Raw genomic sequence first — 72,089 nt, 5'->3', positions numbered from 1 at the left:
ATAGAATTGTGGAATGGGCGAAAACCCAGTCTAAGACATATTCGGATTTGGGGTAGTCCAGCACATGTGCTGAAACCAGATGCTGATAAGTTAGAATCCCGTACAGAAGTTCGCGTGTTTGTAGGATATCCCAAAGGAACGAAAGGTGGTTTATTTTATAGTCCTAAAGACCAGAAGGTCATTGTTAGCACTAATGCCCAGTTTTTAGAAGAAGACTATATAATGGATCACAAGCCCAGTAGCAAAGTTATTTTAGAAGAACTTAGAGAGGACACGTCTACTTCAGTACCAACAGTATAAGATGAAGTACCACAAGAGACTACAACACGTGTCACACATGATACACAACCACAAACAGTGCCTCGTCATAGTGGGAGGGTTGTAAGGCAACCTGAAAGATTCATGTTTTTGGGAGAGTCTTCGGACTTGATCCCGGGTAAACATGAACCTGATCCACGAACATATGACGAAGCACTCCAAGATATAGATGCAGCATCTTGGCAAAAGGCAATGAATTCTGAAATAGAATCTATGTACTCTAATAAGGTCTGGGAGCTTGTAGAACCACCTGATGGTGTAAAAGCCGTTGGATGCAAGTGGATCTACAAAAGGAAAAGAGGGACAGACGGGAAGATAGAAACCTTCAAAGCTAGGCTTGTTGCGAAAGGGTACACTCAGAAAGAGGGAATCGATTATGAGAAAACTTTTTCACCGGTAGCCATGCTTAAGTCTATCCGGATACTCTTATCCATTGCTGCTCATATGGATTATGAGATTTGACAAATGGATGTCAAGACAGCTTTCCTTAATGGAAGTCTTGAAGAGAACATCCATATGAAGCAACCAGAAGGGTTCATTGAAAAAGGCAAAGAGCATCTGGTGTGCAAGCTCAATCGGTCCATTTATGGACTGAAGTAAGCTTCAAGATCTTGGAACATCCGGTTTAATGAAGTAATCCAGTCATATGGATTTATTCAAAGTCCGGATGAATCTTGTGTATATAAGAAGTGTAACGGAAACGTGGTGGTATTTCTTGTACTATACGTAGATGATATTTTGTTAATTGGCAACAATGTCAAGGTATTATTAGACGTAAGGGTATGGTTGTCCAAACAATTTGATATGAAGGACTTAGGAGAGTGTGCACACATTCTTGGGATCAAAGTGATAAGGGATCGTAAGAAAAGAATGTTGTGTCTGTCCCAACCTTCATATATAGATACAATCCTTGCTCGTTTTAGTATGCAGGATTCCAAGAAAGGTTTCTTACCTTTTAGGCATGGAATAGCTCTATCTAAAGAAATGTCTCCGAAGACATCAAAAGATATAGAGGACATGAAAGCAGTTCCTTATGCTTCGGCTGTAGGAAGCCTAATGTATGCAATGCTATGTACGAGACCTGATATTTATTTTGCCGTGGGTATGGTTAGCAGATATCAGAGTAACCCTGGACAAGGACATTGGACTGCGGTAAAGCATATATTAAAGTACCTGAGAAGGACTAGAGATTATATGCTAGTTTATCAAGCAGATGATTTGCTCCCTGTGGGTTACACGGATTCAGATTTCCAATCAGATAGGGACAACAGTAAGTCTACATCAGGCTATGTGTTTACTTTAGGAGGTGGAGTCATTTCATGGAGAAGTGTTAAGCAGAAATGCGTATCGGACTCAACCATGGAAGCTGAGTATGTAGCAGCCTCTGAGGCAGCTAAAGAAACAGTATGGCTCAGGAACTTTCTAATGGACTTAGATGTGATTCCTGGTTTGCCCAAAATTATCATAATTTATTGTGATAATAGCGGTGCAGTTGCAAACTCAAAGGAACCACGAGCTCATAAGGCAAGTAAACATATAGAGCGCAAGTACCACCTGATACGAGATATCGTGAAGCGAGGAGAAGTTGTCATCGCCAAGATTGCATCAGCGGATAACCTGGCAGATCCTTCCACTAAGGCCCTTCCGGCGAAAGCTTTTGATCGGCATGTGGAGGGAATGGGAATCAGATGTATGGTAGAAGATATGACAGCTTAGTCATTAGTATAAGTGGGATATTGTTGGAGTGTATACTGAAAGCCTAAGCTTTGTAAACATTCATTATGAATAAAGAATCACATTTGGTCAAATTGTCTACATTTAGTTGTAGTTGTTCAATTAATTTATATTGTAGAAAACATAGTATGTGGTGTCACATGCAGAAGATAATGTTATCAGTACCTTATAAATTATAAACAGTAGCTCACGACCAAAATGGAAAGGAACAAACCATTAGAAGGTCGTAGTGTAATTAGGTATTAGTTTATCTTGACTATATAATTACACTAGTACACTCAGAGTGTATTGAGTAGAACCATTTGAGGTCGTTTCTTTTATACTGACTTTATAAAGGAACAAAGACCTCAGTTATTATGGAAGTGTGTGCTCTTAATCCTAATATAATAACAAGCACATATATTTGATATTTCTTTAATTTATCAATGGGTGAGATTTAGTTCGATGAATCAATAAACTCGATAAGTTGGGAAATGATATCACTTATAGTGTGTGTTGTTGATTATAGAAGGAAACTGTGTCCTAGAGATACTAGGTTGATAATGTCCTCAAGAGGAGCTCATAAGGATTGTCATGTTAAATCCTGCAGGTGGACTTAGTCCGACATGACAATAAGGTTGAGTGGTACTACTCTTGGATTTAGATATTAATTAAATGAGTTGTCAGTAACTCACTTAATTAGTGGGCATTCGATATCTTAAACACAGGGAGACTAACACACTCATAATAAGAAGGAGCCCAAAAATGTAATTTGGGATTGGTGCGGTAGTTCAATAATAGTTCTCTAATGGAATGAATTATTATTGATAAAATTAAGTTGTGTGTTCGGGGCGAACACGGGATGCTTAATTTTATCGGGAGACCAAAACCAATTCCTCCTCTCGGTCCCTATCGTAGCCTCTTATTTATAGAGTACTATACCCACCTATACCCACCTTCTATACCCACCAATAGGGGGACGGCCAAGCTAGCTTGGGAACCAAGCTAGGGTCGGCCTAGGTATAAATTGGGGTGGCTGGCCCTAGCTTGAACCCAAGCTAGTGGGGGCCGACCAAATTAAATTAAAAAAGAATTTTAATTTTAATTTTTATTATGTAGAAGAAATAATTTATTAAAGAGAATTAAATTAAAATATCTCTCTTGTAAAAAATCTATAAAAGATTAAAGAAAGAGATTAGATCTCTTTCCTTATTTGTAGATTGGTGAGATGTTTTATTTTCTCTTTAAAATTATTCACATGTTGATAAAATTAAAATTATGGAAATTTCTTTTTATCAACCATGAAGAGATTTTAAAAGGAAATTTTATTTTTTAAAAAATTTCCAAAGACAAATAAGGAAGTTTTAATTGTTGATTAAAATTATCTTATTTGCTCTACATGAGGTGGCCGACCATTAGAGATTAATTGGGGAAATTTTATTTTATTTTTCTCAATTAAATCATGTCAAGGGAATTAAGGAAATTTTATTGTAATTAAATTTCCTAATTTTCCTAGGCCAAGGAATATAAAAGAAGGGGTGAGGGTGCCTTCACAAGACACAACCTCTATTATTTTCTCTCCCTCTTTTCCTTGGTGTTGTGGCCGGCCATCATCCTCTCCCTCTCTTCCTCTTGTGGTGGCCGAATACTTCATCCCTCTTGGAGTTCTTGTGGTGGCCGGATACTACTTGGAGAAGAAGAAGAAGAAGGAGAGAAAGCTAGCATCTCTTGGAGCTTGGTTGGTGTTTTGATCTTCTTCCTTGGTGAAGCTTCCTTATTCTTGGCTGAACCTAGCTAGGAGGAGAAGAAGGTGGTTGGTGATTTCTCATCTCGGAAGATCGTTGCCCACACAATGTCCGAGGTTAGAAGAGGAATACGGTAGAAGATCAAGAGGTCTTTCTAAAAGGTATCACTAGTAATTTTTCTTTCCACATCATACTAGTTATTTATGGAAATAATACCAAATACAAGAGGCTTACGATTCTAAAATTTCGAATATTTTTTCGATGTTGTGTTCTTTTGTTTTTCCTTTTCCTTGTGATTTGATTGTTCTTTTCGGTTAACCTAAAGTTATTTTAGGAAATTAAATATTAACTTTCTATAAAAGGTTTTGTCTAGTCGGTGGTGGTTGCTCCCATATCCAAGAAGGCCATGTGCCTCGCCACGTCAGTACTGGGAACCGATTATGGAAATTAATATTTAATGGAATTAATAACTTAAGGTGATTTGGGTCGAACGTGTTAAGTTCCGCAGGAGATCCAAGTCAAAACCTAAAAGAACAAATAGATTAAGTTTTGGATCAAACGTGTTAAGTTCCGTAGGCGATCCAAAATTTAATTTAAAAGAACACATGGTAGCTAGGAAAAGGTTCAGACCTTTGTACAAAATTTTTGTACAGTGGAACCTCTAGGCTTTCCGAGTAGCAACCAACAGAGCCAGCGTCAGACTCCAGCCAGGAAGGAAGGAAGGAGCAGGTTCGGTCGACCGAACAGTAGGATCAGTCGACCGAATGCCCAAGGCCTATAAAATGGGGCTCGAAGTCTGAGGCCAGAATAACTTTCTGATCGACTCAAATTTTTTTCTGCAAGCAACACGCATTACAAATCTTCATTAGTTCAGCAAGCTCACACCGTCCGGAAGTGCCGATCAAAGCTTCATCTTCGAATCATTGTCGGTATACTTTATTTTAGAATAAGCTTGCATTGTACTTAATTTATTTAAGCAAGATAATAGGGTGTTACTATTTTGCTCATTTGTACGATTTGCTTCTTTCCGAAGGATTTCGGAAAGAAGAGTTATAGTGCTTTGCCCATCGGTGCAGTCAAGGACAACGGGCCTTCGAGTAGGAGTCGAGCTAGGCTCCGAACGAAGTTAACAAACGTGTCTCTTTCTAATTTCCGCTGCTTAACTTTGTGTTTTAAAATGATAAAGTAAAGTTTTAAAAGAAGCGATATTCATCTCCCCTTCTATCGCTCGCATCCGATCTATCAGTACGACATGACTAGTACATGGGGCCTACATTAGGTCGACCAGTCGTCACTCAGGGGGGCCGCCAGCTCAGCCCTATGGGTCGCCGCTGACGACTTGGTATTCACTTAGCCTCTTCCTTGGACGTAAAGGAACAGTGTGTCCAATCGGGCCACATCCTCGATCAGCTAAGGACGCAAGTTGAGTTACTCAATGCTCAGCAATGAGGATGACCTACCTGTCCCGAGTTGAGACACAAAGTCCGGTCAGCGAGTTGAGTTACTCAATGCTCAGCAATAAGGAATGTGTTTAACATGTTGGCCAGTAGCAGATATAGCTGGGTTGTTCAGCGCTCAGCACTCGATTGCCGCTTACTATTGTTGTTGTACCATCCTTGTAGCTCAAGTGTTTATTAATATCTCCATTTCTTCTTGAGTTAAAGTCACTGTGGTGGGAAGTCCAACGTTATCCATCTTCACATTTCGGAAGTGTTGGGTTGCTAGGTTGCAAACAAAGTTTCACATTAAAAATACATGGAAAAGATCATAGATTTATAAGGGAAAGATATCTCTATTGGTATACAGCCTTTTAGATAGAGCCCAAGAATAAAATCATGAGGGCTTAAGCCCAACGTAGATAATATCATGTCATTATAGAGATATCTAAATTCCTTTTGGTCCTAATAATTGGTATCAGAGCCTGGACTACCAGAAGATCTAACCATCGACTGTCCACACGAGCTATGGTCTAATTGAGCCATGTGAGTAAAACATTAACCTCGAACAAAGGAAGTGTGGTCTCCCTTGTCTGAATCAAGAGGACCAGACACTAGGCAGGAAGTCCTAGTTGCGACTATGCAAGGAAATCCTAGTATATCGAGTGGACCGAGAGCCAGGAAGACCTAGGTGGGTCAAGGATTAGACGTGGGAAGCCTGTAGTCCTTCATTTGAGGGGGAGATTGTCGGATTGCAAGTTGCAAACACAGTCGCATATTGAAAATACATGGAAAAGATCATAAATTTATAAGCGAAAGATATTTCCATTGGTATGAAGCTTTTTGGGTAGAGCCCAAGAACAAAACCATGAGGGTTCGGGCCCAAAGTGGATAATATCATGTTATTGTAGAGATATTTAAATTCCTTTTGATCCTAACAGGAAGCAGATGAGATTCCCATAAACGATGTCAAATATGATCATGTCCAAAAGCGCTGAATCTGGTTGGCTGGGAATGTGGCTCTGCTGTTGACCAAATTATTGGTGTGATTTCCCTAGGTCATGGTTGACCAGTTTGACTAAGCTTGAGTTGACTTAAGTTTGAGTTTTGATGTTTGACAATATATGGAGATTGTAGGTGAGATTGGTCAAGGTTGACCAGTTCGATGTGAAGAAGAGTCAAGTATGTCAAAATGTTGGTCTCTTTGGAGGTCGGCAAGAGGGGAGGAGTGAATTGCCCTGAAAAATAAACCAACCCTTTCTCGGCTTATAACTAAATAAAGAACACTTGTAGATAAAAAAACAAAGAGACTAATTAAAAGAAAGCAGACGCAAAGGAGTTACTTGGTTTGCAATCAGAAGATTGCTAATCCAAGGAAAATATGGCGCACGATTTGAAGATCTCCTTCAGGCGGAGTAGCCTCTTATAGCGTTAACAACACAGATAGAAAATTATAGCACAGAGAATTGGATTACAAGTGAATTGATTTAACTGTGAAAATCAGTGTTATATTTATAGCACTGTTCAGGGCGCCTGGAAGGGTTCCGGACACCCTGGGGGGTTAAAATTTTATCCCATTCGCACGGATCACGTTTTGACCGCGATCTGGATAAAAACTCGGTTCGGGCGTCGGAAGGGTTCCAGGCGCCCCGGACTGTTCCGGGCACCCGGACCCCCAAAGTCAACTCTAGTTGACTTTTTTCATTCGGGACCTCTGCTCCGGTTTAGCTCACCTCGGTCCGGGTCTTCCGCTCCGGCTCCGCTAGCTTGGATGATCTCGGCCATCCGGAATAGGGCTCACCCGAACCTAACTTCCGGCCTTCTCCTCGAGCAACCTTCCTCCCCACTTTCTCGTCCCTCAAACGTCGTGTACGTTCTTCCACCGGTGTACTCTTCCACGGCACCTCGTCCCTCGGACGCACCGAGCCCATCGACTCTCTCTCCCCGTGTCGTCCTTCTCGCTAGAGTGTCTTCTGCTCGACTTCCTGTGATCCTAAGCTCCTGCACACTTAGATACGAGGGTTAAACCAAACATGACCTAACTTAACATGTTTGATCACATCAAAACACCTTGGGGTTCCAACACAAGATTGACTAAATACTTGACTGAGAAGTCCTAACTAGATATTAGGGAAGGACAAGACCAACGGGAAAGTTGAAAAAAGGAAAAAATTCAAGTGGATCAATGTTAACCGGATACTTGGTGCGAAAGTCTTAGTGAGTGAAGCCAAACAGTTGAAAAATCCTAGTGAGTGAAGCCAGGTGAAAATCCTAGTGAGTGAAGCCAGGTGATATAAAAGTCCTGGTGAAGGAAGCCAAGCAATTAGAAAATCTTGGTGAGTGAAGCCAGATGAAAATTCTAGTAAGTGAAGCTAAGTGATATGAAAGTCCTGGTGAGTGCAGTTGGAAAATCCTGGTGTGTGAAGCCAAGTAAAAATCCTAGTGAGTGAAGCTAGGTGACGAAAAGATCTGGTTAGTGAACCAGGCATAAGAAAATCTAGGTGGATCATGGTTGACTAGACACCTGATTTTTGGAAGTCTAAGTGGGTCATGGAGGATCGAACACTTGGCACGAGATGGAAAGTCTATGTGGGTCAAGGTTGACAAGACACTTGGCACGAGATGGAAAGTCCAAGTGGGTCAAGGTTGACCGGACACTTGGCACGAGGAGAAAAGTCCAAGTGGGTCAAAGGATTGATCAGACACTTGGCATAAGGAGAAAAGTCCAAGTAGATCAAAGGATTGACCGAACACTTGATGAAGAAGTCTCAGCAGATCAAGGTTGACCGGATGTTGGGTGAAGGAATCCTAGACTTAGGTTTGGAAGTTAAAGTTTGGTAATCAATTAGGTTAATCGATTACACCATGTGTTAAGCGATTAAATTGTTGGGTTAATCGCTTAAGGCTCGGAATTGCTAGAAATGAAAGGGAGCTGAATCTTAAGCTATTCAACAGGGCTTAATCGATTAGTCTAATCGATTAAGCTCCATTCTATGAGGAAATAGAATGTTTAGTAAGTTATTAAGCAGGGAGGCTTAATCGCTTACAGGATTTCTTGCGATCAAACAAAAAGGTTCTTAATCGATTTGGCTAATCGATTAAGAACCCTTTAGCAATTAGAGAAGTTGCTTAAGGTTGAAAAACTAGCTGTTATCAGCCCGATAAAAGGTTTGGTGTGCACTGTTGATTAGATCTCTTCTTCTACTCTCTTCACCAAGCTCAGATCATCACGGTCAATTCTTGAAGCTTCTTGGAGATAAGTACTGCTGCACTTACAAGGTCAAGAGGTGTTTCCAAGCAAGAAGGAGAAACTAGCTAGGGTTTCATTTATGTAAATCTTGTAAGATTTCTATTGTATTTGCCTCTCTTTTATTCTTATTGTATTGAGAGTTTATACGAGGCTTCTCCGCCTCCGGAGTGTTTCCAAGGAGTATTTTGATAGTAAATGTGTGAGAGAGGGTCAGATCCTTGGATTAATTATTTTGTTTGAGGTGAATACCAAGTAAATTCATCTTGTTAACATTGGAGGAGTTTGCTTCTAGTTTTCTGTTGCAATAACATCTACAAAGCGAGCAACCGAGTGAGACAAGCTATTCACCCCCTAGCTCCCGAAGTGACCCAACAAGTGACATTAGAGCATTGCTCTTCACCAGACTCATTGTCGGAAGGGCAATGAGCTAGAGGAAGAAGAGAAAGTTGAAGCTCTAAAGTCAACAAAGTCAAATACTTCATCAAAAGGGAGCTCAACATCAAAATGGATTTTTGAGATGGACTCGGATTTGATACAAGGATGCCTTCACCATTCACAATGACAAGCTTTGATCTTTGGAAATCAAGGATAAAAAATTTTTTCATGGTGGAGATAGAGCAATGGTTTACTCTAATGGAAGGTTTTGAAGCTCCAAAGGATTCAAAAGGAAAAATCATCAAGAAGAGAAATTAGAGCGAGGAGCAAATTTGAAGATGTGAGGCCAATGACAAAGTGACCAAATTGCTAGTCAATTTATTACCAAGTAATATTTTGAGCAAGATTAGAGACTATGAAGATTCCAAGGAGCTTTGGAGCAAATTGGCAAAGATCCATGAAGACCCCTCCACTACACTAAGTAAAGAGGAAGACTTATTGGTGTTGGATCGCGGTGGTCGGCTAGAAGGGGGGTTGAATAGCCTGCAAAAAAACAAAAGCACAACCCTTTCTCGAACTTTCAACAGAACACTTGCATAAAATGGAAAAGCAATAAATTAAAATAGAAAAGAAAGAGGCACCAGATATTTACTTGGTTACAACGGGGAAGGTTGTTAATCCAAGGAGTGGAACGCACTAGAATATCTCCTTCAGGCGGAGAAGTCTCTTACAGCAATGAAAGCGCAAAAAGAAAGAAGCTAATCTAGAGATTGAGCATACAAGTGTTGGAATTACAATTTTTGAGTTGTTGAAAAGCTTCTGGACCAAGGCTGTATTTATAGCCTTGGTCAAGGCGCCCCGAAGGGGTTCCGGGCGCCCGGGGGGGACTTATTGGTGCGGGAAGCATCCGACGATCGAACCTTAGTTTTGATAATGGCAAAGGGATTCAAAGTTAAGCTTAATTGTTATCTAATGTGTATGATTGAGTGTTTCAGGAAAGTCCTAGCTGCGGTTAGGCAAGTGGAAAACCCTAGGGGGTGGTAACCCTATGCGGAAAGTTTTGGCGGATCGGAGCTTCGGGCAAAAATCCTAGGGGGTGGTAACCCTAGGTTAAAATCTTGGTGTCGCGAACCGGGTAGAAGTCTAGATGCGTCAAGGACCGGACATCCAGCATGAAGACCGGAAGCATCGAACGCTGAGCAAAAGTCCAGTCGATCTAGATTATCGCATTGGCAACAGGTAAATCTCCTGAGAGGAGTAGGTGAGGACGCGTTCCCCGTAGAGGGAACAGTAGGCGTCGGGTCGACCTAGGGTTTCCGGTTGGAAATCCAAAGTTAGACCCGGACAGTCCAGAGACTGTCAAATATTCATTTATCATATTTATTATGTGCTAACTTTGTGTTGCAGGGTATTTTTGGAACTAACATATCTTGCAGGTACAAAGGAGTAACCTTAAGCCTTGGATGAACAGTGTCCGAGGCGCCTCCATGGAGCTTGGAGGCGCCTCGTTGCAAAGGATAAGCTGGCTGCGAAGCAAGCTTTGAGGCGCCTCAAAGTAAGGCTGAGGCACCTTGGATGCAGGCTTTGAGGTGCCTCAGATGGTTGATTGAGGCGCCTCAAGTTGGATAAAAGTCAATGATTCGAATCTCATCTCAATGGCGAAAACAGGATAAAGCTTTATGTTTGAGGTGCCTCAATGGGGCCTTGAGGCGCCTCCAGTAAGCTTTATAAGGGGATTCGAGCAGCAAGTTCGATAATTCATCTTCTAAGCAACCTTCAAGCACCGAGCTGCTAACAAGACATTCCGGACAAGCTACGACAAGCTCCCGATCAATCCGGCACTCCGATCTCCTTAATTTTTGTTGTCAGTATTCCTTAAAATTCTGTTGTACTTAATTCATATCTGTACTTTGCAATTTGATAGTGAATTGCCCAAAGTAATCACTCAACGAGTGAGGGCCTTGAAGTAGGAGTCGCCCAAGGCTCCGAACCAAGTAAAAACACTTGGGTCTTCTCTATGCTTGTTCTTTTTATTTCCGCTGCTTTAAACTCTTGAAAGATTTTCGAATACGAAACGAGTGAAAGCCACGAGCGCTATTCACCCCCCCTCTAGCGCTTTCAATCCAACAGTACTCATCCGCAGTATTCGTCCCTCGATCGCATCTCATGCCGACCTTCTTGCTAGCTACGTCTCTGGCTCCTCGAGCAGTCTTCCGCTCCGGCTTCTCGTCCCTCAGAACCACCGCACGCTTTCTTCTCGTTCGTCGGTGTACTCTTCCGCAGCTCCTCGTCCCTCGGACGCACCGCGTGCCGTCCTTCTCGCTAGCTGCGTCTTCCGCTCGACTACCTGTGCTCCTAAGCTCCTGCACACTTAGACACAAGGTAAAAAACACACAGGACCTAGTTTAACTTGTTGATCACACCAAAATAACCTTGGGGTTCCAACAATCTCCTCCTTTTTGATGTGAGCAACCCAAGTTAAGATAGGGTAAATAGACATAAAAAAATAAACTAACTAATTTTGCAATAAAGTTCAAAAAGATAGAAAATTTAAATTTTGGTCTATCTCTCCCTAGACTTATACTTTTCCTTCTCCCCCTTTGATCACATAAAAAATGGGGTTCCGAAAAAATCTAAGGGTTAAAAAAAATTTCTAACTTTCCTAACAAAGATTCTAAGTTGAATAAATTCTAAGTTAGAGAATTTACAATACTTTTCAGCAAAAAAATGTTCTAAATTTAAAAAAACTTGAAGTAAGAGAATTTTAAAAAATTCTGACTTAAGAAATTTTGCAAAAATATTTTTGAAAAATTTTCTAAGTAAAGATTTAAGCATAAATTTCTAATTTCAGAAAGGCTTTTAACTTTTAAGTACGCACAAAGAAAATTTCAAAAAAAAATTTGTAAAATTTTAAAAAAATGTTTAAATTTTTTTTAAAGCATTATTAAATTTTTACCTTAATGTTTTTATCAGAAAGTTAATTAAACATTTTTATTTCAATATTTTGGCTTCCAGGTCGTGACGAGGTACTAGGCCTTCTTGGTTATTGGAGCAACAACCACTTCCTTAGACAAAGTCTCATAAAGAAATTTTATTGTCTAATTTTCTCGCTGAAAGCTCTAAATCTAATTAGTTCAAGTTCAAGTCAAACAGGACTTTGGAACCTAATATAGGTTCCAGCCTACTGGATTGACTAGGAATTTCTTAGGGACATTTTTCTTTGAAATATTCCTAATCTGTCCCTTATGATATCGAAAATATCAATTTAAATTGTTGTATTCTAAAATATGTTTTATTTGGATATGCATGATTTTTTAGACTATCTATTTGCATTTTCAAATTATTATTTTCTGATTTCAAGTTCTCAATTTCTAATTCTAATTTTTTAAAATCTTCTACCATACAAGATTTATCTAGAATTAATTTTAATTCTTTATTTTCTTTGTCTAGCATGTAACCGTCTTTATTTAATAACTTTACAAATTTAAACATTTGGTCAGGTGGTAGGGAATGTACTTGACTTACCTTGTCTCCTACTGATGCTCCCCCTGTTGAGCTGCTTTCTTCCGAAGACTCTTCCTCTTCATTGATGCTCTCGATGTTCATTGAGGATGAACTTACTTCATCTTCTGATAGGTACTCGGTTATTAAGGCTGTTCCGGCGATTTCCTCGGTTTCAGATTCCTCCAATGATGACTAGGTGTCCATTGAGGAGTTGGATGCGGCTTCTGTAGGTTCTTCATGGAGCTTTAAGAACTTTTCCCAAAGTTCTTTTGCACTCTAATAGTCATTGATTTTGTCGAGATCTTCAATCGGTAGTACGCTTAAAAGGTGAAATTCAGCCTTACCATTTGATAAAATCATCACGTTGCTTTTTGGTCCAGAGGAGTTTCTCGATTTCCTCTCCGTTCGTATTCTTCGGTGCTTCATAACCATGTTTTATTATTAACATTAAATCAAAATCTGTTTTAAAAAATACATGTATCTGTCGCTTCCAAAATACAAACTCCCTCTCGAAAGTTGGTGGATAGATGTTAGCTCCGGCCATCTCATTGCTTCAGTCGGCGGCTAGTCCTCCTGAGACATCCTTGCTCTGATACCATTTGTTGGATTGTGGTGGTCGACTAGAAGGGGGGGTTGAATAGCCTACAAAAAAAATAAAAGAACAACCCTTTCTCGAACTTTAAACAAAACACTTGCATAAAATGGAAAAGCAATAAATTAAAATAGAAAAGAAAGAGGCACCAGATGTTTACTTGGTTACAACCAGGGAGGTTGTTAATCCAAGGAGTGGAACGCACTAGAATATCTCCTTCAGGCGGAGAAGCTTCTTACAGCAATGAAAGCGCAAAAAGAAAGAAGCTAATATAGAGATTGAGTGTACAAGTGTTGGAATTACAATTTCTGAGTTGTTGAAAAGCTTCTGGACCAAGGTTGTATTTATAGCCTTGGTCGGGGCACCCCGAAGGGGTTCCGGACACCCTGGGGGAAAAAACTTTATCCCCCAACGTTCAGATCGCGATTGATGTGATCTGGTCAAAAAGTCAACTCTGGGCACCCGGAAGGGTTTCGGGCGCCCCAGACTGTTCCGGGCGCCCTGGTTGGAAAAGTCAACCACATTGACTTTTTTCAGCCCGGGTCTTCTGCTCCGGCTCCGTTCGCCTCAGACCGAGTCTTCCGCTCACTTGGGTGATCTCTGCCATCCGGAATTGAGCTCACCCGAACCCAACTTCCAGTCTTCTCGAGTAGGCTTCCGCTCCGGTTTCTCATCCCTTGGAATCGTCGCGTGCTTCCTTCTCGTCCGCCAGTGTACTCATCCGCAGTCTTCATCCCTCAGTCGCACCATGCCGACCTTCTTGTTAGCTGTGTCTCTTGCTCCTCGAGCAGTCTTCCACTCCGGCTTCTCGTCCCTCGGAACTACCGCACTCTTCCTTCTCGTCCGCCGGTGTACTCTTCCGCAGCACCTCATCCCTCGAACGCACCGCGTGCCGTCTTTCTCGCTAGTTACGTCTTCCGCTCGACTACTTGTGCTCCTAAGCTCCTGCACACTTAGACACAAGGTTAAAAACACACAGGACCTAACTTAACTTGTTGATCACACCAAAACAACCTTAGGGTTCCAACGATTGGATCAAGAAGAAGAGGACTTTGAAGTTGAGAGGTGCTCAACATCAAAAGAAGAAGAAATTCAAGAAGATCCCTTCTCAAGAGAGCACAAGGACAAAGGCAAAGGAGTATACTCCTTATTTGAAGTGCATGAGAATTCGGAGGTTGAGAGATGCTCAACATATGAGGATGAAAATGAAGAGGCATCCACCTCAAGGATTGAGGCGGAGCGTGGATCATCAATACCAGATCAAGAAGAAACCTCTATTTTCGGATCAAAAGAATCAAGTGTTACCCCTACAAGTAAAGGTATAACAATTTTAAGTGTTAATAATGAAAGTCATATCATTTGTTTTGGTTGTAGGAAAAATGGACACTATAAGAGCAAGTGTCCAAAATTGATCAAGAAAAAAGGTCAAGTGGCACTCAAGGCCAAGGAGGTCGGTCCCTCGGTATGCAAAGGCAAGGAACACATTGTGTGTTTCTCTTGCAATCAAAGAGGATATTATCGGAGTCAATGTCCAAAAGGGAAGAAATCGACCAAGCTTAAAGGAGGAAGCTCAATTCCAAGGAAAACTCTTAAGAGCAAACCCAAGATATCATTTATTAATACAATTCCTTTGAAAATGATAAAAAAACATGCTAGTTCAAATTTATGTCACTTTAATGCTATTTATCATGAAAATATGAAGCATGATAGAGTTAAGAAAAAATATGTAGTGTATCATGTCAAAACTACCGTCCCTAAGTCTAGGAAGGTAGATAACAAATTAGGAAATAACTCTAAGGATTTTAAATATATACTTAAAAGGAAAAAATGCCGAAGGGAATTATGAAAAATCCAAATCTAAGGATTTAAGAATGGAAAATCAAGCTTTGAGGTCAAGGCTTGAAAAAATAGAAAGACTCTTAAAAGAAGGAAAAATGTATTAAAGGGGTTAAATGGATAAAACCTAGGAATAGATAGGCAAGAGCCATTCAATGGCCATAGAGCTTTGGGTAACAAACCTAAAATCAATATGAATGTGCCCTCATATCATAGGGTTCCATATAGTTATAGAACTAAATCTAGATCTATCGGTCAAGTCAAGACTACAAGGGAGGTCATCCCTAGAGTCAACCTTGAAAAGTATAATGTGACTAAGGCTTTTAAGAAGCCTAAGAAAGTCACTAAGAAGGTCACAAGGGAATCTATTCCTAGAGTTGACCTTGAGGAGTCTAGTGTGACCAAGGCTTCTAGGGAAGTTATTCCTAGTGAGTACCTAGTACACTCAAGGAGTGCAATAGGTTTTGGGTTCCTAAGAGTGTGTTATCTACACTTTAGATGGCTTTAGAGTGTCAACTCTAATTAGAAGGATAGTTAACCTAACCTTGAAGAAGTTGACACTAGAAGGACATTTTCAAGGTAGTTGTACTCCTTGAAAATAAAAGAGATTAATTGTTTACTCTTTGGAAGAGTAAAATGTGTCAAAATTTATGGAATTGGTCTTAAGTAAAATTGGCACAAATAGAAAAGGTTAAAGAAATGTCAAGTTGAAATTTTAACATTTTCTTAGGGAGATGAGGACAATCTAGGATTATTTTTAATTTAGCAAATAATTAGGGATACTTAGATAGAAAATTTAGGTGTATCATTTATGCTAAATTGCCATGTTTATTTTCCCATCATATGTCATGATATTATATTTTACATTTATTTTTGTTATAAAAATAATAAAAATATCATGACATGTCATACGCACATCATGTAGTTATAGTATGTTTTATTTTGAAATTTATTCATTTTGTTGTATTCCATAAATCATCATGCATTATTTTAATTTCCTTATAATTAAGGACAATGACATTAATCAACAAGTGGCATCCTGGGTAGCATATCAATTCTAAAAATGTCTAGATAGATATGTATGATCCCATAGATTAGGACAAAACCAATATCTACATCTCACAAAGATCATAAGTTGACTTATATGTGTTTTAGTACACATTAGATATAAGTGAGATGTTAGAAGGATGAACAAGACTCAAGATATTGATTTAGTGCATCTTTTTAAGTTTTAGGATCAATCTCATAGATTAAGACAAAACCAATATCCACATCTCACAAAGATCATAAGTTGACTTATATGTGTTTTAGTGCATATTAGATATAAGTGAGATATTAGGAGGATGAACAAGACTTAAGATATTGATTTAGTGCATCTTTTTAAGTTTTAGGATCACCAAAACACATAGTTATTGTTGGTGCAACCTTAGGTCAAGGTTGACTTGGTTGACCTGACTCGAGTTGTGTTTTGATGTTTGACGATGTTTGACGAGGAGAGAGTTGTATTCTTGATGTTTGACAAGAATAGGTGTTCGGGAGATTGTAGGTGCAACCTTAGGTCAAGGTTGACCTGGTTGACCTGATTCGGGAAAAGTCCAAGCAGGGAGCTTGGCACGCGAAAAGTCCAAGCAAGGAGCTTGGCATTGGAAAAGTCCAAGTATGGAGACTTGGCACTGGAAAAGTCCAAGCAGGGAGCTTGGCACGCGAAAAGTCCAAGCAGGGAGCTTGGCACGCGAAAAGTCCAAGTATGGAGACTTGGCACTGGAAAAGTCCAAGCAGGGAGCTTGGCACGCGAAAAGTCCAAGTATGGAGACTTGGCACGGGGAAAGTCCTGGTGAGTGAAGCCAGGCAGTGGGAAAGTCCTAACTGGGATGTTAGGCAGTTGGAAAGTCCTGGTGAGTGAAGCCAGGCAGTGGAAAAGTCCTAACTGGGATGTTAGGCAATGAGAAAGTCCTAACTGGGATGTTAGGCAGTGTGGAAAGTCCTGGTGAGTGAATCCAGGCAGGGAAAATCCAGATGGATCGGGATGATCGGACATCGGTGTTGGAAAGTCCAAGTAGGTCAAAGGGATTGACCGGACACTTGGCAGGGAGTTCTAGCAGGTCAAGGGAGTGACCAGATGCTAGGGATGAAGTACCAATAGGTCAAGGTTGACCGGATATTGGTTTGAAGTCTTGGGACTTGGTTTGGGCAAAACCAAGCTCGGATCGGTCACCGACCGATCGGTGTCTATGTTTTCTCGATCGGTGCGGTGACCGATCGATAAGCTCTGTTGGGTTCTTATCGATCGGTGACCGATCGTAAAAGAGGCGAAAAGAAGCGACTGATCGGTCCATGCAGGCCGTCGGGCCCTGATCGATGCGTGGACCGATCGAGACGCAGCATCGCGAGAAGGAAGGAAGGGATCGATGCGGACCGATCCATTGTCTTTGATCGGTCCACGGACGATCGAGTACGCATGAATGTCTTTGTGCGGTGATCGATGCGGGGACCGATCGGTAGGACTGATCGATCCACAGGCCGATCAGCTAACCCAGTGTACACGCAACGGCTAGTTTCTTCACTGTTTCTTCTTCGCAGGTATAAAGGAGACGAGGGCATCTTCTGTGCGTATGCTTCTTCCTCTTCTCTTCTGCTACAGAGCTGCTGTTCTGGTGCTTGAGCTTTGTTGAGCTCTTCTTCGCAAGCTTCGCGTGAGCTTCTTCCTTCGGCTGGGACTCCGACTGAGCTGCTGTTGTGGTTGGCGTCTGAGAAGCTGTTGCTTCTTCAACAGTCGACAAGAAGGCAAGGGTTGTTTACATTTGCTGTGTATTTACTTCTTGCTTCTCTTGTATTTGTACTCCTTATCTTGCTGTTGCAAGAAGTAGTTGTGGCGAGGTTTCTCCACCCATAAGGAGCTCATATTTAGCCGGTTCTCCGGGGACTCATCCACCGACGGATTGGTAGGCTTCGTCCACCTTACGGACACGCCGAGGAGTAGGAGTTCATCTCCGAACCTCGTTACATCGGTTTGTTTTTCTTCTCCTTAGTTTCTTCCTTGTATTTCCGCTGCGACTAACTCTAACTGCAGGAAGAACGCGAGAATTGGGGGCGGCTATTCACACCCCCCCTCTCTAGACTCCGTACGAAGGATCCCAACAAGTGGTATCAGAGCAAGGCCGCTCTTCGACGGATCAACACCCGGGGGAGCGCGGGCTAGAGATGGATCTCTATGGAGAAGATGTCACGATTCAACCCTTCTACGAGTCTCACGACAACTTCACATATTGGAAGGTAAGGATGATGTATTTTCTTAGGACTAATATGTTAAATTGGTTTTGTGTACAAGAAGGGTTTTCCCCTCCGATGGATGAGGAAGGAAAACCTATCAAGAAGAAGGAGTGGACGAAAGAGCAAATCCGACAATCCGAAATCAATGACGAGGTAACAAAAATTATTGAATTTGCTTTACCTAATAATGTTTTGTGCAAGATAGATAGGTACAACAACGCCAAGGAATTATGGAACAATTTGGCAAAACTCCATGAAAAGGAGCCTAGTGAGTCAAGTAGCTCACATCATGGAGGAAGCGAATTGGGAGTTGAGGGCTACTTAACATCCAAGGAAGAAGAGGAGAGTTCTTCTTCAAGATCGGAGCACGAAGAAGAAGCTTCTACCTCCGGGAGGGATGAAGAAGAGAGCATCCATCCATCCTCAACCCTAGGTAACTCAAACACTTTAAGTTCAAGTAAATTGCATATAATGTGTTTTGAGTGTAGGGAATTTGGACATTACAAGAGTAAATGTCCAAAGAAGACTAAGAAGACTCCACCGGCGCCAAAGATCAAGGAAGTCGGAGTCTCAAAACGCAAGGGCAAGGAGCACGTGGTGTGCTTCCAATGCAAGCAACAGGGACACTATAGGAGTCAATGTCCAAGGGGGAGGCAATCTCACAAGGACAAAAGACCAAGCACGTGTAAAGGGGGAGCGAAGGCAAACCCTAAGGTATCCTCTAAGGTTCATTCTTGCACTTCTAATAAGATACATGCTAGTAGTCTTATTGCGATTGTCAAGAATGATAAGCATGATAATCATAGAAATCAACATGTGTGCTTAGGTGCTAAACATCGTAGCCTAGATAAGAACAATACTAGGAAGGCCAACCCTAGGATTAACTCATCTAAGGCTAAGGAGAACCTAGGTAGAAACCCCAAGACAACTAGACATATGCCTAGGAACACCTCAAGAAAGAATGATAAATTAAAACTTGAGGTTTTAGAGAAAGAAAATCAAGTCTTAAGGTCAAGACTTAACACTCTAGAAAAGGCCCTAAAGAATTTAGAGAAGTCAACTCTAGGGTCTAAGGGTCAAATCTCAAAGCCCAAGGACAAGAAAGGTTTGGGTCACAAACCTAAGTCCCAAGTGGTCAAGCCCACTTATCATAATGTTCCATTCGATTATGGAACAAAATCTAGGGCTAGGAAGACCATCACCAAGGTCACAAGGGGAGTCACCCCTAGAGTTGATCTTGATGAGTCCCAAATGACCAAGGCTTTAAAGCCTAAAAGGGTCATTAGGAGGGTTGCTAGGGAAGTCATCCCTAGTGAATTTTTAGTGAACCCAATGAGCTCAAGTAGGTATTGGGTTCCTAGGAGCATTTTCTCTACCCCATAGATGGGTTAGAGAGTGTCAACTCCAATAAGAAGGGTAGTTAACCCAACTTTGAGGAAATTGACACTCAAGGAGCATTTTCAAGGTTTTTGGGAACCTTTGAAAATGAAATGGAATAATCTTTATCATTCACTCCTTGGAAGAGTAAAGTGTGCCAAAGTGAGAATATATTAATCTTACTTTAAATTGACACAATGTGGAAAAACCTAGAGAAATATCAAATTGGGATTTTGATATTCTCTTAGGTAATCAAGGCAATCCAGGCCTTAATTTAGAAGTGCTACTCTTGTAAAATTTTTAAAATGGTATAAATCAAACAAGAGATCAAGAAATGCCAATTTGGGTTTTGACATTTTCTTGGAGCACTTTGGGCAATCTAGGATTAGAATTTAAGTTAACTAAGTGATTAAGGATACTTAGATAGGTAATCTAGGTATTTTATTTGTGTTAACTTACCATGGTTGTTTGCCATATGACATGTCATGACATCATGTTTAGTTTTATCATCATTTGAAATGTCATGATAGTGCTTAGGCTAGTTTATATGTCATGCTCTATTTAAGTTTTCATACTTTATGCCATGACATCATGACATTGGCACATGTTTTCCATTTATGATATCATTTATGCCATGTCATCATCTCTTGCATTAATAATCAATTGAATTGATTTAAGGATGAAGAACACATCTTGATATTGAGATCAAATTTGTGTTTAGAAAATGCATGAGACCTTAGCCTAAGTTGACCTTAACCCATATCTCACATCAAATTGACTTGAATGTGGTTTGATGCACCTTAGATGTGTGTGAGATATTAGGATCATGAGTTAGGATCAAGGTGCATAGTCATTGTACCTAGATGACCCTAATTCAAGAAATTAAGGATCATAGGGAAAGCTTGTGTACAAGTCATGTACATCTAGCCCTAAGATTATGGTCCTAAATTCAAATGGTTTTAAAAACATTTTAAAATTGATTTGAAAACCTTGATGAAGCTTTCCTAGTGATAGCATTCTTCATTGAGCAAGATGATACAAAGATGACTTAAACTTGAACTATTTCAAAATTTTTGAACTTTGTATCAAGATTGAAAAATGGAAACTATTTTCATAGAAAACTATTTTTCCTTGATAGTGTATGACATGAGGAATGTATCCTCAAAGTTTCGTAATTTTTGGAATTTTCTGTAATTTTCTATGAGTTTCTGAACTTCTTCCGGGGAGAAAATCAGAAATCTCTGATTTCAGAGTGTGGATCGGTCACCGGACCGATCCAGGGAAGTTCTGATCGGTCTGGTGACCGATCAGTGACGATCCAGTGCGATCGGTGAAGCGTGGATCGGTCTGGGGACCGATCCAGGGGGCTTCTGATCGGTCTGGGGACCGATCAGGGCGTGCCGAATTTCTGATTTTTCAGCTGTTGGTCTGAAATTTCAGCTGGAAGTTGGGTTTTGGGGATTTCTAAAGGTTTGAAACTCTCCAAGACATTGTTGGTGCAATGGTCGAGGGGGAGTTGACTTTTAGGGGGAGTTTTTACTCCTTGAGGATTAGTGATATGGGATTATCACTAAGTTGGTTGTTGAGTTTAGTATCACGGGAAATTAAGAGTTTCAATGAAAGGTATGGGACTTTCATTAGGAAGAAACTCTTGACCTTGATACCCTCCTTTCTTTTGATGTGTGTCAAAAAGGGGAGAGCGTTCATTGGAGAATTATTGGAGAACCCAAGTTAGGTTATCGGGTTAACCTAAGCTAGGGGAAGAATGTCAAGGAATGTTCGAGGAAGAACATTGGAATACTTTTTGATGTGTGTCAAAAAGGGGGAGAATTATTGGAGAACCCAAGTTAGGTTATCGGGTTAACCTAAGGGGAGAATGTCCGGAGAATGTTCAAGAAAAGAACATTGGACATTGGAAGATGGTTGGAAAACCTAAGTTAGGTTATCGGGTTAACCTAACTTGATTTTGGATTTTGTCAAACATCAAAAAGGGGGAGATTGTTGGTGCAACCTTAGGTCAAGGTTGACTTGGTTGACCTGACTCGAGTTGTGTTTTGATGTTTGACGATGTTTGACGAGGAGAGAGTTGTATTCTTGATGTTTGACAAGAATAGGTGTTCGGGAGATTGTAGGTGCAACCTTAGGTCAAGGTTGACCTGGTTGACCTGATTCGGGAAAAGTCCAAGCAGGGAGCTTGGCACGCGAAAAGTCCAAGCAAGGAGCTTGGCATTGGAAAAGTCCAAGTATGGAGACTTGGCACTGGAAAAGTCCAAGCAGGGAGCTTGGCACGCGAAAAGTCCAAGCAGGGAGCTTGGCACGCGAAAAGTCCAAGTATGGAGACTTGGCACTGGAAAAGTCCAAGCAGGGAGCTTGGCACGCGAAAAGTCCAAGTATGGAGACTTGGCACGGGGAAAGTCCTGGTGAGTGAAGCCAGGCAGTGGGAAAGTCCTAACTGGGATGTTAGGCAGTTGGAAAGTCCTGGTGAGTGAAGCCAGGCAGTGGAAAAGTCCTAACTGGGATGTTAGGCAATGAGAAAGTCCTAACTGGGATGTTAGGCAGTGTGGAAAGTCCTGGTGAGTGAATCCAGGCAAGGGAAAATCCAGATGGATCAGGGATGATCGGACATCTGGTGTTGAGGAAAGTCCAAGTAGGTCAAAGGGATTGACCGGACACTTGGCAGGGAGTTCTAGCAGGTCAAGGGAGTGACCAGATGCTAGGGATGAAGTACCAATAGGTCAAGGTTGACCGGATATTGGTTTGGAAGTCTTGGGACTTGGTTTGGGCAAAAACCAAGCTCTGGATCGGTCACCAGACCGATCATAGCAACCGTGGACCGACAAGCTCTTTTCATCGGTAAATAACAATTTCCCTGATCCGCGGTCAGAATCGTTCGGACCTCAAGGTCAATCGAGCTCAATTTTCCTCCACTCTGATCGAGGAATGTGTCGAGTGAGCACCGAATTAGGTGGTGTACCCCGTGAGACCGATCAGGCATCCTCCCGATCGGTCCACGACCGATCGAACTATAGCGAGACCCATAATGTCTTTTTGTACTCGATTGAACGTTTATGTCACTAACATCAAGGCATGTCCAGCCTACAAATCAGATTTTAGAATATTCTAGCCTGTCACATCAAATATTTGCATGCTCGCTTAAGGAGAAATCTTAGTGACACTTCTTGATCTGTCTTTTCCAAGGATTGAGCTTCTTTGAAGCTTCGCGTGAGCTTCTTCCTTCGGCTGGGACTCCGACTGAGCTGCTGCTGTGGTTGGCGTCTGAGAAGCTGTTGCTTCTTCAACAGTCGACAAGAAGGCAAGGGTTGTTTACATTTGCTGTGTATTTACTTCTTGTTTCTCTTGTATTTGTACTCCTTATCTTGCTGTTGCAAGAAGTAGTTGTGGCGAGGTTTCTCCACCCATAAGGAGCTCATATTTAGCCGGTTCTCCGGGGACTCATCCACCGACGGATTGGTAGGCTTCGTCCACCTTACGGACACGCCGAGGAGTAGGAGTTCATCTCCGAACCTCGTTACATCGGTTTGTTTTTTCTTCTCCTTAGTTTCTTCCTTGTATTTCCGCTGCGACTAACCCTAACTGTAGGAAGAACGCGAGAATTTGGGGCGGCTATTCACACCCCCCTCTCTAGCCGAGTACGAACGATCCCAACAGTTATGTGTTATCCAATCATGGGAAAAGTAAATGTACAAATCATACACATTTAGCCCAAAGATTATGGTTGGAAATTTAGCTTTGAAAATAATTTTAAATATAGTTTGGAAAACTTTGGTGAATGCTATCTTTTGATAGGAATCATCATTGTATAGTTAAACATAAACTTAGAAGAAATATTAAAGTTTTCAAGAGTTTCCAACTTTGTGTCGATCTTTGAAAATAAGATATATATTTTTAGAAAATTATTTTTTTCATAAAAATGTGGAACTGCCACATCAGTGGCCCCCTAGAGTCGGTCCCACAGATATGGAGGGAGGTAAATGCAAGTACCAGCTGAAAGTGCATGACCGAGACACTAACCCTAGGTAATGACACACTTAGGACCAAACCCTAGACCTCTCGAATACGAAACCATACGCCCCCAGCTATGCTATGCCCTAGGGATGAAAACTATTTTTTCATGATAGTATATGACATAAATAATGTCTACATAAATTTTCATGATTTTTATAATTTTATAAAATTATTTATGCATTTATGAAATTCATCTGAAATTTAATTTCAGAAATCAGAAATGAGAATAAATTATAGCAATCAATTACCTAACCTTAATCGATTAGGTCAATCGATTAAGGTGAATTCCCGTGAGCATAGTAGCTTATGGAATCAATCACTGTGATCAATTTAAGGTGTTAATCGATTAGAGTAATCGATTAACACTCGGTAATCGATTAAATCTCAACTTTAATCAATTAAGAGAGGCTTTAATCGACTAGTAGCTAACATCAATCGATTAAGTGTGATGATCTTAGTTTAAATGGTCTGATTTCAGACCATTAAGCTATGTTTAGTCGTGTTAACTATCTTTAACCCTAAGAAATTCACTTATGAACATTTGAGGGTAGTTTTCATGTTGAAAGAAGAAAGGATTAGTTCAAAAGACTATGTTGGAGTTTATGATGAGATTTAGTTTCAAAGTTAAATTTTGAACCTCAAAACTTCAAATTTTAGATTTTCTAAAGGTTTAGAAACTCTAAGTTATCGTTGGTATAATCACAGAAGTTTAGAGTATGTTTTGAGGGGTAGCTACTCCTTGAAAACATGGTTTATATTTTATTTGTAAACAATGAAATAATGGAAGGTGGAAACCTTCATTGTTATGCATGCTCAAGGTTAAGCATTGGAAAATAGTAGAAGATTTGAAATCTTCATTGTAATGGGTAAATGCTCTAGGATGAGCATTGTATGATGGAAGTATGCTCTAGGATGAGCATTGAGCACAATGAAGGGTATGGATCATCATGGTGATGTTGTGAACAACAAGTGAGGTTGTGAACATCATGAGATAACTCTTAAGGAGAAGAGTTTTTATGTGTGTCAAAGGGGGAGAATGTAAGATTTAAGTTAGGAAATTTTTTATTTTCACAGGGGGAGATTATGAAAGCTTTATGTTAAGGGGAAGAATAAAGGAAACTCTCATTCATGCTTTGACATGATGAAGAAGTTGAGGCTATGGGATTAGCCTAACTTAAACGTATTGTCAAATATCAAAAAAAGAGAGATTATTGGTTCAATTTCCCTAGGTCAAGGGTGATCAATTTGACTAAGCTTGAGTTGGCTTAAGCTTGAGTCTTGATATTTGAGTTTTGATGTTTGACAATGTATGGAGATTGCAGGTGAGATTGGTCAAGGTTGACTGGTTCGATGTGAAGAAGAGCCAACTAAGTCAAGGTTGACCATATACTTGACTAGGAAGGTCTAACTAGATGTTAAGCAAGGACAATACCAATGGGAAGGTTGACAGAAGATAAAAAAAATCTAAGTTAGTCAATATTGACTAGACACTTGGTGTGAAAGTCCTAGTGAGTGAAGCCAGCCAATTAGAAAACCATGATGAGTGAAATCAGGTGAAAATCCTGAAGGATCGAAAATAATTTAGGTATCTCTACAATGAGATAATATTATCCACTTTGGGTCTAAGCCCTTATGGTTTTATTTTTGAGCTTTACCCAAAAGGCATTTTGCCAATGGGGATATCTTTTTCTTATAAACACATGATCTTTCCCATATATTTTCAATGTGGGACTATATTTGCAACCTTGTAACCCCAACAAATCTTAGTGAGTAAAGCTAGGTGATATGAAATTCCTGGTGAGTAAAGTCATACAGTTGGAAAATCTTGATGAGTGAATCTAAGTGAAAATCCTAGTGAGTGAAGCTAGGTGATATGAAAGTCCTGATGAGTGAAACCAGACAGTTGGAAAATCCTGATGAGTGAAGCCAGATGAAAATCCTAGTGAGTGAAGCTAGGTAATCAAAATCTCTGGTGAGTGAAGTCATGCATGAAGAAATCTATGTGGGTCAAAGTTGAACGAACAGCTGGTGTCTGAAAGTCCAAGTGGGTCATGGAGGACCAAACACTTGGCACGAGATGGAAAGTCGAAGTGGGTCAAGTTTGACTGGACACTTAGCACAAGGAGAAAAGTCCAAGTGGATTAAAGGATTGATCAGACACTTGGTATAAGGAGAAAAGTCCAAGTAGGTCAAAGGATTGACTAGATAGTTGGTGAACAAGTTTCAGCAGATCAAGGTTGGCCGGATGTTGGATGAAGGAACCTTAGACTTAGGTTTGGAAGTTAGGATTTGATAATCGATTAGGTTAATTGATTACACCATATGTTAAGCGATTAAGTTGTTGGCTTAATCGCTTAAGGTTTGGAATTACGAGAAATGAAAGGAGATGAATCGTTTACCTTTAGTGATTCAGCAGGGCTTAATCGATTAATCTAATCAATTAAGCTCCATTTTGTGATAAAACAAAATGTTTGGTAAGAAATTAAGCAGGGAGGTTTAATCGCTTACAGGAGTCACTTCGTTTGAAGTGGATACCAAGTATATAAATTCATCTTGTTAGCATTGGAGGAGCCTGCTTTGAGTTTTTTGCTGTAATAACATCTACGAAGCGAACAACTGAGCGAGATAAACTATTAACCCTCTCCCCTCTAGCTCCCGAAGTGACCCAACACAAATGAAGATTCTACGCTATCCTGCAACACAGAGAACGTTAGTGTCGGGCCAAGGAAGGGGTCCCCAGCGTTGGTCCTCTGACGCTCAACTCAGTACGTAATTCAGGAGAAGAAAATAGTGAAAGAAAACTGTAGCAATGAATATGTGAAAATATAGAGTGTCAAATACCTTCACATGTAAATGGAAACCCCCCTTTATAGTGTCACTGTTGTACTTACGCACACATCTCAAAGCATTTACATATTTCTCAAAGCGTTCCTAAGAAAGGACAGACCATAAAGTGCTTATGATACATTTCCTTAAATGAGCGCTCAAATCTATGTGATTTGACAGGCTGGAAGCTTCTAAAGCATGATTTACCTGTAGAATATTCTCTGTCCTTTATAGCACAAACTTTCAAAAGAGTATGACATGGCTGGTACATGGGGCCAACGTTAGGCCGACCGACCATCACTTAGGGGAACCGTCGGCTCGACCTTATGGGTCACCACCGACGACCCGGTGTTCACTCGGTCTCTTCCTTGGCCGTAAAGGAATAGTGTGTCCGATCGGCCCACATCCCTGGTCAGTTGAGGATGCAGGTCGGGTTACTCAATGCTCAGCAATGAGGATGGTCTGCCTGTCCTGGGTTGAGACACAACATCCGACCGAGCAGGACGCCCAATCAGACGCTCACGTCCAACCGACCATGTGGCCAGTTTGGGCACACCTCTACTATTGTTGGTGTCTTTGATTCTTTCTTGACTTTGACCGCCATGCCAACCGGTCTTCTCCATTTTGACCAATTTTTTAAGGGTCCACCTTTATCGCAGTTGTAGACCAAAGGAAGACTCCGCGCTGTCCTGCATAACACAGAGAGCGTTAGTGTCGGGCTAGGGAGGGGGCCCCCAACGTTGACCCTATGGCGCTCAAGTCAGTGATCGAGTTATCGAGAGGAATGATGAAAAGACTGTAGCAAAGTGCGTATGTAAAAATGCAGTATCCCGTACCTCTACTTGTAGATGGGGACCTCTTTTTAGTGTTACTATTGTGTTTATGTACTCATTCGAAAGCACTCCTAAGAAATGACAAGTCATAAAGTTATTCTGACACCTTTCCTAAAATGAGTCCGCAAATCTTTGTGATTTGACAGCCTGGAAGCTTCAAAAGCACGATTTATTTGTAGGATATCCTTTGTCCTTCGTAACACAGACTTCTAAAAGAAAGTACGAAGCTATTGGGCCATGGGGCCCACAATGGGTTGACCGGCCAACACTCAAGAGGATCGCTCACTTGGCCCCACGAAACGTAATGAGTGACTTGGTCTTCATTCGACCTTTTCATTGGCATCAAGGGTGTGATATGTTTGCTCAGTCTATAGGTTTGATCGGTCGATTGGAAGACCCAGTCAACTAGGTTATCACTGCTTATTGCATCTTGAGGCCCTGAGGCCCGATCGGCCGCTCAAGGGCCAATCATCCATATGACCCATTCAAGTGTGTCTCTGTCCTGGTTGGTGACTCTGAAGGATGATCACTTTTTGACTTTGATTACCTCATCTGTCGATCTTACCATTATTGACCAGCCTGTTAGGGGATCCGCCTTTATCACCTTATCATTGATCTTGTAAGTTGTCTTCTCTCCCTTATCTTATGATCTTGCAAATGAGATTTAAGATGACAAATTCAAAATAAGATTGCTAATCTTGAGAGTCCCACCGAGTTATGCTAACTCAATGATGATAAGAAAAATCAAAAGGCTATTCTTTACCGTCAAAATTATCAAATTACGAACAGAGGAGAGATAATTTAGCATCCATACATCAGATTTTACCTCTGAAAGTCCTCATCTTGCACATAAACAATTAAATTTATAAACACAAAACAGTTGCCTTTGATCGTTCTTCACTGACTTGTGCTCGGTGTCGTAGAGTTACTGGCCCATTTGTTCATGACCGTATCAGGCGACATCGGCGCGACATTCTTCAGTAATTCAGCATCATCGTCTCCGATCTTCTTCTCCAGTCTGCGCCCCTCCATTTCTATCGTTCTCAGTGAATCGAGCACTTCCTTTATGGATGGCCTCATGTCTCCGTCGGTCTGCAGGCACCTGAATGCCACCTCGGCCGCCATGGTCATCATCTTCCTCGTGGCTTGGTCGGACTGGTAGAGGCGAGCGTCTACCAGCTGCTCGAGGTCGCCGTTCTGGATCTTGGTCACCGCCATGCTCGACAAGTTGATCTCGCTTCGGTTCCGCCCCATGTCGACGGCGGGCTTGGATGATATGAGCTCGACCAGCACGACCCCGAAGCTGTAGACGTCGCTCTTGTTGGTGAGCTGGTAGTATTGGTGGTACTCGGGGTCCATGTAGCCCGGCGTGCCCTGCGGAGCGGTGGAGACGTGCGTGACGTCCTTGGGGAAGAGCCTCGAGAGGCCGAAGTCGGCGACTTTGACATGGAAGTTGCTGTCGAGCAGAATGTTGCAGGTCTTGACGTCGCGGTGGATGATCGGCGGGTTGACGGCGTGGAGGTAGGCGAGAGCATCCGCGGCCTCGATGGCGATGTTCAGTCGCATCGGCCAGGTGAGGATTCCCTCGTTGGCGCGGTGCCCGTGGAGGTGATCCGCCACGGTGCCGTTCGGCACGAACTCGTAGACCAGCAGCAATCCCTGGCTGTGGGGCGAGCTGCAGCCGTAGAGGCTGACGAGGTTCTGATGACGCAGACGCGACAGGATCTCGATCTCGTTCACGAACTGCTCCAGCCGCCGGCAGTTGTTCTCGTACAGCCGCTTGACGGCGATGGTGCGTCCGTCTTGAAGCGTGCCTGAAAATCGTTCTGTCAGTTTCAAATTTACCAAAAATGGCAACTGAGTTCCAAGTTTAGAGATCATGGCAACCTTTGTAGACGGTGCAAAAGCCTCCATCGCCGAGTTCATTTGCGGCATTGAAGCGGTTCGTTGCCTGCAGAAGCTCGTCGTACGAGAAGAGATGGGTCTGTAAACGAGCACTGTCGATGTCGGAATCCTTCAGATGCGGCTTAAAAATGGCATCTTGAATAAGATATTTGGATCGCTTCTTGTGCTTCTTGTACAGAAAACAACCGCAAAGCAGGGCAGAGACAACACCAGACGCTCCCAAAACACCTGCTTACCATGAACATATGTCAGAGCAGAGGAATAGATTGAGTCATTAGATTCTCTGGTTTTGTGAATTTCTCTGTGGCTTTTTTATTTATGGATATTGATGACTGCAGGTTGCGTATCAATCATTGGAATTTGGATTGAGATCTTACCGATTACAATTTGCAGCCTCCGATTGTGAGATCTTCCTGCAAGATGTGAATAGGAAATTAAACATGAAGACGAACTGATTATGATCGACGATGAAAGCACTCTGTTGTACTGAGTCCGATGCTTACCGCAAGTATTCACATGAACTCCGTCGGCGCAAATACACATAAATTTCGCGGTACTTTCATTGAAGCCACACCTGCCGCCGCTCTGCAAGCACGGGTCGCAGTCGACGGCCGACCAGCTGAGCAACCAACCTTTGCTCAAAGTCTCGTTGAAGCTGTCGCCCCGAGAATAGTTGTGCGCCGGCTCGATATACAGTGTACAACCGGCGTCAGCGAAATCTCGCTGGCTTCGAAATCTGTTAGAGTCATACTCCCCGCCGAAGTAGGCAGTAGACTGGCAATCAATCGGAATTACCCCGTTCTCCGTGAGGTTATTATGATCGGAGCAATTGAGCAGGAAGTAGACCTCGGTGTTGAGGGGGCTGACGCTGAGCGGGTAGAAAGTAGTATTGGTGGTGAGGTTGGCGTAGGGAAGCGGGCACTGCTGATCGAGGAACTCGACAGAAGTGAGGATGAGCGATCGGTTGTCGTAGAAGATGTCGATGAGGTAAAATTCTCGGTCTATGAAGGTCGTCACAGGGGTGTAGCTGTTGTTCTTGCAGGTGACCTTGAAGGAGGAGTAGCCACAGTAGGATTGCTGCTCGCCGTCGAGCCAGAAGGGATAGGTGATGTTGCGGCCGTCCCCGCAGCTCTTGGGCTCGCAGTCCTCCATGGCCGGCGTTTGAGCCAGCGCGGGCTTCCTTCCCGCCAACACGAAGAGCAGGGCGAGGATGGAGAAGGATTCGGTGAGCATCAACTTTGGATTCATTTCGCAGTGAAAGAGGCCGAAAGGGAAGAAGGCAGGGAGGAGGAGGAGAAGAAGAAGAGATCAAAGGCAGCATGCGTGATCAAGTTCGTCCACTGCGACATGCATAATTTAATTCAGATGTTTGGACTGGACTGGGTCATCGTCCAATCGAGGGCAGGAGTTGACGGCGCTCGGATCGGAAAAAGGACGGTCCAAGCAAGCGGTCGGCGGGCGGCGGCTGCGTGCCTGGTGGTCATACTAGACGACGAGGCGAAAGCTAATTCCATGAATATGGACAGCGACACAGCTAGCGATCTCCACTTTCAATTTCTCCAGTCAACTCGTCTCCTTTGTCCAATTACCTCGAAACTTCCAGCTCTGATAAACTCTTGATTATCTGATCCTGATGCAATTCGGGGAGTCGTTTAGCAGAGCATCACACAATGATATAATAATGCAAAAATCAGAAGGCGTCCCAAATGAAAATGAAACTTACACCGACAGAATAATAATTATTTTACTGATAAAATATGAAGAAAAATTAGAGAAAAAGACCAGAAGAGCATTTGATGAATACCAAAGAAAATTTTAGTGTGTACAAAAAAACTTTGTTAATAATATTTGAACCATTCCTAACTAAAAAAGGGAAATAATTCTAATATTGATTTCGATTCTTATCCAGTAAAACACCCAAAAAAATCATAAAATTTTTGATAAAAATAAATTAATAAAATACAGTTTAGAGACCTCTGGTCCCCTTTTGGTCCAATAAGGTAAAAAATATTAAAAAATGATAATTTATGCACGGAATTGAATCAATTTAGATGATAATTTTATAAAATATGAAACTATATACATACATCCTAATCCAAAAATATCAAAAAAATACTAAAAATACTATAAAATTATAAATTATGAAAAATAGTAAAAAGATTTTCAGATACTCCAAATAGAGCTTAAATGGTTGATTTTGGATATGAAATTTGACGGTTAAGATTTCCTTATCACAAAAGCTTGATTCTAACTCCTGAGTTAAAAATTATGTCATTCGAAAGATTAGATCTACTTATATTGGTTCTGCATCAAAACCCCAAATCCACTTCCTAAAAGATATTCCATGAGATATTTTATCCACAGAATAACTCTTATTCTAATATTATTATAACAACAACCGATAACTATAATAACGTATAAAAGTTATTAAGTAATATTTATTACTAGATTATTTTTTATTTCCAGCATATTATAACAATTACATCTAGTTGTTATAATATATAAAAGTTATTATCTGCTTACAATGTGCAGCACCGATAATACTTAGTGTTTGTATAGTTATTTAGTAATTTTTATAACCGTTTTAAAGTAATTTTAATGGTAAAAAAATATTTTAATATAATAGTGTTTATGGTTACTAATAATCAAATTAAATCATAAACTTTAAATTTTAAAGAACATATAGCAGTTACAAAGTAACTTCCACCCATTAGAAAAGTCAGCACTTACTAAATAAGTAGCGTTCTTTTAACAATTTGTATACGTTGGGAGGCCTTTTAATTTTTGTCCAATATAATATGATGGGATAATTACGTGCAAAAAAATAATTCTTTTAAAGTTTAGTAGACAAATAGCAGATGTTATAAATTGTGGGGTAGAGAGGTTGGAATAATAGGTATAAACAGGGGCAAGTAAAGGTTTTAGTCAATAATGTCAAACGTCCTAAATGTTGGCTTGGTTCGGCTTCTGACCGATCAAATTAGTTCAAACTGCGTGCAACGTAAGTTAATTTGCTTAGTAGACCGACCTAACTCGAGCCCACCACTCATTGGTGAACCGAATCCTCTTCGCTCAGCCAAAGTTAGGTTGTGTTTACTTCTATACTAAAAGGAAAGAAAGGGGAGGGAGAGGAGGATAATATCGCCTTTTTGTTGTTGTATTTACCTATTGCACTACTCATGTCAATAGTCTATACCTTATGTTGATAACCCACAATCTCAATTTATTAAATTTTAATAAAATTTATCAAGAAGATGTTCTTAAAAATAATATTTGTCTCCATAAATACAATCTTAATTAATAAACCCAAATAGAGATTAGGTAATAATTTTTTTTGCCAATGAAAATCATTCTCTTTCTAACTTTGATACATAAAAGTCAAAAACAATCAAAAGAAAAGAGATAGAGAAGAATAAATGTTGAAAAGGCAAATAGAACTTTGAAGACCTTGTATATTTTATTTCAAACCATTTAAGTGGAAGCAACAATGAAAATCTCTCCTTTTTCTCTCTTTTGCAGTCTGAAATAAAATTCAAATTCACACAAATTAAACATGTGTTTTTTTAGGATTGGAGAAATCCAATTATACTTATTGGACTAGGAAAAAGATCTTAAGGATTTAATTATTTAGACGAAAAATATACAAAATCCCTCGGGAAATGTAATTTTCACTAGATTTAGAGGTATTATTACCAAAGAGCGCATTAAAAAATAGAAAGGATTTTAAAATTGAATGATTGTTTTATGTATGATATTTGTCTATAATTTTAACAAGTGCTTTTATTTTGTTATGTGTAACTTTATTTAATTTACATTATCTTACTCAACCTTGTAAACAAGTTTGGATATTATTTAATATTATTTAAATCATGGACCATATTCCCAAAATATTCCTCTTCTTCCTCAGTAGGTTAGTTATTTTTGTTTAAAATTATCGAGAGAACTCCAAATCAATTTAAATTAAAATTAATATATTTTTAAAATTTTCTTTAATATATTTATACACTTGGATCTAAATTTAATAACACAAATTAGGATCAATAATTTAAACTGAGAGTCGTATCTTTAATTTTTTATTCTACTAATTTAAAATGTCACTGTTCTCAGATGAAATTGATTGACGAACATATAAAAAAAAAGAGCAGGGGTATTTTGGTAATATGATATGTGATTTTTATATTATAAAAATTGAGTATGGAATTTGGTTCAATAAAAATGCCGTTTAATTTAAATAGATATTATAATTTTTTATTCAGTATGATATTAATTATATAATTTATATAAGGAAATTAGACAGAATGAGATTTCTGTCCTTTTATTTTCAGTACTTGAATAGCTATTTTTTTTTTTCTTGAAATATTTTTTACGATTATCCAAGGAATTAATTACGTGAGATATCCTAATTAGCCATTACCGTTTTTGCGCATTTTTTTATTTTAATTTTCGCCGGCCGCGAGTGGCGCCTAGGGTTTATGGTTCCGTGGCGTAATGGCGGCGTGAGTCCTCCGTTTCGGCCGTCGACTTCCTGCGTGTGCCAAAAATATGAATTTTTGCAGAGCGGCAAACCGCGCCACTTCTCCCATTTTGTAGATCCCATCCCTTCCATACTTTCCGGCGGCGTTTTTCTCCGCGACATTGTCCAGAAATGGGCATTGAACCGTCAGGAAGCCCTAGCCGTAGACTCCAAGCTCCCTTTCTGGTACGCGCTGAATCCCTTCTTCGTTTCTTGTTATTGATTGCGTCTCGTTGTTCTTGATGATTAGATGATGATGGCGATGGTGCCGTTGATGAAATGATAATGATATTGTTGTTGTTGTCTTTGTTTTTAGAAAAGGACGAATGCTAGAATTACCGTGAAACCTTATAAAAATCAAGCCTTTGACGCACCGTCCCACAAGTTGACGGAGAAAGACTCCTGCTTGCTACTCCCATGCGGTACTGCCTCTCCTTCTTCATCCGACGCCGTCGCCGCCGCAAACCCATTGGCGTCTGACCTTATCAGAAGGGGCGTGGCCTGCTTCCCCAAGATCAACTTCCGTGGCTGGACGCCTCCGGGCCTCGGCTGGGAGGCCTGGGTAAGAGACATGGGTTCGGATCCGAAGGTTGTCAAGGCTTGGCGTGAGGTTGAGATTGAAGATGCCGTCTTGGGTTCCGTCAACTACATTAAGCCCGACCAGTCTTTGTTGGAAGCTTTGTCCGGTTTCTGGTGCCCTGTTACACGCACTTTCATTTTTCCATGGGGCGAAGCCACATTCACGCTTGAGGATGCTTATGTTATTGGCAACCTCCCAATTTCAGGATCTAGATTTGATAGAGAATTGACTGATGAAGAAAATGATCGTATGCTGAGGCTGTATGTGGAGAAGGAGAAGATTCGGGAGCTTCATCCAAAGGCAAAGTCTTTACGCAGAGTCACTCTTGATATTTGGCTGCAGTGGTTCCTGGAATTGCACGGCGAGGATGATCTTAAATATCTTGGATTCTTGGCATATTGGTTATCCAAGAATGTGTTGCCGCCCTATCCTTCCGGAGAGGTTCCCAAAATGGTATTTGGTCTCGCTGCTAGGCTTAGCTGTGGGGATCGGATTGCTCTCGCATCACTTGTCACTGCTAATATATATCATGATCTGTCAAACATCTCGAACTTTGTCTTGAATTCATCCAGAAAGAGAAGAGGTAATAAGGTTGATGTTTGGGCGCAGTTTGGACTTCTTCAAGTTTGGGTTTGGGCAAGATTCGAGAGCTTGTGCCCATTTCCATTAGGTGCAGGTCCTTTGGTGTCAGAGTCTTGTATCAGTCGACCGGGCAACAAAGCAAGTGCCATGAATTATGAGGAAGCTCTTAGTGTTTTTCAGGACGAGAAGTCCTTTACATGGAGACCATATTCTCTAAAATCTAGTTGGAAAGAACCTCCTTGGTATGGCGAGCAGACACGGAAAGTCCATGTTGAAGACAACATGCCTGCTTGGGCATATGATTATGTCACAATCACCTCGCCATCAACATTGCAGGGTTTCTTTGGTGATGATTTAATCTCATCGGAAAGGTATCAGCCTCACCGGGTTGCTAGGCAGTTTGGTTATGATCAATCAATCCCAATCTCAAGTGACTCTCTATCGACATGGATTGCTGGCAATCACCACAAGATAGGGGAATATGTGATGATCCCCAAGCTAACAAGAAGCGGTGTGCCAAGGAGCGAGTACCTAGTTTGGTGGCAAATGCACCAACTTGAATATCAACAAACTATAGATAAATTTGGTTCAGCACCAAATTTACTGGATATTCATCAAACTCAATCTAAGGTGAAAGAGAAAAATCCAGTTGAAGATTTTGCTGTCGAAGGAGCTAATTTCGGAGGGCATAAATCTCAAAATAATGAGTTAGATAAGTGTTCAAAGAGGAAAAGAGAGTCAAAAGATGAGCATAACTCTTCAAGTAGTGAGCTTGATAAGTGTTCTAAGGGAAGTAAGTTCGAAGCAGATTGCATTAGCATGAATGAGGAAACTTTATCTGTTCCTTCCAGAGATGTCATTGTACTTGATTCCGATAGTGACAACTGTGTTACCGACTCAGAAGAAGAGCAAACGAGGCTGGTGGATGAGCTGGAGGAATTTGTCTGCTGTGGACTTTTAGCTGAGTGGGAGCCAAGTTCCCCGGGACCTGATAATGAAAAGAATTGCAGGAATTGGTACATTGATAATGTCGGAAATTATGAAGATCCTTATGGGCAAGAGGCAATTAGGATGCATACTCATTTCTTTAAGCTTATTCCCCAGAAACCACACTACAGAGGCTTGCTAGATGACAATGTTAGTGAAGAAGTTAAGCGTGATGTCCACCTTTCAAAGTGGTACAGGCTCGTAGACTTGATGAGGAAAGCATTGGAGACGACATGTCGAACAGACCCTTTGGAGGTTGAAAACCTGATGGCCGAAGCTCGGAAGTTTGAGGAATTTGGTTTCAATGTCAAACATGTAATTGCACGTTTGAAAGAACCGCAGGTTCGATTAAGGAGACTCGAGGATGCTAGAAGTAGGCTAGAAGATGCTAAGGATAGAGAAAAACAAGCACAAGAAGTGATTGCTTTTAAGAAACATGTTAATGACCTTGGCAGCAAGTTGCGAGAAATTGAGGACAAAATCGAGAAAACTCAAGAAGCTTTTGGTATGACAGAGCCTGGATTCGACACAAATATGAAGAATTTACGTAAGGAAGTGGAAACTGCTGAAGCTAATCTGCGTGCAATTGAACACAAAGTCGAGTCCATGAGCAACAATGCTCAAAAGTGAAGATTCAAAACGATCGATTGACTTCTCAATAATTAATCCATACAAATTGTACTTGATTAGTTTCTGTAAATTGCATGTAAATGCTGAATTATGTTTGCTTACTCGGCCAATTTTGAAGGGATTCAATAGCTTCATGTTTTGGAGGATATTTTTGATAAAAAAAAGTTAGTTAATCCTGAAATCAATAAAAATCATACTTTTCTAAGGACCCTTTTATTTACATGTAGAGCATGAATCATTTATTGGAAAATCATCGTTTTTCTAAATCAAATACTATTTTCGTTGACCTTAAATATCCCTATCAAATTTCTTATTTAAAATTTAGGATAGAAAAATTATTTTATTTAATTTAGATCTCTATTTTTCATTGTATATACCAGTTTCCTTATAATTTATTAAATCTTTATTTTTTATTATTTTTTCTTTTTATTATTATCTATAAAATGATAAAGATTTTTTTATATAAAATATAAAATTTAAAATAAAATTTTTATTTAGAAAATCTGATGTGATGCTCTTATTCTCATTTTTTCTGTTTAGTTAAACCTGAATTGTATCACTTGTTTAGTGCTTAAATCTGAATGTTAAATTGTAATTCATTTTCCTTGTAAATTGCTTTTTCTCCAAAAAAAAAAAAAAAAAAAAAAAACAAAAACAAAAAAAACAAAAGTATTTTACACATAATTTATTTTTTTAACTAAAGAACCATTAGTTAAAAATGGTAGCTTTGCAAGTTTATCCCATGGAGAAATAAACGCTCATTTCGCTAATGAAATAGCAGATTTAAAAAAAAACAAAAAACAAAAGTAGCAGCTTTAAAAAATAATAATAAAATTTAATCAAAGAATATGGCAATTTATTTTGCTTTTAAACTCAATTAATGAAAATCAAACAAACAAAAAATATAGAACCGTTACATCAGCGGTCCCCTTAGAACCGGTCCCATGGATATGGAAGGAGGTAAATACAGGTACATAGCTGAAAGCGCATAGCCGGGATGCTAATCTCTGACAATAACACCCTGAGGATCGAATCCTAGACCTTTCGACCACAAAACCATATGCTCCCAGTTGTACTACGCCCTAGGACTCAATTAATGTAAATCAAGATTACATTAAAGTTGCACTTACGTGCTAAGTGATATTATAGTTCTTTTTTTGACTCATAAGAAATATTCACATATCACATTAAATATAAATTACTCTCAATTTGAAACAAAAATAATAATATTAAAATTTTCATAATATTGCTATTATATAATTGCGAAAATTCTCTTGATCTAATCTAATACACTTACAACTGGCCCAAATAATTGTTAATAATATTTTAAAAAAATATTAGGGATAAAGCTACATTTATATAATTAACAATTCGATTAGCTATTGAAGAAATGAAAGCAATAAACTATCTGTGAATTGTTTTAGATTTAGGTTAAACGTATCCAATGTTTTGCAATAAAGAAATAAAGGGAATCAATTTTTCAGATTATTGAATTTTTAATGCGAAACTGAGATTGTGGTCTCCTATTAATTTATCTGAGATTACACTATTTATGCTAATGAAATTCTCCCACGTTCTTAGTTATTTTTGTTTTTTATGGGATAAATTTTTAAAATTATTAAATCACATGGGTAATTTAAAAATTACCAAATTATCTACTAATTTTTCATTTTATTCCTATCAGCCCACTAATTTTTTTATCAATCAAATCAATTTTATTGTAGGTTGAAATATCAAAATTTTGAATAAATCAGTCGATTGATTTTTTTTTTATTTTTTATCCAAGTCAATTTTAGATAAAATCGATTGATGGACCAAATGATCTCGGATTGATATGAAATTAATGCTTATGAGTTCGGCTACCTCTTCTAATTATATTCATATCTTAAAACGTCAATCTGACTTAATATAATGAGAACATTGATTTTTTTTTTAATATGCATATTTTTGAAAAATTCAATTCGTATTAAAAAATTATTTTTTAATATATTTGGTCAAATTGATATTTGAGGACACGGATATAATCAAGAGAGATGATGAACACATAAAAACTAATTTTATGTAAATCCGAGATTATTTGGTTCATCATCCGATTTTGCTTAAAATTGGTTATTGGACCAAATGATCTAGATTTGATATGAAATTAGTTCTTATATGTTCGTCTAACTTTTCTAATTATATGCATGCCCTCAAATATTAATTTGATTCAATATATTGAGAACAATAATTTTTTAACACCAATATGCTTAAAAAATTAAATTTATGTTAAAAAAATCATCGCTCTCAATATATTAGGTCAAATTGATATTTGAGGGCATGAATATAATCAAGAGAATTAACTAAACACATAGGATCTAGTTTCATATCAATCTGAGGTCGTCTGATCTATCAACTATTTTTGGACAAAAGTAGTTGATTGACCAAAAGACCTCAAATTGATATATGTTGGGACCGAAAAGTAGCTAGAGAGGGGGGTGAATAGCTCGTCGCGTGCTCGTGGTCGGCATTGCTTGTTTCTTCAAAGATGTGCAGCGGAAATATACAAGAAACAACACACACAACGCTAACAAGTAGATTTACTTGGTATCCACCTCCAAAGGAGGTGACTAGTCCAAGGATCCACACACTCACACACCCTCCACTATGAATAACACTCCTTTATGGTAACTACCAAAGGCGGAGAAGCCCTACAAGTTCACACTACAAGAAGAAAGGGAAAGGATACACAAATACAAGCAAAAGCTTACGATGAGTATAGAAAACCCTAACCCTAGCTTTCTTCCTCAGCTGTAGAGCCGCCTCTTGACTTGGAAGACCTCCAAGAACCCTCAAGAACTGGCGATCTAAACTTTGTGGAGAAGCTCTGGAGTTCCTGTGAAGATCTGAGATGAATCGTATAAGCGCTGCTGAAGGAAACGCTCGCCTGCAGCTAAATACGACGCCAACGGTCGGATCCCGATCTATTGGATTGCTCCCAATCGATCGGGGAGGCTTTGGATCGATCAACTGATCGATCCAGAGCGCCTCTGTGCTCTCTGGAATAGCCTGGATCGATCGGCTGATCGATCCAGGGCTTATCGCGCACAAACAGCAGCTCCCAATCGATCCACTGATCGATTGGGACCTCTGGATCGATCTACGGATCGATCCAAAGGTGTTCTGTTCGTGGGGACTCACCCGATCGATCAACTGATCAATTGGGTATGATCCAATCGATCGGCTGATCGATCCAGATCTGCTGGATCGATCCGCTGATCGATCCAGATCTGCTGGATCGATCCGCTGATCGATCCAGATCTGCTGGATCAATCAGCTGATCAATCCAGATCTTGGTTTTTGCCCAAAAGTAAGTCCAAAGCCCCCTAAACCAACATCCAGTCAACCATGACTTGTTGGTACATAAAACCTAGCATCCGGTCACCCTTGACCAGCTAGGACTCTCTCACCAAGTGTCTGGTCAATCCCTTTGACCCACTTGGACTTTTCTCCTCTTGCCAAGTATCCGGTCAATCCCTTTGACCTACTTGGACTTTCACTAGATGTCTGGTCAACCTTGACCCATCTGAATTTCACCGTGCCTGCCTTCACTCACCAGGACTTCCCTTCTGCCTAGCTTCACTCACTAGGACTTTCACCTGGCTTCACTCACCAGGATTTCCCTTCTGCCTAGCTTCACTCACCAGGATTTCCCTTCTTCACAATCTCCCCACATGAACAATTGCACCTGCAATGTTCATGTGTTGTCTACAAGTATTGTCAAACATCGAAACCAAATCATCAAGACTCGAGCTTGACTCACTTCAAGTCCAGTCAAACAGGTCAACCTTGACCTTAGGGAATATTGCACCAACAATCTCCCCCTTTTTGATGTTTGACAATACCACTTGTAAGTTAGACTAATCCCATAGCCTAAACCTCCTTCATGCCACTAGGTAATGAAGGCATAAGTTAAACTCTTCATTCTCCTCCTTAGAGGGCAAACTCCCTCTAGGTAATGAAGTCCTAACTTAAACCCTTCATTCTCCCCCTATTGGCACACATCAACAACATGCTCCATCCTTGGGCACACATCAACAAATTCACTTGTTGAAAACTCTCCCTTTTGAGACTCTCCCCCTAAAGAGTTGCTCATCGTTGTTCACAACTTCACTCGTTGTGATCAACACGATAATGAAAGTCTCATACCCTTCATTATCCTTAACCCTACATTCTCCCATTAATGTAGTCAAATGCCCATCCGTGAGCTTTTTTAACTTAAACCACTTGAACAATGAGGATATCCACTCCCCATTAAAGTTCAAACGCTAAACCTTGAGCATGTTCTGAAAAGAAGGTTAACCACCTTCCAAGGTTCATGTAAAAAAAATAGTTTTCATGTCTTTAAAGAGTCCCTCCTCCTAAAGACATGGTGGTAACTTCTTTCATTGCACCAACAATGACTTGGAATCCCTAAACCTTTAGAAAACCCAAATTTAGAAGTTTTGAAGTTCAAAAATTCAATATTGAAACAAACCTCAATCTAAACTTCAATTTAGTCTTCCTTAACCAATCCATCCTTGTTTTCAACATGAAAATACCCTTCTTATGTATACACATGTATTTTGAGGGGTTAGGAATGGTTACCTAGACTAAAATAGGTTCAAAATGCTGAAAATAAGCTTTCCCAGCCAAAATCAGCATCTTCGATCGATTGGAGTTGGGTTCCAATCGATTGAACCCTTCTGAATCAATCCACTGATCGATTCAGTCTTCTTGGATCGATCCAGCGAGCTTCTGCTCGTGAGAAATGCCTTCTCAATCGATAGGCTGATCGATTGAGGCACTCCAATCGATCCACTGATCGATTGAAGTCCTGAAATTGCTGAAATTCAATTTCAGCCAATTTCAGAAACCCCTAGAAAATTCTACAAAATTCCAAAAATTGTGAAAATTTGTGTAGACATTATTTAGGGTATACTTTATTATGGAAAAATAGTTTTCTATGAAAATACATCATATTTTTAAAGATTGACATAAACTTGAAAACTTGCATAAACTTTAGTATTTTCTTCAAGTTTGTGTCTAACTATTCAATGGTGATTACTATCAAAAGATAGCCTTCACCAAGGTTTTCCAAAATTATTTTAAAAACATTTTCAAAACCAATATCCCACCATGTTCCTTGGGCTTAATACACATGACTTGTACATTAGCTTTCCCAATGATGGGAAAACACTTAACTATGTGTTTTGATGAACTCAAAACTCAAAAAAAATGCACTAAATCAATATCTTGAGTTTTGTTCATCATCCTAACATCTCACTTGTATCTAAAGTGCACAAAACACATACAAGTCATCTTATAGGACTTTGTGAGATGTAAAGTTTGGTTTTGCCCTAATCTAGGGATCATGCATATTTATCTAGGCATTTTGTAGATATTGGACATCCACCTAGGATGTCACTTGTTGATACACTTGTACCACTTGTTGGTACTTGTTGATAAATGTCATTTGTCCTTAATTTTAAGGAAATAAACATAATGCATGATAATGTTATGACATACATCAAAACGAAATAATTTTCAAAAGAAAATTTCCTATAACTACATGATGTATGTATGACATGACATGGTATTTTTGTATTTTCATAATAAGGCATGAATGCAAAAATAAAACATGATGTCATGACATATAATGGGTAAACAATCATGGCAAGGTTTAGCATAAATAAAATATACCTAGATTATCTATCTAAGTATCCTTAATCCTGGCTAATCCTAAAACTTAAACCCTAGATTGCCCAAAGTGCTTCAAGAAAGTGCCAACACCTAAATTGACATTTCTAATTCTCTTGATTAATTTATGCCAATTGAAATTAAGCATATTCCTCAAGTGTTGGCATATTTCATTTTTCCACAAGAGTAGCACTTTAAATTAAGGCTTAGATTTGCCTTTAACTAAGAACATACCAAAATCCCAACTTTTTAGTTCTCATGATTTCCCAAATTGTGCCAAATAAAATTAAAATCATCATTTTCAATTTTGACACACTTTACTCTTCCAAAGAGTAAATGATAAATCTATTTCATTTTCAACGGTTGATAATAACCTTGAAAATGCTCCTTGAGTGTCAATTTCTTCAAAGTTGGGTTAACTACCCTTCTTCTTAGAGTTGACACTCTCTAACCCATCTATGGGGTAGAAAAAATGCTCCTAGGAACCTAACACCTATTGGTGCTCCTTGGATGCTCTAGGTATTCACTAGGGATAACTTCCCTAGATACCTTCCTAGTTACCTTGTTTGGCTTCTTAGAAGCCTTGGTCACTTTTTCTAGGTCAATCCTAGGGATTGCTTCCCTTGTGACCTTGTTTGTGACTTTCTTAGACTTCTTAGAAGTCTTAGTCACGTTTGTCGTTGCAAAAATACTTCTAGGGATAACTTCCCTTGTATCCTTGACTTGACCTCTAGACTTAGGATTGGTTCCATAGCTATATGGAACCCTATGGTAAGTAGGTACATCCTTTTTGATTTTAGGTTTGTATCCCAAACCTCTATGGCCCTTGGATGACCCTTGTTGTCCTAAACCTAGATTTTGCTCATTTGGCCCTTTAAGGATATTTTCCATCCTTTTTAGGGTCTTTTCTAGTTTGTCAAGTCTTGACCTCAAGACTTGATTTTCCATCACTAAGTCCTTAGTTTTTGGTTTTCCATTAAATCCACGAGCATTTTTGTTTCTAGGCTTGTGGCTAAAATCCTTAGAGTTCTTGCCTAGACTTTTACCTACCTTCCTAACCCTAGGTGTGGTAGTCTTAGCATGGAGAGCCATATGTTTTTCTTTAATGTTACCATGCTCTCTATTCTTATGGTAAATAGCATTAAAATGATATAAGTTAGAACTATCATGCTTTTTACCATTATTTAGGGGGATAGGCTCAATGAATGATACCTTCATTTTTACCTTGGAGGCTCCCCCTTGAGTTGAGCTTCCTCCTTGAGCCTTGACCGCCTTCTTCCCCTTGGGACATTGACTCCGGTAATGTCCCTTTTGATTGCACAAAAAGCACACAATGTGCTCCTTGCTCATTTTTGTTCCAGGAGCGGTCTCCTTGGGCTTCTCCTTGCCCTTTTGTGCCACTTGGCCCTTCTTCTTGGCCAATTTAGGGCATTTGCTCTTGTAATGCCCATGTTCCCTACATTCAAAGCATATGATATGATTTTTATTATTAAATGAACTATTTATACCTTCTTGTGTAGGGGTGGCTTCTTCTCCTTTGGATCCAGATGCGGAGGCTTCCTCTTGATCCGATGATGATTCTCCTCCAATAGATATGTCTTGATTTGTGGAGGTGGAAGCTTCTTCATCCTCTTCTCTTCTTGACCCGGATGTGGAGACTTCTCCTTCTACTTGATCCGGTGTCACCAAAAGTTGCTCCCCCTCAATCCTAGAGGTGGAGATTTTTTCATCTTCATCTTGTACATGGAACAAGGAGTATGCTCCCTCCTTGCCCTCTTCATTGCATCCCTTTGAAGATGAAGCTTCTTCTTGGACTTTTTCTTCAGAGGTTGAGCATCTCTCAACTTCGGAGTCCTCCTCTTGGTCTTGATCCAATGAGTCGTCCTCTTTGGATTCCTCTTGATTCGGTACAGTGGAGGGGATCTCATGGATTGATGCCAATTTGCTCCAAAGCTCCTTGGCATCCTTGAACTCTCCAATTTTTTCAAGAATGTGGCTAGGCAATAGATTGACCAAAAGCTTGGTCACTTTATCATTGGCCTCACATCTTTGGATTTGCTCTTGGCTCCAATTGCTTTTCTTGAGGACTTTGCCCTTTGAATTTCTTGGAGCCTCGAAGCCTTCCATTAGAGCAAACCATTGCTCTATCTCCACCATTAAGAAGTTTTCGATCCTTGATTTCCAAAGATCGAAACTAGTATATGTGTACGGTGGAGCCACCCTTGTGTCAAATCCAAGTCCATCTTGGAATTGCATCATGAAGTTGAGCTTCTTGAATTCTTTGACTTTGATGAATTTTCTCCAACTTCTTCACCCTCTAGCTTTGCTTGTTTTGTTTGCCCCTTCCGGCGATGATTCCGGTGAAGAGTGGCCTCGCTCTGATACCACTTGTTGGGACCGAAAAGTAACTAGAGGGGGGTGAATAGCTCGTCGCGTGCTCGTGGTCGGCGTTGCTTGTTTCTTCAAAGATGTGCAGTGGAAATATACAAGAAACAACACACACAACGCTAACAAGTAGATTTACTTGGTATCCACCTCCAAAGGAGGTGACTAGTCCAAGGATCCACACACTCACACACCCTCCACTATGAATAACACTCCTTTATGGTAACTACCAAAGGCGGAGAAGCCCTACAAGTTCACACTACAAGAAGAAAGGGAAAAGATACACAAATACAAGCAAAAGCTTACAATGAGTATAGAAAACCCTAACCCTAGCTTTCTTCCTCAGCTGTAGAGCCGCCTCTTGACTTGGAAGACCTCCAAGAACCCTCAAGAACTGGCGATCTGAACTTTGTGGAGAAGCTCTGGAGTTCCTGTGAAGATCTGAGATGAATCGTATAAGCGCTGCTGAAGGAAACGTTCGCCTGTAGCTAAATACGACACCAACGGTCGGATCCCGATCGATTGGATTGCTCCCAATCGATCGGGGAGGCTTTGGATCGATCAACCGATCGATCCAGAGCGCCTCTGTGCTCTCTGGAATAGCCTGGATCGATCGGCTGATCGATCCAGGGCTTATCGCGCACAAACAGCAGCTCCCAATCGATCCACTGATCGATTGGGACCTCTGGATCGATCCACGGATCGATCCAAAGGTGTTCTGTTCGTGGGACTCACCCGATCGATCAACTGATCGATTGGGTATGATCCAATCGATCGGCTGATCGATCCAAATCTGCTGGATCAATCAGCTGATCAATCCAGATCTTGGTTTTTGCCCAAAAGCAAGTCCAAAGCCCCCTAAACCAACATCCAGTCAACCATGACTTGTTGGTACATAAAACCTAGCATCCGGTCACCCTTGACCAGCTAGGACTCTCTCACCAAGTGTCTGGTCAATCCCTTTGACCCACTTGGACTTTTCTCCTCTTGCCAAGTATCCGGTCAATCCCTTTGACCTACTTGGACTTTCACCAGATGTCTGGTCAACCTTGACCCATCTGAATTTCACCGTGCCTGGCTTCACTCACCAAGACTTCCCTTCTGCCTAGCTTCACTCACTAGGACTTTCACCTGGCTTCACTCACCAGGATTTCTCTTCTTCACAATCTCCACACATGAACAATTGCACCTGCAATGTTCATGTGTTGTCTACAAGTATTGTCAAACATCGAAACCAAATCATCAAGACTCGAGCTTGACTCACTTCAAGCCCAGTCAAACAGGTCAACCTTGACCTTAGGGAATATTGCACCAACAATATAAAGCTAGTTCCTATGTGTTCCTTTATTTCCCCTGATTATATCCATACCCTCAAATGTCAATTTAACCTAATATATTAAGAACAATAATTTTGTATACATAAATTAAAATTTTCAAATACATTCGTGTTTAAAAAATTATTATATTAATTCAAATTAATGTTTGAGGTTTTGTATATAATCAGGAGAGATAGACGAACACATAGAAACTATTTTCATATCAATCTAAGATCATTTGGTCTATCAGCCGATTTTGACCTCAGATTAACATGAACTAGTTCTTATGTGTTCGTCTACTTCTTTTGATTATATCCATGTTCTCAGATACCAATTTGATCCAATATATTGATAGCAGTGTAATTTGAACATAAATTAATTTTTTTAACACATCTGTATTTAAAAATTACTGCTCTTAATATATTGGGTTAAATTGATGTTTGAGGGCCTAGATATAATCAAGAGAATTAATTAAATACATAAAAATCAGTTTCATGTCAATCTGAGATCGTTTGGTCTATCAACCAATTTTACCTAAAATCGACTTTGATAAAAAAATAAATCAATCGCCTAATTTGCTCAAAATTTTGCCCTAAAAAATTGTTCAAACACACTTGTGTTCAAAAAATTACTGTTCTCAATATATTTAGTCAAATTGATATTTGAGAACATGAATATAATCAGGAGAAGTAAATGAACGCATAGGCCCAAAATCGACTGATAGACCAAATGATCTCGGATTGACATGAAACTAGTTCTTATGTGTTCGTCTACCTCTCCTGATTATATCCATGCTCTCAAATATCAATTTGACCAAATATATTGATAGCAATAATTTTTCTCCCGGGGCGTAGCGCAGACGGTGGGTGCATGACATCTTTGGTGTAATGACCAGGGGTCGATTCTCAAGAACTGATGACCTGGGATTTATCCCACCATGTGCCTATGGCCTGTGTACCTGCATGTACCTCCCTCCATATCCGTGAGGCCAACACTAGGGGGTCACTAATATAGCAGATCTATCTTTTTATAGCAATGATTTTTTATACACGAATTAAATTTTCAAATACATTTATATTTTAAAAAATCATTGCTCTCAATATATTGAGTCAAATTGATGTTTGAGAACATGTATATAATCAGGAGAGGTAGACGAGCACATAAGAACTAGTTTCATGTCAATCCGAGGTCATTTGGTCCATTAGTCGATTTTGCCTAAAACCAACTGATGGACTAAATGACCTTGCATTAACTTGAAATTAATTTTTATATGTTTGTCTACTTCTCCGGATTATATATATATCCTCACATCAATTTGACTCAATATAATTAAGAAAGGTGATTTTTAAATACAAATGTACTTAAAAATTTTAATTTGTGTTTAAAAAAAATTATTGCTCTAAATATATTACATCAAATTGATATTTAAAGGTATGGATATAATCAGGAGAGGAAGACGAATACATAAGAACTAGCTTCGAGATCATTTGGTCCATCAACTTATTTCGTCCAAAATTAGCTGATGAACTAAACGACCTCGAATTGACATGAAACTAAGTCCTATATATTTGGCTTGTTCGCTTGATTATATTTATGTACTCAAATATAATTTTAACTTAATATATTGAAAATAATGATTTTTTAACACGGATTGAATTTTTTTTCAAACACATTAGTGTTAAAAAAATCGCTGCTCTCAATATATTGATTCAAATTATCATTTGAAGACATGAATATAATCAGAAAAAATAACTTTCAATATATTGAGTCAAATTATCATTTGAAGACATGAATATAATCAAAAAAGATAGTCAAACACAAAAATTAATTTCATATCAATCGTACAATTATTTGATTTATCAACCAATTTTATCTAAAATTAACTTTGATTAAAAAAATAAATTAGTTGATTAATTTTTTAAATTAATAATTTAACTTATAAATTAACAGAAAATGAATTTAATATTAACTAACCGAACCGAATTAAAATTTTACTAAAATTAAATTAACAAAATCAAATTAAAAATCAATTATTTCAATTAACACCAAATTAATTAAATTTATTTTTAAAAAAATAATTTTATATCAAATTAATACCAAATTAACCAACTGTTCACCCCTAAATAAAATAGAAAATAAATATGTAATTTGATAAATTTGAAACTACTCTACGCAATTTAATAATTTTAAAAACTTACCTACACGATTTAATAATTTTAAAAACTTATCTACGCGATTCAGTAAAAAACTATAATTATTTTACATATAAGGTGATGGAGAACACTTACCGGATAGAGAAACAACTTAGCACTGAAGAAAATAAACAAAATGAAAATACACTTCTCCAACTTGACAATCACACAACTGGTACTAGTTTTAGAAAAAGCAAATGACCCTAGTTGATGATTCAAACTGCATGAATTCTTGTTGCAATATCTAAAAAAACACAATGGAAACATCAAAATGGGTATTGTAGAAATCCATGATGACCTAAATCCTTATGTACATTTCCTGAGTTAAATATCACAGCACAATAAGCGTTTCAGGCTAGTAAAACATGATTGCAGATAATGGAAACAGCAGTTCTCCAATCTAGGATAATGAACTTATTAATCTTTCTTATTGGTACCATGAAATTGCCGTCCAGCCTCAACAGCTTCCCTGAAAGAAAACAGGGCAAGGAAATTGAATAAATGAACAAGTAGCCATGCAGTTAATGATACTATATACAATAATTTACTCCATAGATTTGTGTAAAAGTTTATGGAATTTGTTTCAGCAACATGTTAAGGAATAGATTTGAACTTGAATGGATTGAGTTTCTTCATAAAGCAGATTGATGCGATGCTTTATTTATAAAGCAGACTTTCCTCTTCTCGAATCTGGGCAGATCTATTTTGGAGGAGATAGAGAGGGAAGAGGACACTCTTTCATTTATTCCTATCCCTCCAGCTTTTTTTCATAACTTTTATTTAGCAAAAAGATTCAACAAGTTTTTGACAAACACAAAGCCAAAAAACTATTTACAAATTTGAAGATCTGGAAGAGCACTCAAAAAGGATATACGATTATTGAATGTATGTGCTCAGTTTAATATTTTAAGTTTAAACTCCAGGCGCACACTTGAAAGGACATTTGGATGCTCAAATAAGAGATGCAAATATATTATTCTAGTGCCAAACACGAAACAAGCACCATTTTTATCCTTTGACCCAAACTCATATAAGATGACAAAGGAATCATCAATTTCAATAATATTATTATACCTGAAAGCCTCCACAAGCTCCTTGTTCTCAGGATCAAGTTCTACAGCCTCATAAAAGACACTTGCTGCTTCATCGAACCTCTGATAAAAATAGAAAGAGCTAGTTCATAACACAGGTATTACAAAGGAACCCAGGGAAGTGAACAACCAACTTAGAAGCCATACTTGTAATAAGCGTAGTGCTGCACCTTCTCTGTAGTATGCTTTAGGCCAATCTGGCTTGAGAGCTCTACAAGCCTTCGCATCAGCCAAGGCCTGCTCACCTTGTCCTAAGCGAATCCAGCAGAGGCTTCTATTTGATAGCAAAGTAGCTTCATTTGGGTCAAGATCTATGGCCTGGTAATTGTTTGAAAAGATTCAGTCACTATGCAACTTCCTTTAAAAATCTCAGTCAGAGCTCACATTCTGATACTATCAATCTCAATCATAGCCAGGGCCAAAATCCAAACACTTTAATATATATATATAACTGATAAAAATACACGAAACATAAGAAATGAAAATGACATTAAAGCGGGCACAGGAATTTTGCTTCCAAAGAACTTCCTTTCTCATCCATTAACTTACCCCTGCTGATTGCTAGTACTAGTGACAGGAGACTAGTAAGCCCCAACTACAACAGGTATACTTGTCAACCATATAAAAACAAGACCACTGTAGTTTTTTTTTTTCCAGTTAATGGTAAATTCATGGTTTAAGCTGTGTTTTGCCATTTTGATTACAACAAAAGTTCCAGCTACCTAGGAACAGCTTCATAGAACTTATCTCACTGTTTAACACAAGGTTTCACTAACCAAAGAGGTGACAAGAGCTTTAGTGTCACAAAGGACTTGCCGGACATATGTATAAACCAACTAAGGCCTTGGTGAATGGGAGCTCGTATATGTTTCACCTTAAAAATGTGTGAATCCAACACCTGAAATTGTAAGTCAACATCTTTAAAGAGTCCAACACATTAAAATAATTACCTGTGTATACGCATCTACTGCCAACAGATAGTCTTTTTTCCTGAAGGCATCATCACCTCGTGACTTTGCTTCTAAGGATCTCTTTTTAGCTTCAGGTGTCACCTGCATAAGGTGGAAGTAATTTACCAAGAGTTGACAAGAGCCTGAATACTGGATCAAGAATTTATTTTTCTTGCATCCCTATTTCGGTAAATCCAATTAAATAACGGTCTTTAAATAGATGGGACTATTTTTCAGCAATTAATCATTATAGATATGCATAATCTAACAAGAAGGATGTATCTTTATAGGAGAGAGCAAACATGACAATAGCAACAACCAAACCTTTATCCCACTAAGTGAAATTGGTTATATAGATCCTCTTATGCCATTGGGCTCGATCTTCTACTATATCCATGAATTTTATTCTATTTTATTGTCAATAAGCAAGTCTTCTTTAAATTTTTTTCCATTGATTAATGTGTATTTGTCATGATCTCACATGACAAAACACAAAATTCACATCAGACTTCTTTAATAATATATCAACCTGGAAGTCCCATCAGCATATCATGCTAGATATTAACTACCATACTGCGACGACTACACAGTCACAGGTTGCTGAATAAGCTACAGACATAACATCCGCGACAATCAAAATATAACCAAAGGTAATCTAGGAGCCAGAATGCCACCTCAACAATATCTGGCTTTTGTAAAGTAGCACCTTGCGTAGAGTCAATTTCCTCCTTACGGATCTGCACAGAGAAGAAAGTGTTTAAAGCTACATGCAAACACCAAATGTAAGAATTAAACAGCAAAAAAACTCGTCAATGTTTTAGAAATTGCCAATCATTATGCCTATCATTTGAACAAACAAGTGCAGAATAGACTTTTTCTTTTTGCAAGTATGCAATTTCAATTCAAGAGCACTAGGATTTTTCTAATCCATAAACCTGCTGCGAGCTTGCATCAGATTGCATGAATTCAATAACTCCATCAATGCTCCAGTTGGAAATCTTTGGAATTGAGGATGTCAATGGCAAAAGAACTTCAATAGCATCACGATTTCCTCTCAGAGCAGCAATCTGTATTGGCTTTAAACCATCCTGCCAGATGTAGATATGTACATTGAATATGCTTCCAATAATACTAAGTCAATAAAACTTTTCTATCAAATAAAATCTACCTGTATTATTTAGCAAATTAAGTTAGCCTTTCACACAATTAAGTTCAAGTACAATCCAGAAGAGATGTCAGAAACGATGATAAAATCATGTCATCATCACAACCCTTACCAATCCAGGTTCCTTGCCACTCTTAAATATTTCAACTATAGCAGCTTAATCCTAGTTCTTGTAACATGTATTAAACAAGATCCCACAAAAAAAAGTAAGAAATCAAGAATGACTTTCTTGATCATATGATTATTTGGATGTTTATTTATATCCATCTAAGAAAATAAATCGGATCAAACTTGAACAATTCAAGTTACAGTATATATATTAGGATTTGATGACAAAAGATGTTGCATGCAACATCATCAATCCAAATTGTTTTACCTTTTCTAACATAAATGACATAAAAGGCTTTAAAATTTATCATTACACATTAAAGAAAAGCCATTAGCCATACTTTTTGTGGTTCATCCAAGGAAATTAAGCTTGAGATAGTTGATTCTGAAACTTAGTTTAGCCAAACAGAACATTTTTCTTTTAATCAGTGTATAAAATACCGTCCGTGCCGGGCGGCACGGACGGTTTTTACCGTTCCGCCGGGCGGCCGAAACCGGCACGGGAGCACCTCCCGTCTCGGCGGCGCCGGAGGAGACGCGGGACGCCACCGGCGGCGTCCCGCGACGACTTCGGCACCGAAGGCGTCGTACGCGACGCCTTCTGCGGCGCCAATGGTGTCGCTGAAAGCGTCCGGCAATGTAGCCGGACGCTTCCGGCGACGCTTCCAGCGCCGCCGGACGCCTCCCACGGGATCGCCCGCGATGATCACGGGCGATCTCGCGTACGCCCCTTTTTTTTTTCTTTTTCTTTTTTTAATAATTATTTATTTTATTTAATAAATTTAAACAATTCCTAAGGAGGAGTGTGATATTCCGAAGAGGCTTTTACAAACCTAATTAAATTATCCTAATAAAATATATAAAAAATATATTTAAAATTAAAATAAATTAAATAAATTTTATTAATTAATATTATGAAAAAATAATGTTTTAAATTTTATTTAAAAATTAAAAAAATATAATAATTCTTATTTATATTCTAATATATTTTTTATTATTTTAAATTTCATTTAATTTTTAAAAAAAATTCTAAATTTTTTTTAAAAATTCTAAATTTTTTTAAAAATTCTAATAAATTATATTTATATTCTGATTTTTTTTATTTTTTTAAAATTTTTTATTATTTAAAATATATATTATTTAATTATTAATTAATTAAATGAATAAATAGTTATTTTATTTATTTAATAATAATAATAATATTATTATTATTATTATTGTTATTATTATTATAGATACTTCCATTTTAATTTGAATTATTGTTATATCAATTCTATTTAAATAAATTTATTTTTAATTATTTTTTCTAACAATATTAAATTATTCAATAATTGAGAACTTATAATAAATCAATATACAACTTATTTTTATATATACCATAAACATATTTATCTTATAATTAGATAAATAAAAAATACCGAAACTCTATCGGCACGGCACGATACGATACCGAAACCGTATCGTTCCGGTCTGAGACCGAAACCTCGGCACGGGTCGAAATTTTAAACCTTGCAGTTTTAATGACATTAGTGTACAAAATTTAGATGAGCTCATGATCCTTTGTTAAGAAAACATCCATGATTAAAGCAAATAAAAATGCACCTAAAACAGATTACATAGATCAACCACAGGAAAAATATATATTGATATCTCTGAACCCACAAAAAAACACATTGATATTTAATATGTCATAAACAAAATTTTACTCTGATATATAATCACAATAAACCATACCTCATCACAAAGATTAGGATTTCCTCCAGCTTTTATTAAACAATTGATAATTTGCCGGTTTCCATTATCAGCAGCAACATGCAATGGAGTTGCTCCACCTGCACTGACATTTGGATCAGCACTTGCCTATAAAGATAAAAGAAATAAATTAATAACTCAAATATATTATACAGTACATATAATGACTATGAAACTAAAGCAAACAATACCCAAATGAAACATTGAGTGAAATTGAACACAGAAATGAGATTGTGCCAACTTACTGCAAATAGAATATAATGTAAATATGTAATAAATGTCATGGCAGTTACTTCTGTAATACGTGCTAAAAGTGGTAACAGTGTGCAGATTTCTGGTGTAATTTTCTTGAGGTTTAATTAAAAAGTTGAAACATATATGTATCAAGGATATCTAAGTTAAATATACAATATTTATACTCTTTGTTTGACTTTATGATGTAATCTTTGTACCACAAAGTGCTAATCAAATTGGAATTAGTTTTATCAGCATGGATCAGGATACTGACATATTTAACCAGTAATATCTGCATAAAGAGACATGAAACAGCATTTAATTAGTTTAGTAGCAGTCATATTGAGAAAACAGTTCATGTTAAGGTTAACTAATGCTGAAACTAACACTGTTATCTCTGTCCTATGCAATCAAAAATCATCTACAACTACAAATAATGCTCTATCTGCCCTTAGTTTTCTATTGTTTCTGCTACTCACAAGTCTGGATAGTGACAAAATGTTGGATAGAACCCCACATAAATTAAACTGAAACAATGGTGTCAACATCTTCCAGTTTCTTCTACATTGGCAAGGCATGGTCATGGTTTAAAATCTCGAGCCGTGCTAAGGTTTCAGTCCTAGACCAGAATGATACAGTTTCGATACTATATGGTGCCTGTGTCGATCTAGTTTAGGTATTTTTTAAATATAAAATATATAAACTAAAAAAAAAAAATTATATACATATATTAAATTAATGAAATAATTTTATTAGGCTTTAATTAAACCTATTTAAATTATCCTAGTTATAGTCAGGAGTTGATTAAAATTATTAAAAGCTAAGTTTATTATTATGCCCAAATTAAATTGCTTTCGTCGTCCTTGTTCCACAATGACCACGAGCACGCTAGCCCGAGTGGCGCGTCTAGATTCGTCGTTGGGTCCTGGCGACGGTTTAGACACATCGCCAGGCTCGCACGATGATTCTGAATGCGTCGCAGGGCTCGTGTGACGCTTTCGTACCCGTCGCCTTGCTTGCGTAATGCTTCTGGACCCGTCGCCTTGCTCGCGCGATGCTTCCGGACTCGTCGCCGGGCTCGTGCAATGCTTCCAAACTCATCGCAGGGCTTGCACGATGCTTCCGGATGCATCGCCGGGCCCATGTGAAGTGTCACGGCATGCCGTTGTTGTGCCGATGCTGGTCTACGAGCAGAACGAGATGTTTTGCTCATATTGGGCAAAACAAAACGAGATTTGAAACCATGGGTATGGTACTTCCATACCGATAGACCTAGTTTTGGCAAATTGCAGCCATACTGAAACATTGCCTTAACCAAAGATCATTACGCAATGCAATTACTTAGCACCATGCATTTCATCCCCTTAAAATCCACGAATCATCTAATACTTATTCTGTACCTTGCCGATTCTTCACTAGTTCACATATCAGAGCCACAGATATGCTATAATTTACTTTGTTTCGCCTTTTAAAGAACTCACGTAAGATCATTGTGTCACACTAATTGCACTTCCCAAGCCACCACAATTAAGAATAATTTGTAGCACAAGTAGTAGACCACTATGCCCTTCAGACCTTCCCACAATCCTCAGAATCAGGAAAAGTCCATAACATTACTTCAACACAAACATTTTTTTGTCTCGAATGAAGATGCATTTAGTCTGAATGGATATTTCATAGCACTTGAAATAATTAAAATATTGGAAAGGACTTGAGTATAAAAGCGATGTTACTAGAAGTCTAGAACCACGATCCATATATTCAACCTCAACAACTTGTACAATTCAGGACTAAAGTTATGAACGAATTAATGAAACATGTGAATGGTTCAATATAGCAAAAGCAACAAAGTAAAGCAATGACAAGAGGGATATCAAGTAGACTCTATGACAAAAGTTAGAAAATTACAGCTAACCAATATTTATCTTCGATAAACAACATATAGTCACACAACTTGCCACTTTGAGAAAATTTCATAATCAGATATGGAATTATACCTCAAGTAGCAACTCCAAGCATGGAAGTGATTCAGCTGCAACAACCGATAACAATGGAGTGATATTGTCATCAGTTTCAGCATTTGCCTGCAGAATTTTACATTATATATCAGCACATTTTATTATTACACAAAAGCCTGTCTTCCAATCAAAAGTTAGAATGCATGAGCATTGAGACGGAAAATGGAAGTCAAGGATGTGGTAGATCTTTTCTTCAGTAAGGAAACAGTAATCTCCTTTGTAGTAAAACAAAATGATATTTTACGGTTTAAGAAAATGCATGACATTTAATAACTATTTTGACCAATTGAGCTATAAAGGAGCATACAGGAAATAATGCATTATATGATGTGTTAAAAAATACGCTTTTATATATTCCATATCATATACCAGAGTAATCAACCTAACAATCAAAATAGATAATACTTGCATCTATCACATACTAATAAATTTAATCATCTTAAGCAAACTATAAAGCCAGAGTTAACACTTAACATTGTGTATGAATCTAAGTAATATATATCAGAACACAAATTGTTTAACAATGCATGTTAACACCCACCCAACATGCTATATATAAAACAAAATTTACATATTTACCTAGATACATAAAATTCACTTTTTGTTTGTTATTTAGCGAATTGTTCAATTGCATATCAATATCCAGCAGTTAATGAGTCAGTCAGTATCATCCTTACACAGTGAAAAATGTAAGCAAGCATATGTGCTTCACTGCATAAGACTAGAGTAGTATAAAGCATAGTTTGCAAAATCATCATAGGATCATACGATCCTACGATCCGGAAACCCAAAATCGATCCAGGATCGGGCAGAATCGTTCTTTGCAATAGGATCGCAGCAGGATCGGTAGGATCGGAACAGAATCGGTAGGATCAGAACAGGATCGGAGCAGAATCGGAGCAGGATCGGTGGAAGCTTTGAGAGGTCATAACTTTTGACTTGGATTGAACCACGGGACCTATAATATATCAAATCAAAGCTCATTCAGAGATCTTTAATAAATTTCAAAGTTTATCCTTAACAACCCTATTTCAAACCCAAAAAATATCATTTAAATCCTTTTTGGATGTCTAGAAGATTTTATCTTTTTTTTTATTATCTTTTTTTCATCTTATTATGGTTTTAAATTATTTAAACATATGTTTAATTATTTTTTAGTTAGTTTTTTATCAATAATATTCTGTCATTTCTTTTCACCGAAATAATGAGTTTTTGGATGCCTATTGTCTAGTATTGTGTGGCATCAACCAGTCTTTAGAAGATTATTTCCGGCGTTCATATATGAATCAAAAGATTCAATAACTTCTGTTATATACTTTAGGTGCTTTGTTGACTTTTAAATTGAATTATCTTATAAACCAAGGAAATATTTTTGACATTTAATGTGTTATTATTATTGTGTTAATAGAAATTTTATATTTTTTCATTTTATGATATGAAAATATAAATATTATTACTATGCGAGAATGATAGTTGAATTACAAGTTAATTTAAATTTATACATGTAGTAATGTAATTTGAGGTGTTGAGTGTAAATGATTGCATATATATACAAAATTAGTTATTTATTTATATGTAAATGAACTTTTTAGGTATTTTTCTAATTATTAATCATGTATGATAAGATTTTAAGGGTTTTTGGTAAGATCGTACAATTCTACGATCATTCGATTCTGACCCTAAATTGATTCTGCGTAGAATCGCAATTCTACAAACTATGGTATAAAGAACTTACAAGGACACTAAAAATAACGTGCTAGACCAAAATCACAATTAATTCATGTAGTTAAAATGGAGCTATTTAAAGCGCACGCGTGCACGCGCACACATAAATCCTACAGAAGTAACTGCCATGGCCTCTCCAAGGTACGACAATGAAATGATGAAAGGAGAAAATCTGCCATTTTGCTTTACCAAAAATAACAGTTTCAAGAAATAAAAAACATCAACATAAATGGACATGATTTGGTGTGCCAATATTTCAAATCATGGTTCAAATACATAATCCAACAGAAATTCATTAAATGAAATAAATACTCAAATATCAACCAAAGCATAAAGTTTGGAAATACTTGGGAAGGATACCTTTGCATGGCGTTCTAATAAAAATTTAACTGCATCTGGCTGCCCATGACCAGCGGCCCATATCAAAGGAGTACCAGCATCACTTTGTGATTCAATGTCAACACCTTTTGAAAGTAAGAGCTTCATAAGTTCAAGGTTCCCTGCACATATTAAGGAAAATAAGATGATAAATCTGACAAACCAAAAGGGAATATATGTGTTAAAGAAGTCATTATAAAGAAAACTTATCAAAAACATTTAATATCAATAATATTTATTTTTTGTCAGATGCACTCAAAATATGAAATGTAGTTTAAACAATAACAAAAGAAAGGGATAAATAACTTGGATAGAATGATAAAGAATAATAAGAAACAATGTAATTAAAAATATAGTCTCTAATTAATAAAGAAACCACTAGTAACATTGAACTTTGTTTTGTCCTATCATCAGGTCATGAGAAATGGGAAAATGCAGAATTTCACTTTTATGAGTTCCAGATGAGGAAAAATAGAAATGGCCTTGAAATTTCCAGCTCAGTATGTATACATCAACCTTTTTTCGGGCATCATTTATGTCCACGACCTTTTCCCTCAATTTGATGTTCAATACATAATCCAAATTGTGTTCTTCGTTTGACATAAACAAATGATGTATTACTCCATAAATGCTACATACAGGAGAAGAAACAAATGAACAGTACTTCCAATGTCATAATCTTACTGCAATTGATATGCTTTATGACCTTCCAAGTCTTTAATTAAGTAAAAATTTCTCCATGTATTGTATGTAATCTACTTAGATGCTATATTCTTGCAACACTTATCAGAGAAATCATAACATGGCACAAGTAGACTTATCATAGTGTGGTGCAACAATAATGCCTCCTTATTAACAGAACTGTTCATGTTAAGTGCTAATAGACCTCTGACCATGATTAAGAGAAATGTACTAACATAGAAGAAGAGTAGACCTATTCCAGCAGCATGGTGAAGAGCTGTTGCTCCTAAATCACTAGAAGCAGAAGGGTCTGCCCCCTGTTCGAGAAGATATTTTGCTGTTAAATAATGTCCTTGACGAGAAGCATGAATAAGAGGTGTCTCACCTGCAAGGAAAACAAAAGTAGATCTAATTCCTGCTCTCATTCTGTCCATTTTAGATAAAGGTAAAACATCAAGGGAAGAACACCGTGGACTTTACAAAATGCAAAGTTGAATGGGTAAAAGCAAAGACTAGCTAACAAAAAATTCTGCATTCTCTTTCAACGATAAGTACATAATCAATAACTTAATCCAAATTTGTAGCCAATTTATGCAAATATATGAATCAAACCCGTACCATCATCATCCTTCACGTCGACATCGAGCTTCAACTCCTCCAGCAAGTACTGGCACACCTCAGTCCTCCCTTCTCTAGCCGCAAAATGAAGCGCTGTCCGATTGTTGGCGTCCTTCACATCGGCAACGGTTGCGGCAATGCCATTACCCTCGTCCAGCACCTTCGCCAACTCTGTAGGCGCACGAAAAGGATCAGAAGGCAATGCAAAAGAAAACTCGGAGAAAGAGAGTCGGCAAGGGAACTAACTCTTGAAGAGATCGAGGTTCCCTGTGCGAGCAGCATTAAGAAAGTTCTGGACTGTTTGCCGCACTGGATGGAAGAAGAAGAGTAGCGAGAAGAAATCAATAGAACAGATTCAAGATCGAAGAACAATAAAAAAAAGGGAATAATCGATTTGTTTTCTTCTCGATTGTATGGGAGAAATGTCTACCTGACAGTGCTGCGGAAGCATCGCGGGCCATTGTTGGCTCTGAAGGATCTTTTCGCTTTGGAGGTTTGGGGGCGAAGGGTTTTACAACAGAGTCGAACCTTCCAGATCGGCTTGAGGTGGAAACGAACCGAACCGATTTTAACCCTAAATCAGGATTAGAGCTATTCATATAGAGATGAGTATTTGCTTAAAATCAAATTGAATCCATTTTTTTCAACAATCCAACTATTTTCAATAAAAATTAAATAAATTAAATTAAATTTTTGATAAAATCAAATAAATCAAATCAAAAATTAATTAGATTTAATAAAAATTCAATTCAATCTAAAATTTAAAATTTTAATTTAATTAAAAATAATAATTTATTCAATTTAATTGAATAAAAAATTTCAAAACCTAATCTGAATTGAATTAATTATTTTTAAAAAAATAATTTTTAAATAAATCAAATTAAAATTTTAAATTCGATCAATTTTATACCTTTATTCCGTTTAATCGAACTTTAACTCATACATATTAGTTGAGAAAATATCATTTAGCCCACGTAATTTTTTTTTTGTTTTTTTTTTCGGATTTTTAACAATACCCTCTAGAGTTTTTTTAACCATCGCTTCTGTTTTTATGTAATTGTTAAAATTTTAACGGTATAATTTGGTAAAAAAAAACATGGTCCTTATCAAAATCGTATATATAACAATTATGGTCAAATTTATCATAAAAATATTATAACAATTATAGTACCTAATTAGTAACGGATGACTTTTTAGTTTTACAGTGAAGTTAATTATGTTGATGTAAGTCTTATATGTATAATATTTTAACTAAGTTGAATTAATTTATTTTTATATGTTACAGTACATGTTATATAGAATGTCATTTTTAATTATATATATATATATATATATATATATATATATATATATATATATATATATATATATATATATAGCGCTGATATGTTGCGCATCATACCGTACGCGATTATGCGCGCGCAGCATATCAGACTTATTTTTCATTATTTTTTTAGATTTTAATTTAAAAAAAAATCAATATTTCTTATATAATTCCCTAATATCTGTGCGCAATTTGTTTTTTCATACTTTTTTAGATTTTAATTAAAAAATAATATTTCTTATATAATTCCCTAATACATAAATATATTCCTTAAACACATTATAATATTCCATAAATACTTAAATTTATTTTATTTTTAATTTTTCTTTTTACTAAACACTATAACCTAATTGGTAAGTATGAATCCTAGAGATAAAATCTTAAAAAAAACTAACTTAAAAATTATAACCCAATTGGAAAACCCGAATCCTAGGGTTCAGGCTTTCCAATTAGATTATAGTATTTAGTTAAAAGAAAAATTAAAAATGAAATAAATTTAAGTATTTACGGAGTATTGTAATATGTTAAGGGGATATCTTAACGTATTAGGAATTTATATAAAGAAATATTTTTTTTTAATTCAAAATTTCTTTGTTTTTTAAATTTGTTAAAATTTTGAATTAAAAAAATAATTAAAATATTTTTTTAAGATTTTATTTCTAGGATTCAAGTTTCCCAATTGGGTTATAATTTTTAAGCTAATTTTCTTTTTTAACATTTCACCTCTAGGGTTCAGGCTTCCCAATTGAGTTATAGTGTTTAGTTAAAAGAAAAATTAAAAATAAAATAAATTTAAGTATTTACGGAGTATTGTAATGTGTTTAAGGGATAAATTTATGTATTAATATTTTATATAAGGAAATGTTGAATTTTTTAAATTTAAAATCTTAAAAAATAATAATTAAAAAAAAACAAATGTTGATATGCTGCGCGACACGCACTACAACGTCGCGCAGCACATCACAACTCTCTCTCTCTCTCTCTATATATATATATATGATATGATATGTTATCGGACGTTTCATGTGCGATCATGAGTGAGGCGTATACATGGCATTGCGAGCTCAATTTCTACGTGTATATATGGACTGTTAGCTGTTACATATTGTAGTAACTACTTAAACAGTCAGTTGATAGTTATCTGTTACAACGTTGTACAAGCTACTTGGACAATTGCTACAATGTAACGTTGTAGTAGCTACTTGGACGACTACTACAACGTAACGTTGTAGTAGCTACTTGGAGGACTGCTACAACGTAGCGTTGTAGCAACTACTTGAACGGTTAGCTGCTACAATGTTATAGCAACTACTTAGACGGTTAGCTGCTACAACGTTATAGTCGCTACTTGGACACTCTAAACAACCTTTTCTTACCATTTTTTGGTTATATAGTTTTTAACAGTTAGCTGCTACACGTTATAGCAGCTACTTCGATAGTTAGCTGTTATACGTTGTAGTAGCTATTTGGACAGTTAACTGCTACACATTGTAACAGTTACTTCAACAACTAGCTGTTACACGTTGTAGCAACTATTTCAACAGTTAGCTGCTATGCGTTGTAGCAGCTAGTTGGACACTCCAAACAACCTTTTCTTACCTTTTTTGGTCATATAATTTGCAAAAAATTTGTCAAATATCATTTCCCACAATTTATTCAATGGTAAGTCATTTCAATTTAAGTAATAATTCTCTCTAATTCTAATATATATTATCATACACGGTATAAAAGCAAAATTATATTGTGTAATTACCATTTTGCCCTCATAGTTCCGGCAAAAGTTTTAACTCCTAAACCTGTCGTGCGACAAATATTTTGAAAGATTATCACTGAAAGTATATCGATGGCCCACAATGTCTTCGTCTATCAACCTCGCCGTGATGACTCATTTTCTCCTCTGAAGCTTTGCCTCCATCGTAAGTATTTTGTCAGGCTTTAGTGTTTTGATTCTTCTCCTCTTGTTTAGGGTTTTGATTTTTTAGGATTTTGATTCTTCTCCTAGTTATTACAATGGTGTTGAATGATTATAGGTCTTCAGATTGAAGATTTACTTTCAACGAATAGATGTTTTAAAAAAAAGGTTGTAACGTTGTAGCAACTAATCGACAGTAAGTGCTATAACGTAGTTAAACCCTAATGACTGCTACAATATGGTTAAACCCTACAGTCTCTACTGGCTTCTCATTATTGTAGCAGCTACTTAACTGTAATTACTACAACGTAATCAGTAGCCATGTTGTAGCAGCTATTAATCACGTTGTAGCAACTAGAAGAAATTATAGACATTGTAATGTATTATATTATGATTATATTATAGTGTATCATATTATGGTTGAAAACTAACAACGTTATAATGAAGTCAAATGATTATCACTAAGATCTGATATATTTGTTTCACAGAATTAAATGGCGAACCAAAGAACTTTTATTTCTCGTGCATATCATAAGAAAGTGCATTGGAAAAATAATTACCTTTACTTCAAGGCTTTTTTATCATCACTAGACATAAATGACTGACAGATGGAGTTGATAAATAGAAGCTCATTTACTTGGGCTGTAACCATGCCTGAAATTGTAAATATCTGAAGCCTTATACAAAATATGTTTAACAATTGGGACGTGAAAGCCAAATGTTTCATCTGTCACAATAAGGAGATTAACTTCATAAGGAAAGATGTTTCACTGATTCTAGGACTCCCATACCAAGGCGACAAAGTTAATTTGTAGCAGCATGTAGTTGTCACCCCACTATTTTTTCAACACTTCAGTAATGTGAAGTGTTCACAAAATGAACTAGAGAACAAGACGATCAACCTTAGCAAACAACCTTCATCTGCTAAATCTGATATTCTCTTTTGCCAACTTTTAATATTATATTTCTTTGTTTGCATTTTATTTACTACTACTAGTAGTATATTTAAATTACCAGTACAGTCACTAATTGATTGTGTTGGCACAGCGGGGCCGGCAAGAGGGGGGTTAAATTATTTATAAAAAAATAAATCTCTTTCTCGATCCTTTGATTAGTAAGACAATTATAATAATAGTAATAAAATTGAACTAAACAACTTCAAAGAAAGACATAAGAAGGTCAGAAATTAACTTGGTCACAACCTATATTGTTGTTAGTCCAAGGCAGTGAAATGCACTAGAAGATCTCTTTTCGTTGCAGGCGGAGAAGCCTCTTATAGACGTTGATAGCTCAAGAAATAGACTAGGAAAGAGTACAAGAATTGTTATTCAAGTCGTTTAATATTTTCTAACTCCAAGGGCCTTTTATAGCTCCTGAAAAATTCTATTTGTGGGTGGAAGGTGCCTTCAAAAGAGTTCAAGGTGCCTTTAAGTGGATAAAGTTTTATCCACAACTCAATGGAAACAAATGGTTACTTTAGGTTGGAACTATTTACTGAAGGCACCTTCAATCCTTTGAAGGTGTCTTCCTACTGTTCATGGAAGACGCCTTCCAAGCCTTTGAAGGCGCCTTCATATTATTCATCTGAAAATGGCTAACTTCTTTTGTTAACCATTTTTTTTGCTCCACTAGTTTGGGTGATGCTCCGGTCGTCCGGAATTGAGCTCATCCAAACCCAACTTTGGTCTTCTCCTCGAGCAGTCTTCCGCCCCGGCTTCTCGTCCCTTGGACTGTCGCACACGTCCTTCTCGTCTATCGGTGTATTCTTTCATAGCATCTTGTCCTTATGATGCACCGAGCCCGTCGACTCTCTTCCCTTGCCATCCTTCTCACTAGTTGTGTTTTCTGCTTGACTTCCTGTATTCCTAAGTTTCTGCACACTTAGACACAGAGGATCAAACACAATATGACCTTACTGAACTTGGTTGACCACATCAAAACTACCCCGGGATACTTACAATCTCCTCCTTTTTGATGAGCATAACCCAAATTTAACTTAGGGTTAACAATGTAATAACATAACTAAAGTAGATAACAAATTGCTTGCAAAATAAGTAAAAATTTTAAATCAACAAAAAATCCTAACTCCCCCTGAACTTGTACTTATTTTTCCTCCTTTGATCACATCAAAAAAATAGAGAAAAATATAATAAAGTGTTAAATCAAATATTTTTAGGGGTACATTACAAACATTACTAGTAGGCTAATATTTTTCATAAATAATTTTCAAACAAATTTTATTACACTTCCATTTTGACACAAATAATATAAAATCTTTTTTCTGTTCTAAAAAAGCTTAAAAATATTTGTCAAATCTAAACAGAATAAGTTAGAGCACTAGAAAAATTTTCATGAAAAAATACTTTGTATTTGAAAAGAAATAAATTATTTTAATAAGGAAACTAATTTTTGAAAATAAATATGTAAAAATATTTTTATAACTTTAAAAATTCTATTATTTTTCCTAGATGTATGAGACGCGTTGTTGAATAGTAGAAAAATAAAAATTTCAAAATTTCTATTTTATTGAATTTTTAATATTAAAAATTATCTTTTCAGAAAATAATTTATAATAAATCAAACATCATTCGAAAAAAAATCAGAAATATATATAAGGATAGAAAATATTATATTTTCTCAAAAAAAGTAAGATTTTCAAAATTTAAGTCTATGAAATAAATTTAAATTTTAAAGTATGATTTTTGTTAATAATTTTATAAAAAATAACTCAATAGTAAACAAAATTTAAAGATTAAATCATCAGATAGCATAAAAAAAAATTTAACTCAAAATACGAACAGAAAATTTTAAAAAAAAAATCTTATTGAAACAATTTCTATCCTAATAAAAAAAAATTTTAATTTTAAAAAAGATTTTGGAACTCAATATAAGTTCCTGCCTATTGGATTTACTAAAAATTTGGGAGGTACATAATTTTTAGAAATTTTACTAATATGTCCCTGATGATTCTAATGTACCAGTTGATTCTACCATAATTTTTAAATTTTAGGTTTTTAAAATCTTCTGAACATGTATGATCATTTTTCAACTTTTCGATTTGTATTCTTAATTATTCATTTTCTATTTTTAAATATCATATATTTCTAAGGGGCATGAATTGGCTAAGGTCATTTTTATCTTAGCATTTTCTTTTTCTAATTATACTATATTCTTTGAAAGTATTTTAATAAAATTGAAAGACTGCTTGAGAGATAGTGTGCATACCTCACTTACCTCATGTTGTGATGCTCCCCCTTCATCGCAGCTTTCTTTTGAGGATTCTCCCCCTTTATCAATACTCATTTCTGAATTGGTTTTCTCTTCTCTTTGATGCTCTATCAATAGGGCTAGTCCAACTTCAGATTCTGATGACGATGTTTCGTCTCACGTCACCTTTAGGGTGCGTTTAGTTTAAGTTATCATGTATAACTTTGGTTATGTGATTACTAAGTAATCACATAACCAAGGTTATGGGGAATAAAATATAACCAAATGTTATTTGGTTCAACCTAGGTAATGCAAAAAAAATTTATTTGTTTGAAGGTTTTAATGAATAACCTAGTTTAATATTTTACTATATTACCCTTAGTTATTAAACCAACCATATATATTATTATTATTATTATTAAAACTCTATATTTTTATTCATGTTTTTCTTTATTTTTATGTGTATTTTTAAAGTTTTATTTAATTTTTTTTACATTTTTTTACTTTTTTATTATTTTTTATTTTTTTTATGTTTTTTTATTTTTTAAAAATTTTAATGTTTTTTTACATTTTTTTATTTTTTTAAAGTTTTTTATTTTATTTTATATATTTTTTATTTTTTCTTTACATTTTTCTTTTTTATCATATTTTTCTCTTATTCAAGAGTATTTTTGGATAACAATTTTTTGTTAACTCCGGAATCAAGAAAGACCTCAATTTTCTGAGATTTTTCGATTTTGGGTTGCATGCCCCTTTTGCTGACATATCGGGCATGGAACATTATTCGGGAATCATCGATTACCTAAACCAAAAAAGGTTTTCGTTGATAACCTTGGATGGATAACCAAGGTCATCAAGGATAACCCCCAACCAAACACACCCTTAGGGTTTTGAGCTTCGATTTTATTGGTCTTATCGATTGATGCTTCGGAGTCTAGATCTTCCTTCTTGGCTTTCAAGGCAAGGTTGTTATTCGACTTTTCGATTTCTTTAGGATCTGCACATCAAGTTTCGTGAAGTTCAAAAGTAGAAAATAAATTTTCTAGTGTACTTACCTCGAAGTCCTTATAGATGTAGTATGCATCTACTAAGGATGACCATTCTGGAGTCCTTGGAAAAGTGTTAAGCACGTACTGGATTGAATCTCAATTCGTTACTGATTCTCTGAGATTGCTGAGCTGAGTGATGAGTTCTTTGATATGTGCTTGGAGTTGCGCTACCTTTTCTCCATTGTTCATCCGAAGGTTCGTTAGCAGGGTTTGGAAGATGTCCCGACTTACTAACTTAGCTTCTGAAGTACCTTCTTGAAGCTCCAAGAATTTCACCCAGAGTTCTTTGGCAGAGTCGTAGCTGCCGATTCGATTGACCTTCTGGGGTAGAAAAACACTCAACAGATGAAACTTTGCTTTACCATTTACCACGAAGTCAGCTTGTTCTTTCTTTGTCCATAAGTACTCTTTTTTTTCAGCTCCATGTTGGTCCTTTGGGGCTACAAAACCATATTTTATAATTAAAAGAATTTTGAAATCCATTTAAAAAAAATACTTCCATCCAGCATTTCCATTACGCGAAGTCGCTGTCAAATTTCGATGGGTAAATACTTGTACTGGCCATCGTCTTTATACTTCAGTTAATGGTTAGTCCTTCAGAAGCGGTTGGGTTCTAATACCACTTATTAGCGCAGAGGGGCCGGTAAAAGGGGGTGAATTGCCTAAAAAAATAAACCTCTTTCTCGATCCTTTGATTAGTAGCACAATTACAATAACAGTAATAAAACTGAACTAAACAACTTCAAAGAAAGACATAAGAAGCCAGAAATTAACTTAGTTATAACCTAGATTGTTGTTAATGTAAGGCAGTGAAAGGCACTAGAAGATCTCTTTTTGTTGCAGGCGGAGAAGCCTCTTATAGACGTTGACAGCTCAAGAAATAGACTAGGAAAGAGTACAAGAATGGTTGTTCAAGTTGTTGAATTTTCCTAACTCCAGGGGTCTTTTTATAGCTCCTGAAAAATTCTATCCATGGGTGGAAGACGCCTTCAAAAGAGTTCAAGGTGCCTTCAAGTGGATAAAGTTTTATCCACAACTCAATGGAAATAACCGGTTACTTTAGGTTGGTACTATTTACTGAAGGCGCCTTCAATCCTTTGAAGGTGCATTTGTATTGTTCATGGATGATGCCTTCCAAGCCTTTGAAGGCGTGTTCGTACTGTTCATGGAAGGTGCCTTCCAAACCTTTGAAGGTGCCTTCGTACTGTTCATGGAAGACGCCTTCCAAGCCTTTGAAGGCGTCTTCGTATTGTTCATCTGAAAATGGTTAACTTCCTTTGTTATGTTAGGGTCGAAATGTGCTAAGGGGGTGAATAGCTCGTCGCTCTTGTCGTTGCTTGTTTCTTGATGATGATATACAGCGAAAAATACAAGAAACACAAATATAACGCTAACACAAGGATTTACTTGATATCCACCTCAAAAAAGGTGACTAATCCAAGGATCCACACATGACACACACTCTCAGAATCATACATCTAGACTTCAGGAATCAAACATCATGACCTACTGGAATCACACATCCAGTCTTCTCCAATCGAGAATCGCACATCTCAACTTATCGGAATCGTACATCAGGTCTTCTTCAATAGGGAATCACACATCCCAACTCTTGCCAAAATCCACATCTGGACTTTAAGATGTTGGGAATCGAACATCCCGACTTGCTAGAATCACACATCCAATCTTCAACTAATCAAGAATTGAACATCCTGACTGGAGTTAGTCAACCCTGCACACTCAGTAACAATGTTAGATCGCAACAAGTCTAACTTTAACCTATTTTTCATTCATCAAAACTTAGGTTTGACCATTGGTGCCAATTGCACCAACATGATCATCCTCTGGCTATTCCATAGCATTCCTCAGGGTATTTCTGAGTCTCTTTGTTCCGACCAAAGGATGTTTGAGCAAAGTTAAACCATTCCATAAGCGGCCCAACTTGATCAATGTACGTTGATCGGGGCTAAACGCTGGTGTTCGTATTAAGGATATTCCTTTATGAATATGAAAGCTTACACTAGACTGTGGAAGGCAACATGACCGCTTTGTTATTTCTGCTTTGGGAGCAAGAAACACTACAGGATTTTAGACAAAGACAGTGGATGCCATGAAGGTAATGATGAAGGTGGTGTTAGAAAGATAGCATCAATCCATAGTTATGCCACTCGTTTAACTTTGGATGTCATAAAAGGAATCTCCCTCTGTTATATAGGAAAATAGAGACGCTATACTATTTAATCTAGAAAAAGATATATTCACGAGCCCACAGTTGATCTTCTAACAAAGCAAGATTTTACTAATACTCACGGGTCATAGTTTATGACAGGTATGAGTAGTCATATGGTTTATGATAGCTATGAGTAATCATTCTATGGACGTCACAAATCAATGGACAAGATTTGGTAGGTCATCATTAATTAATTGATGAGTTTCCATAAATTCATTATTTTCAAATTATATAAGTATCTATACAATTTTTAATCGAGATTAGGGCTTGTTAGCGACATCGACAGTAGCTGCTACAACATGTAGCGGCTACTGTCGATTAATTGCTATACATTATAGCAGCTACTCTTGAGAAGCTGCTATACATTGTAGCAGCTACTATCGACTAGCTGCTACAACATGCAACAATAGCTGCTACAACGTGTAATAGATTCTAGGTATTTGGATAGTAACTGCTACAATGTATAGAAACTACTTGATTTGATCTAGATGAAAAACTAAGATTTTTATGATCTATTATTGTTTGAAAATATAGAGTAACATCTTGTTAAGTGTAAACGAAGAAAAAGTTGGAGACTTTTGTTGGATTGATATACATGAAAGGAATAATATTAATATTATAAACAAAGATAATAACAGAGGATAAGCAAGAAGATCTTAAGCCAAAAAGTTAATACAAACACTAATGCTATAATCATTTGATTTATAGCATTCTCTAATGCTACATTAACTTGGGGCAGTTATCATCGCATTTACACAAGTTCAGTTTGATTCTTTTTCTCTCGTAGAAGGGCAGCATTGATGGGGAGATGTTAGGCTCAACTTCATAAAGATAGATGTTTCACTCAGTCATTTGATTTATAGCATCCTCTAATGTTATATTAACTTGGGATAGTTGTTGTCACAATTGTACAAGTTCAGTTTGATTATTTTTCTCTCGTAAAAGGACAACATCCAACTCCTTCCTCTCCTATTTTCGTTGTTATGTGAGAATCTTAATATAGCTACAAACAATATAATGATCTATGGCTTCACTGAGATACTTGTTTGGATTAATTTATAAAATTCATAAAATCAAGGAAAGAAAGATATAATAGAAGAAGGATGGATAATACATACTAAGAAGCAGACAAGTTTATTGGTAGAGATGGTCTTTCAAAGACAGAAGATATAAAGTTTGAATCCCCATCGACAGAGGGTTCTTTTACACCACCTTGAGTGAGTTTCGTCTTTCTACTAAAATAAGACATGATCCTTGAAGAGTTATACTAAAACCACTATATAAGAGGAAGAAGGGTCAGGAAGCATGAACGAGTGAGTTAGGTTGATAGATGTTTTATAAGAAAAATGGTTTAACAACATTTATTCTTAATAAAGACAACTCAAACTGAAGCGTCTTTTCGAAACTATAAAAGGGTCATCAAAAGACTCGTTAGATTATGTTCAAACAACTCCTTAAAACCTATGAAAAGATATGGCAGAGAATAAAGATAAGGATAACCAACCGTTGGGCCTTAAATCCTATTGTGCACCTACTGTGCAGTAACTGCTACAACGTGTAGCAGCTTAAAATTTATCAAAAGAAAAGAGAAATCACATGTAGAGTGACGTGTGTACATGCGTACCTTGGCGATTATGAGAGATTCTCTTTTATTATAGAGAAATCATAGACCTCTTCCTTCCATTTATATTTTTAAGCCTTCCTCTTTTGGTCCTTTAAACAAGGTAAGATTTATTCACACTATCACATTTTTCCTAAAATAACCAGGATTGGGAGATAAGTATGAGTGATCATTCTATAGAAGTAACGGATCAATGAACCATATTAGGTAGCTCGCTATTAATGAATTGATGAGTTTTCATAAATTCATTATTTTTAAATTATATAAGTGGCCATCAAATTATTATTAGAGTTTAGGGTTTGTTAATTGCATCGATAGTAGCTACTATAATCTATAGTAGCTTCTTGGGAGTAGCTGCAGATAATGAATTCTCCTTTGGGAGCTAAGAAAACAACACCTCCTTATGGTCCCGTGACATTGGTTGATAAATCGACATCTTCTTGGGAAGACTCTTCGATCTCCCTCCCTTCTAAACCATCGACAACCTTGCAGCAAAAGTGGGATCAAGCGATGACCCAGTTGAAGGGAGCCCTTCAAAGACTGGTGGAGACAGAGGTAGTTGTGAAAGCGGCCATCGATCTACTGGAAGGCATGATATACTAGGGGCTCGCTTTAGAAGTCCATAGGCTACAGACGGGTCATTTTGTAGCTCTTCCTTTTAGTGTGTTGAAGTTCATTTTATTTTGTTGGTGTCTTATAACGACTATCTTTCATATTTTATCTTTCTAATACAAATTATTGTGGGTTGATCTATCTTAGCCGTGTACAAACAAGTTGGAGCATCTACGGTAACATAGCAGCTATAAAACAAGTTTGACTTTGTAGCAGTTATTGTCCGATAACTACTACAATGAGGTGGTCCAGTGATTTTCATGTCACGCCTCGGAGGAGTCCCTGTCCGAAGAAATTTCGACAGCATCTCCCCTGTACGGCGGGCAATCTGAAACTTTCTACATCGCCCTCTGGGCCACATATACCTCGGCCAACATGGTCGGAACAATAACAATAATATAAACAATCACCCACGCAGTTAATAATTTAACAAACTGTAATAGTGATAATATGACTCAAAACAACCCTACTCAACTACACTCATAAAGCTCAAAACATATTCCTACTCCACTACACTCATAAAGCTCAAATCCGACGATAAGATCGACTTACCTCTTCTGCCGTCCAGGCAGGCATGTAGTAAAACAAATGCAAATAAAAACTCATCGACAATGTCCAATAAGATCCAAGTGTATCAAAATAAAACAAGTCTTAACATAGTCTAGTAAAAGACACCAAAAGACAAATAAACATCCTCTTGGACTACAGGGGACTAGCGACTGGAACTCTCTGGACAGCATCAACCTGAAAATAACAACGGAGGAGGGTGTGAGTCCAACACTCAGCGGGTAACAACTGATATACATAATAAAGAATATAACAATTAGCACTAATCATGCGTACAGTCTTCTGACACAAGAAAGATAAATGCAACTGAGAAATACAGGAGAAAACTGTACTAACCAGGACCAAAGTATAAGGTTAACAGGGTCGTCAGACCGAGAGTGTCATAATCCTGTTTGCATATCAATCATATGCATCCATATAAATGCAGCAAGTAAATGCAGCAAACACAAGCAATAAATGCATCATGCATATGATGCAAATGTCATGGTCACCCCTGACGCCAGTCAACCATGTCACACACAATGGTGAGACCTAGTGGGTAGGGTTGTGACAACCGTGCACTCTGACATCACTACCCCTGATGAGTGACCTAGTAGATGGGATGCTGTCGGAGTACACACATACTCCTACCCCAAATCATAAATGGGGGAGCGCAATGCTCTCATCTCCCGGTACACCATGACGGGGAGGGATCCCTGACGTGCTACCACGCTGCGTCACACTACCCATGAGCGGACCAACGGAGCACCGAACAGAGCAAAACTGACGTGCTACCACGTTGCGTCACGCTACCCATTAGTGGACCAACGGAGCACCGACAGTGATGAAACTGGCGATGTGCTCAATAATAATGGAGCAGACTATCGCACAACATGCAATCATGCGAATGATGCATGATACTAAGCATGGCAAAATACTGAGCAGCATAGCAATAATCCATA

General features: G+C 37.6%; 3 protein-coding genes across 3 annotated transcripts; 1 reads left to right on the top strand and 2 right to left on the bottom strand.

Annotated features, from left to right (window-relative positions):
* Positions 1-27,833: 27,833 nt before the first annotated feature.
* Positions 27,834-30,537, bottom strand: LOC121975455 (LEAF RUST 10 DISEASE-RESISTANCE LOCUS RECEPTOR-LIKE PROTEIN KINASE-like 1.2). The gene is made up of 4 exons (XM_042527116.1): positions 29,510-30,537; positions 29,384-29,419; positions 28,989-29,234; positions 27,834-28,915 (listed from the first exon to the last, which is right to left on the bottom strand). The coding sequence occupies exons 1-4, from the start codon at positions 30,252-30,254 to the stop codon at positions 27,999-28,001; spliced, it is 1,944 nt and encodes a 647-aa protein (XP_042383050.1). The 5' UTR covers positions 30,255-30,537; the 3' UTR covers positions 27,834-27,998.
* A 2,913-nt stretch (positions 30,538-33,450) lies between these two features.
* On the top strand, positions 33,451-36,438 carry LOC121975454. The gene is made up of 2 exons (XM_042527115.1): positions 33,451-33,705; positions 33,836-36,438. The coding sequence occupies exons 1-2, from the start codon at positions 33,652-33,654 to the stop codon at positions 36,296-36,298; spliced, it is 2,517 nt and encodes an 838-aa protein (XP_042383049.1). The 5' UTR covers positions 33,451-33,651; the 3' UTR covers positions 36,299-36,438.
* An 11,650-nt stretch (positions 36,439-48,088) lies between these two features.
* LOC121975452 (ankyrin-1-like) lies at positions 48,089-59,178 on the bottom strand. Its single transcript, XM_042527114.1, has 13 exons — positions 59,057-59,178; positions 58,873-58,935; positions 58,627-58,797; positions 58,262-58,393; positions 57,310-57,449; positions 55,204-55,290; positions 52,955-53,080; positions 50,883-51,035; positions 50,622-50,684; positions 49,948-50,049; positions 49,145-49,315; positions 48,981-49,060; positions 48,089-48,375 (listed from the first exon to the last, which is right to left on the bottom strand). The coding sequence occupies exons 1-13, from the start codon at positions 59,085-59,087 to the stop codon at positions 48,324-48,326; spliced, it is 1,371 nt and encodes a 456-aa protein (XP_042383048.1). The 5' UTR covers positions 59,088-59,178; the 3' UTR covers positions 48,089-48,323.
* Between the last annotated feature and the right edge of the window lie 12,911 nt (positions 59,179-72,089).

The sequence above is a fragment of the Zingiber officinale genome, chromosome 4B, assembly GCF_018446385.1.
Source record: "Zingiber officinale cultivar Zhangliang chromosome 4B, Zo_v1.1, whole genome shotgun sequence".
In the NCBI taxonomy this organism is placed as follows: Eukaryota; Viridiplantae; Streptophyta; class Magnoliopsida; order Zingiberales; family Zingiberaceae; genus Zingiber; species Zingiber officinale.
This window is presented reverse-complemented; position numbering and strand designations above follow the sequence as displayed.

Excerpts from the sequence above, each read along its gene's own strand:
- LOC121975454 (XM_042527115.1), top strand. The coding sequence starts at position 33,652 with ATGGGCATTGAACCGTCAGGAAGCCCTAGCCGTAGACTCCAAGCTCCC. Across the intron at positions 33,706-33,835 it reads GACTCCAAGCTCCCTTTCTG|AAAAGGACGAATGCTAGAAT; the intron begins GTACGCGCTGAA and ends CTTTGTTTTTAG.
- LOC121975452 (XM_042527114.1), bottom strand. The coding sequence starts at position 59,087 with ATGGCCCGCGATGCTTCCGCAGCACTGTCAG. Across the intron at positions 51,036-52,954 it reads ATCCTAATCTTTGTGATGAG|GATGGTTTAAAGCCAATACA; the intron begins GTATGGTTTATT and ends TACATCTGGCAG. Across the intron at positions 50,685-50,882 it reads CTGATGCAAGCTCGCAGCAG|ATCCGTAAGGAGGAAATTGA; the intron begins GTTTATGGATTA and ends TTCTCTGTGCAG.
- LOC121975455 (XM_042527116.1), bottom strand. The coding sequence starts at position 30,254 with ATGAATCCAAAGTTGATGCTCACCGAATCCTTCTCCATCCTCGCCCTG. Across the intron at positions 29,420-29,509 it reads AGTTCATGTGAATACTTGCG|GAAGATCTCACAATCGGAGG; the intron begins GTAAGCATCGGA and ends CACATCTTGCAG. Across the intron at positions 28,916-28,988 it reads CTTTTGCACCGTCTACAAAG|GCACGCTTCAAGACGGACGC; the intron begins GTTGCCATGATC and ends AACGATTTTCAG.